Below are 69,661 nucleotides of genomic sequence, written 5' to 3' on the forward strand. Positions count from 1 at the left end.
TCTGACGCCTGTCGGCTAACAACCGACGGGAATAAGCCATAAACCGACGGGAATAGGTAATTCCCGTCGGTTTAAGGCTTATTCCCGTCGGTTCCTGGCCGACGGGAATTAATTGATTTCATGTAGTGTTGGTGTAGTGCGGATGGTTCGGCCTCAGGGGCCAGATGGTTCGCGTCCTGTGCAGATGATCCGACCTTTATAGCTGGACAGTCTACCATACCTGCAGAGAGCTGCACAGTTGTCGTTTTATTTTCTATTTTTGTGGCCGTTTGATTTTTCTCAACGGCCTTTGGTCTCCATCTCTTTTGTGGTGGCGGATACTGCGGATGCGTGTCATTGAATATTCTTTCCGCCTCCTTTTCCTGATTCTCCTTTGCTCTGAGGCGCTGTAATTTTCGCTTTTGCGATCGTGTCAATCCCGATGGGCACCATCGGGGCATGGAGTATTTTGGATTGGCTGTTTTGTTAACAGTCGTACCTTCTTTTTTGTTTGTGTTGGCCGATTCACCAAAAATCATCGGCCCTTCGTTACTTTGTTGTACGACGACATCTGTCGTTCCTATTTTAATGACGTCTCCTTTTTTCGCATTGTTGGAGGTTGTAGCTGTATGCCCCCCTGCCGGATTAGTCAGCCTTTGGGGCCGAGTTGGTCGGCAATCTTGTTGGGCCTGTGCTCGTGGATCAGATTGAAGGGCTCTCAATCGGTCTTGTACTGGAGGTGTCAACCTATTGCACACAGATGTTTGGGGTGCCCCCAAGCAGGGTACTGTGGCATCCCAAATGGGTATGGTGGCATGCCCCACATTTGATTTGGGACATATTGTGGAGGTATGTATGTGTATGGATATGGCATAGATGGATATGGTGGTGGAGGTGTCCATGCAGGTACGTTAGGTCTTAACTGAACATTATGACCTCCCGTCTTTTCCGATTGGTGTGGTGGTCCAATCGGCCTAACCTGCCGTCGCACCTGGGTGGGTAAGCGAGGTCGCTTTGGTGGCCGGCCGCTGGGGCCAGCCTTCTTTTTCGCATATTTAGACAATAATTGATCAAAGGTCGGGCTAGATTTTACCAACCGACCAGTTGCCTTGAACGTGTTAGTTTTTCACGTACCTATTTCTGGTCGTCGCGGTTTGAAGGTACGTGGTCGCCTTGGTTCTTCGGCGTCGCCGGACCGTCCGCTGGAACGCTCCGGACCGTCTGGCGATGTCCCGGACCGTCCGCGCCTGGGCACCGGACTGTCCGCGATGCGTAGTATGGGTTCTTGCGCATGTCCCCTTGTCTGCACTTGCCCTCCAGTACCGGAGTTTGTGATGGTCACCTTCAGTGTCTCCCCTCCATTAGGAGTCTTCTAGGCCACCACTTTCCTGCAAGCAATTTTGTTGTTTCCATCGGCCTCCCGTGCGTTGCCGATGATGACTTCTTTGTCTTTGCCCTTATCGGCTGTGCTGGGCCGAATTAGGACTTTTTTGCCATTGAAGTCAATCATATTCATTGGGAAGGGCTCTGTGTCCTCCTGAAATTTCAATCGTCCCTCATTAATGGCCGATTGGATTTGTCGTCGGAACACATTACAATCATTAGTGGCATGGGAAAATGAGTTGTGCCACTTGCAATATGCGCGACGCTTTAGTTCGTCGGCAGGTGGAACGATATAATCAATCTTAATGTTACCATTTTTTAGTAATTCATCGAATATCTTATCACATTTGCCAACATTAAATGTAAACTTAATCTCCTCCTGCCGTTTCTTTTGAACTGGCTGCAAGGAGGAGCAAGCCAAAGATTTGGCCTGCTCAGGCCAAACTATTTCGGCAGTGTGAATTTCCTTTGGTTCACCGTCCGAACTACTTTGACTATGTTCTACTATATGGACATTATGATGAACCGTTTTGACTAGTTCTTTGCTTCAGCTTTCACAAGCCGAAGCTCTCTACTGTAATTGTGCTAGCGTAAAGAACTGGATGCCTTCTAATTTCTCTTTTAAATAATAGCGCAATCCATCAAAGGCTATTCCTGCCAGTTGTTTATCTGTTAAATGAATTTGAAAGCATCGGTTTCTCGTATCCCGGAATCTCCGAATGTAGTCACTAACCGATTCATCTTTTTCTTGTCGTAGGGCTACTAAGTCTACTAAATCTAGCTCATAATCGCCAGAGAAGAAATGTTCGTGAAATTTTTGTTCTAAATCTCCCCACGACAAAATGGAGTTAGGAGGGAGCGTGGCATACCATGTGAATGCAATTCCTATTAAAGATAATGAAAATAAACGTATACAGAATGCTTCGGTGTCGGCCAATTCTCCTAACTGTGCTAAGAATTGTTCTATGTGTTCACGCGTGCTCTTTTCTTGGTCACCCGAAAACTTTGCGAATTCAGGTATTCTAGTCCCTTGTGGGTATGGGAGCCGGTCAAACTGGCTATCATAAGGCCTCCTATATGACTGCCCCCCGGGGACTATACTAACTCTGAGCTTATCTCGGAACGCCCCAGCTATTTCCTCCCTTAATATATCGATGGCAGCCGATGGGAGACCACCGGCTCTTTGATCCAATATGGGTGAGTTTGTTTGGATGTTGGTATGTTGTTTTCCTCCCCATTGGTTTGGGTTTTGTAGCGCATTAATGCATGCCCTATGAGGTTCATAGGACTGGCCATTCCTTTCTGGCCTTTTAGGGGCCGGAAAGTACTCACTCTCATGGGTTTGATAGATTATATTATGGTGCTGGTGCGTCATATGGTGAGATGGGGAGTCTAGCTGGGACGGATACGGAGTTGGATATCCATCCTCCTCAAAAAACTCTGTGCCGGACCGTCCGGTTGAATACGCGGACCGTCCGGCTCCGTGCGCGGACTGTCCGGCTTTCTTTTCTTGATGTTTGCTCATGTCCATCTTGGAAAGCTTGATATTCTTTTGAAGGGGTTTTGTGCATGCTACTATTGTCCCCTTCTCAAGCTTTTTCACCATATTATCACGGTTATCTTGAGAAGGTTGAGCATGACACTTTCCCTTCAATTGAATCAAGCTCCTTTTTAGCCTCTCATTTTTTTCCTTGAGCTCATTGTTTTCTTTTGCATAGGAAACATTACTTGTTCCTGAAAGTTTTAGCTCAATGGAAGATTGACTTTCTTGAGAGCAACATTTGTTAGCACATGATAATATAGTTTCTGTTTGAGTACATGTGCATAAGTGAGGTTGGTATGATTTCAAATTAGTTAACACAACCTCATGAGCCATTTCTAACATGATATGTGAATCCATAAATTTATTATGAGAGCACACAAGCATATCATGTTTTTCTTGCAAAGCTAGATTTTCAATATTTAGCCTTTCTATCGTGTTCCTGAACATAGCATTTTTTTTCTAATTGAGCAATATATGATGAATGATTAACAACTTTAATTTGCTCAATTGAAATGTCTTCATACCTTTGGACCAAATCATCATGAGAGCACTTTAGCTTCTCATGCTCTTTGGTCAACTTCTCTAAGTCTTCGATTTTTCTAATGAGGAAGTCTTCTTGCTTATGAAGCATTTCTTTTTGTTCTTCCGCTCTTTTCATGAGTTTGAGCAAGCTCATCCGATGTTTCTTGCTTAGCTGAGCGAAGAATTGTTGAAGATCATCCTCATCTTCACTATCACTTTCTTGCTCCTCCTCATCTTCACTATCACTTTCTTGCTCCTCCTCATCCTCACTTTCGCTTTCACTGTCACTCCCATTAGCAATAAAGCACATATGAGAAGTGGATTTGAAAGACAAACCTTGTGAAGAGGTGGATTCATCGTTTGGTCTCCATCGATCATTTTCTTCTTCAATTTTGTTCTTCGCCTCATCTTCCTTCATTTTGAGGAACATCCTTTCGGCGATTCTCATGGCAAGATCTATTGCCCTAGGATCAACATCTGCACCAAAAGATGAAGTCGAGACAATCTCAACTTTTTCAAGCTTAGAAGCACTTTTGTTTCTTAGTCCCCCCGACATGATCTTTCCTCACGTGGTTAAGCGTTAGAACAAGGATTAGGCTCCGATACCAATTGAAAGTTGCCTAGAGGGGGGTGAATAGGCAAGTTAAAACTTTTTCAACAAAAACTAGAAGCAAACTGGGTAAAACTGAATTGATCTCGAAATTCACCCAGTTAACTTTGGAAATGAGATGTTCTAAATGATCCACAGGGTTCAAAGTAGTAGATCTGAGAAGGGAACTTCTCAAAATCCACACACCAAAAGGATATAAACAAATTTTCCACGAAATGGTGAGAGAACGAAGAACACAAACACACAATGAGCAAGAACACAAGAGACACAAGATTTATCCCGAGGTTCGGTCACACCACTAAGGTGCCCTACTTCCTCGTTGAGGCGCCCACAAAGAGTCGGGTCTCTTTCAACCCTAATCCTCCTTTGCCGACCACAAAGGTCAAGCCCACACAATAATCTTTGCTCAAACGAGTGGGTAATACAAACTTTCTTGTGGTCTTCCACAAGATTTGGAGACTCACAAGAGACACCTAGTCGTCTAGGAGCTAGAAGCTCCAAGAGTAATGAATCCACAAAGAACTCGATGTAGTACCAAAGCTCGAATCAAGAAGAGCAAGAGAGATTTGGAGATGAAGCACAAAAACTGCAGCTCTCAAACTCACTCAAATATTTCTCTCCAAAGATTTGAAATGGGAGAGGCAAGAGGTGTGTGAGAGAGAGAGTGGGAGGTGTTTCTCAGGTTAGGAATGGAGTCCAAGTTGTGCTGTTCTGTGGAGGAGAGGGGTGGGAGTGAGTATATATAGGTGGGGCTCCAAAACTAGCTGTTTTTGACTTTTCTGCCCAAAAACCGGTTGAACTGGTCCCAAAACCGGTTGAACCGGTTTTTCAAAAAGCTGCGCACAGCTTTCTGGCTGACACAGCAGACTGGCAGAAAAAAGTGAACAGTGCAAAAACCGGTTGAACCTGTTTCCACCAGACAAAAACCGGTTGAGTGTCCGGCTGAACCAGTATTTTCCAAAAAGGTGAACAGTGCAAAAACCGGTTGAACCTGTTTTAAAACCGATTGAACCTATTTTTCCAAAAAGCGATTTTGGCCAAGATAGACTTAAAAAGGTTGTACTACATACTTTCACTAAGGATTTGTCGGGGACCATAATTAGGGGTACCCTCAAGACTCCTAATTCTCAGCTGGTAACCCCCATCAGCATAAAGCTGCAAAGGCCTGATGGGTGCGATTAAGTCAGGGATCAGTCCATTCGAGCGACTCGATCACGCCTCGCCCGAGCCTAGCCTCGGACAAGGGCAGCTGACCCCGGAGGATTTCCGTCTCGCCCGAGGCCCCCATCCAACGGCGGACACATCTTCGGCTCGCCCGAGGCCCTGCCTTCGCTAAGAAGCAACCCTGACTAAGTCGTCGCACCGACCGACCAAGTCGCAGGAGCATTTAACGCAAAGGTGGCCTGACACCTTTATCCTGACGCGCGCCCTCCGGCAGAGCCGAAGTGACCGCCGTCACTTCGCCGCTCCACTGACCGGTCTGACAGAAGGACAGCGCCGCCTGCGCCACTTCGACTGCAGTGCCACTTGACAGAGTGATACTGACAGGAAGCCAGGCCCTGCCAAAGGCGCCATAGGAAGCTCCGCCCGACCCAGGGCTCGGGCTCGGGCTAAGACCCGGAAGACGACGAACTCTGCTCCGCCCGACCCAGGGCTCGGACTCGGGCTCAGCCCCGGAAGACGACGAACTCCGCTCCGCCCGACCTAGGGCTCGAACTCGGGCTCAGCCCCGGAAGACGGCGAACTCCGCTCCGCCCGACCCAGGGCTCGGACTCGGGCTAAGACCCGGAAGACGGCGAACTCCGCTCCGCCCGACCCAGGGCTCGGACTCGGGCTAAGACCCGGAAGACGGCGAACACCGCTCCGCCCGACCCAGGGCTCAGACTCGGGCTCAGCCCCGGAAGACGGCAAACTCCGCTCCGCCCGACCCAGGGCTCGGACTCGGGCTAAGACCCGGAAGACGACGAACTCTGCTTCGCCCGACCCCAGGGCTCGGGCTCGGGCTCAGCCCCAGAAGACGACGAACTCCGCTTCGCCCGACCCCAGGGCTCGGACACTGCCCTGGCCTCTGCCGACGACCTCCGCCTCGCCCGACCCAGGGGCTCGGACTCGGCCTCGGCCATGGAAGACAGACTCGACCTCGGCTTCGGAGGAGCCTCCACGTCGCCCAACCTAGGGTGCAGGCCAGCCACGTCAACAGGAAGCGCCATCATCACCCTACCCCGAGCTGACTCGGGCCGCAGAGAACAAGACCGGTGTCCCATCTGGCTGTCTCCACCAGATAGGCAATGATGGCGCCCCGCATGCCCTGTGACTACGGCGGCTCTCAGCTCTCTTACGGAAGCAGGAGGACGTCAGCAAGGACACAACCGCTCCGACAGCTGTCCCTCCGCCAGGCTCCGCCGCTCCTCCGACGGCCACGACATCACACTAGCTGGGTTCCAAGATCTCTCCGGCTGCCACATTGGCATGTACTCAGGGCACTAGCTCTCCCTCGCTAGACACGTAGCACTTTGCTACACCCCTATTGTACACCTGGATCCTCTCCTTGCGTCTATAAAAGGAAGGACCAGGGCCCTCTTAGAGAGGGTTGGCCGCGCGGGACGAGGACGGGACAGGCGCTCTCTTGGGGCCGCTCGCTTCCCTCACCCGCGTGGACGCTTGTAACCCCCTACTGCAAGCGCACCCGACCTGGGCGCGGGACGAACACGAAGGCCGCGGGATTTCCACCTCTCTCACGCCGGTCTCCGGCCGCCTCGCTCCTTTCCCCCCTTCGCGCTCGCCCACGCGCTCGACCCATCTGGGCTGGGGCACACGGCACTCACTCGTCGGCCTGAGGGACCCCCCGGTCTCGAAACGCCGACAGTTGGCGCGCCAGGTAGGGGCCTGCTGCGTGTTGACGAACAGCTTCCCATCAAGCTCCAGATGGGCAGTCTCCAACAACCTCTCCAACCCGGGACGGTGCTCCGTTTCGGGAGTCTTGAGTTCATGTCCCTCGACGGCTGCTACAACATGATACTCCTTCCACCGCCACACGACAACGACGATGGCGGCCGACAGCCCGCCCGCCGGCGGCGGAATCGACGACGTCTTCCCCGCGTGGCGGAAGAACAACATTCGAGCTCGCCCCGTCCTCTCCCCCGCCAACGGAGGAGGAGGCGGGGCAACCAAGGCCAAGCAGGAGGCCGCGCCTCGTCGGCTGTCGAGCGAGTCGACGTCCCTAGCACCCCAACGGGGGGCGCGTTGGGCGTCGACCTCACGTTTGAGACGAAGGCGAGCGCCGTCTCCCCGCGACACGCCAATCCCGAGCAAGTGGACGGCGCCAGCGCGCTTGCGAAAAGCTTGCAGGACGTCGCCCTCGTACCTGAGGCGACGATGCGGTCAGTCCTCGACGTGACTTCATCGCCGCTCGACGACCAAAAGGTACCAACCGATTCCCATCCTACGTCATTTGTACTCAGCCTCAACCCGCCTAGCAATCTTGCTTTGGCGGGCGCCCTTGTAGAGGCGAGTACAAACCCTCTGGGGTTTCGCTTGCGGTCGCCTTGGGACCGGCTGACGGACGTCTCGACCTACGGGCCCTCTGGGTCCGAGGAAGATGACGACCCCAACATCTATTGGGATTTCTCTGGATTTGGCAACCCCAGTGCCATGCGGAACTTCATGACCGCATGTGACTACTGCCTCTCCGACTGTTCCGACGGTAGCCGCAGCCTCGACGACGAGGACTGCGGCCCAAGCCGCGAATGTTTCCACATCGATCTAGGGGGTCCCTCCGAAGGCAATCATCTCGGTATGCCGGAGGACGGTGCTCCCCCTGGGCCGGTGCCTCGCGCTGACATCCCACGGGAGCTAGCTGTGGTCCCCGTTCTGGCGGGGGGTTACGACCCACAGCTCGAGCAAGTCCGCGGGGCGCAGGCCAGGATCGACGAGGGAGCAGGAGCGCTTGAGCCGATCCGCCGGGACGTCGGGCAGGCATGGGCGGGCCAACCCCCGGCCAGAGAAATACGTCACCTGCCCCAGGGTCTCCAGCACCACGTCGCCGATGTCGTCAGGGTCAGGCCACCACCTGCATCCAGTGGGGTCGGTCAGAACCTGGCCGCAGCAGCGATGCTCCTCCGCGCAATGCCGGAGCCATCCACCACCGAGGGTCGGCGAATCCAGGGAGAGCTCAAAAATCTCCTAGAAGGCGTCGCGGTCCGACGGGCCGAGAGCACTGCCTCCCGAAGGCAAGGATACCCCTCGGAACCTCATGCCGCGACTTCCCGATTCATGCGGGAAGCCTCGGTCTACACCGGGCGCACGCGCAACACCGCGCCTGCGGCCCCGGGCCACCTCGGCAACGAGCGCCATCACCGCGACCGTCGAGCCCACCTCGACGAGAGGGTGCACCGAGGCTATCACCCCAGGCATGGGGGACGCTACGACAGCGGGGAGGATCGGAGTCCCTCGCCCGAACCACCCGGTCTGCAGGCCTTCAGTCGGGCCATCCGGCGGGCACCGTTCCCGACCCGGTTCCGACCCCCGACTACTATCACAAAGTACTCGGGGGAAACGAGGCCAGAATTGTGGCTCGCAGACTACCGCCTGGCCTGCCAACTGGGTGGAACAGACGACGACAACCTCATCATCCGCAACCTCCCCCTGTTCCTCTCCGACACCGCTCGTGCCTGGTTGGAGCACCTGCCTCCGGGGCAGATCTCCAACTGGGATGACCTGGTCCAAGCCTTCGCCGGAAATTTCCAGGGCACGTATGTGCGCCCTGGGAATTCTTGGGACCTCCGAAGCTGCCGACAGCAGCCGGGAGAGTCTCTTCGGGACTACATCCGGCGATTCTCGAAGCAGCGCACCGAGCTGCCCAACATCACCGACTCAGATGTCATCGGCGCGTTCCTTGCCGGCACCACCTGTCGCGACCTGGTGAGCAAGTTGGGTCGCAAGACCCCCACCAGGGCGAGCGAGCTGATGGACATCGCCACCAAGTTCGCCTATGGCCAGGAGGCGGTCGAGGCTATCTTCCGAAAGGACAAGCAGCCCCAGGGCCGCCCGTTGGAAGATGCTCCCGAGGCATCTACTCCGTGCGGCGCCAAGAAGAAAGGCAAGAAGAAGTCGCAAGCGAAACGCGACGCCGCCGACGCGGACCTTGTCGCCGCCGCCGAGTACAAGAACCCTCGGAAGCCCCCCGGAGGTGCCAACCTCTTTGACAAGATGCTCAAGGAGCCGTGCCCCTATCATCAGGGGCCCGTCAAAGCACACCCTTGAGGAGTGCGTCATGCTTCGGCGCCACTTCCACAGGGCCGGGCCACCCGCGGAGGGTGGCAGGGCCCACGACGACGACAAGAAGGAAGATCACCAAGTAGGAGAGTTCCCCGAGGTCCGCGACTGCTTCATGATCTACGGCGGGCACGCGGCGAATGCCTCGGCTCGGCATCGCAAGCAAGAGCGCCGGGAGGTCTGCTCGGTGAAGGTGGCGGCGCCAGTCTACCTAGACTGGTCCGACAAGCCCATCACCTTCGACCAAGCTGATCACCCCGACCACGTGCCGAGCCCGGGGAAATACCCGCTCGTCGTCGACCCTGTCATCGGTGACGTCAGGCTCACCAAGGTCCTTATGGACGGGGGCAGCAGCCTCAACATCATCTACGCCGAGACCCTCGGGCTCCTGCGCGTCGATCTGTCCTCCGTCCGAGCAGGCGCTGCGCCCTTCCACGGGATCATTCCCGGGAAGCGCGTCCAACCCCTCGGACGACTCGACCTCCCTGTCTGTTTCGGAACACCCTCCAACTTCCGAAGGGAGACTCTGACGTTCGAGGTGGTCGGGTTCCGAGGAACCTACCACGCGGTGCTGGGGAGGCCATGCTACGCGAAGTTCATGGCCGTCCCCAACTACACCTACCTGAAGCTCAAGATGCCGGGCCCCAACGGGGTCATCACCGTCGGCCCCACGTACAAACACGCGTTCGAATGCGACGTGGAGTGCGTGGAGTACGCCGAGGCCCTCGCCGAGTCCGAGGCCCTCATCGCCGACCTGGAGAGCCTCTCCAAAGAGGTGCCAGACATGAAGCGTCATGCCGGCAACTTCGAGCCAGTGGAGACGGCTAAGGCCGTCCCCCTCGACCCTAGTGGCGACGCCTCCAAGCAGATCCGGATCGGTTCCGGGCTCGAGCCCAAATAGGAAGCAGTGCTCATCGACTTTCTCCGCGCGAACGACGACGTCTTCGCGTGGAGTCCCTCGGACATGCCCGGCATACTGAGGGATGTCGCCGAGCACTCGCTGGATATTCGGGCCGAAGCCCGACCGGTCAAGCAGCCTCTGCGCCGATTCGACGAGGAGAAGCGCAGAGCGATAGGCGAGGAGATCCACAAGCTAATGGCAGCCGGGTTCATCAAAGAGGTATTCCATCCCGAATGGCTCGCCAACCCTGTGCTTGTGAGAAAGAAAGGGGGGAAATGGCGGATGTGTGTAGACTACACTGGTCTCAACAAAGCATGTCCGAAGGTTCCTTACCCTCTGCCTCGCATCGATCAAATCGTGGATTCCACTGCTGGGTGCGAAACCCTATCTTTCCTCGATGCCTACTCAGGGTATCATCAAATCAGGATGAAAGAGTCCGACCAGCTCGCGACTTCTTTCATCACGCCCTTCGGCATGTACTGCTATGTCACCATGCCGTTCGGTTTGAGGAATGCGGGTGCGACGTACCAGCGGTGCATGAACCATGTGTTCGGCGAACACATCGGTCGCATGGTCGAGGCCTACGTCGATGACATCGTAGTCAAGACAAGGAAAGCTTCCGACCTCCTCTCCGACCTTGAAGTGACATTCCGGTGTCTCAAGGCAAAAGGCGTCAAGCTCAATCCCGAGAAGTGTGTCTTCGGGGTGCCCCGGGGCATGCTCTTGGGGTTCGTCGTCTCCGAGCGGGGCATCGAAGCCAACCCGGAGAAGATCGCAGCCATCACTAGCATGGGGCCCATCAAGGACTTAAAAGGTGTACAGAGGGTCATGGGATGTCTCGTGGCCCTGAGCCGCTTCATCTCACTCCTCGGCGAAAGAGGCCTGCCTCTGTACCGCCTCTTAAGGAAGGCCGAGTGCTTCACTTGGACCCCTGAGGCCGAGGAAGCTCTCGAGGACCTGAAGGCGCTCCTCACCAAGGCGCCTATCTTGGTGCCCCCAGCTGATGGAGAAGCCCTCTTGGTCTACGTCGCCGCGACCACTCAGGTGGTTAGCGCTGCGATTGTGGTCGAGAGGCAAGAAGAGGGGCATGCATTGCCCGTTCAGAGGCCAGTTTACTTCGTCAGCGAGGTACTGTCCGAAACCAAGATCCGCTACCCACAAGTTCAGAAGCTGCTGTATGCAGTGATCCTGACGATGCGGAAGTTGCGACACTACTTCGAGTCTCACCCGGTAACTGTGGTGTCATCCTTCCCCCTGGGGGAGATCATCCAGTGCCGAGAGGCCTCGGGCAGGATTGCGAAGTGGGCGGTGGAAATCATGGGCGAGACCATCTCGTTCGCGCCTCGGAAGGCCATCAAGTCCCAGGTCTTGGCGGACTTCGTAGCCGAATGGGTCGACACCTAGCTACCGACGGCCCCGATCCAACCGGAGCTCTGGACCATGTTTTTCGATGGGTCGTTGATGAAGACGGGAGCCGGCGCGGGCCTACTCTTCGTCTCACCCCTCGGGAAACACCTACGCTATGTGCTACGCCTCCATTTCCCGGCGTCCAACAATGTGGCTGAGTACGAAGCTCTGATCAACGGATTGCGAATCGCCATCGAGCTAGGGGTCCGACGCCTCGACGCTCACGGCGACTCGCAGCTCGTCATCGACCAAGTCATGAAGAACTCCCACTGCCGCGACTCGAAGATGGAGGCCTACTGCGATGAGGTTCGGCGCCTGGAAGACAAGTTCTACGGGCTCGAGCTTAACCGCATCGCTCGGCGCTACAACGAGACTGCGGACGAGCTGGCAAAAATAGCCTCGGGGCGAACAACGGTTCCCCCGGACGTCTTCTCCCGGGATCTGCATCAGCCCTCCGTCAAGATCGACGACCCTCCCGAGCCCGAGGCGCCCTCGGTCCAGCCCGAGGTACCCTCGGCACGGCCCGAGGCACCCTCAGCTCAACCCGAGGTACCCTCGGTCTCCGAGGGCGAGGCATTGCGCATCGAGGAGGAGCGAAGCGGGGCCACGCCTGATCGAAATTGGCAGACCCCGTACCTGCAATATCTCCGCCAAGGAGAGCTACCCCTCGACCGAGCCGAGGCTCGGCAGATAGCGCGACACGCCAAGTCGTTCGTCTTGCTGGGCGATGAGAAGGAGCTCTACCACCGCAGTCCCTCGGGCATCCTCCAGCGATGCATCTCCATCGCTGAAGGTCAGGAACTCCTGCAAGAGATACACTCGGGGGCTTGCGGCCATCACGCAGCGCCTCGAGCCCTCGTCGGGAATGCTTTCCGGCAAGGCTTCTACTGGCCAACGGCGGTGGCTGACGCCACTAGAATTGTCCGCACCTGCGAAGGGTGTCAATTCTATGCGAAGCAGACCCACCTGCCCGCTCAGGCTCTGCAGACGATACCCATCACCTGGCCCTTCGCTGTGTGGGGTCTGGACCTCGTCGGCCCTTTGCAGAAGGCGCCCGGGGGCTACACGCACCTGCTGGTCGCCATCGACAAATTCTCCAAGTGGGTCGAGGTCCGACCTCTGAACAGCATCAGGTCCGAGCAGGCGGTGACGTTCTTCACCAACATCATCCATCGCTTCGGGGTCCCGAACTCCATCATCACCGACAACGGCACCCAGTTCACCGACAGAAAATTCTTGGACTTCTGCGACGATCACCACATCCGGGTGGACTGGGCCGCCGTAGCTCATCCCATGTCGAATGGGCAAGTAGAGCGTGCCAACGGCATGATTCTACAAGGGCTCAAGCCTCGGATTTACAACGACCTCAACAAGTTCGGCAAGCGATGGATGAAGGAACTCCCCTCGGTGGTCTGGAGCCTGAGGACGACGCCGAGCCGGGCCACGGGTTTCACGCCGTTCTTCCTGGTCTACGGGGCCGAGGCCGTCTTGCCCACTGACCTGGAATACGGCTCCCCGAGGACGAGGGCCTACGACGATCAAAGCAACCAAGCTAGCCGAGAAGACTCGCTGGACCAGCTGGAAGAGGCTCGGGACAAGGCCTTACTACACTCGGCGCGGTATCAGCAGTCCCTGCGGCGCTACCACGCCCGAGGGGTCCGACCCCGAGACCTCCAGGTGGGCGACCTGGTGCTTCGGCTGCGGCAAGACGCCCGGGGGAGGCACAAGCTCACGCCCCCCTGGGAGGGGCCATTCGTCATCGCCAAAGTTCTGAAGCCCGGAACGTACAAGCTGGCTAACAGTCAAGGCGAGGTCTACGGCAACGCTTGGAACATCCAACAGCTACGTCGCTTCTACCCTTAAGATGTTTTCAAGTCGTTCATATACCTCGCACCCACGCTAAGTTTAGTCATCAAGGAAGGGTCGGCCTAGCCTCAGCAAAGCCCGACCCTCCCTCGGGGGCTAAAAGGGGGGGAACCCCCTCTGCGTCGAAAGTTTCCTCGAAAAAAGGTCTCTTCTGCCAGAATATCTTTCGTGCTTTTTGACTATTTCGAAAAGTGGATCCTGAAAACGACGGAGTACACGTAAGCAGTCAAGGCGGACCGAGCCGAGGGACTCCTACGCCTCCGGGATACAGATACCTCACTCATCACCTTCTGCGATAAGTAACTCGCGTTCGGATAAAGTGATTCCGCGGACCGAACAAGTCTTCATGTTCGGAAGTTCTTCTGCCGAAGCAATCCTTCGAGCCTTCTCGACTGAGTCGGTGGCAGGGCCTCATGGACGGGTGAAAGTACGCGTAAGCGGCAAGGCTGACCGAGCCGAGGGACTCCCACGCCTCCGGGATACGGATACCTCACTCATCACCTTCCGCGAGAAGCAACTCCCACTCACACAAACATCCCTGTTACCGACAAAAAAGTCCAGATACTCGAAACAAGAGGAAAGGAGACGCAGCTTTACAACACAGCGAGGGCGTGTATTCTGGCCTCGGCGGCTGCAGAAGGCACACGCTACAAGACACTCTGACCCTGCAGGCTCGGGTCTTGACGCTGGAAGGGGGCAGCAACACCCTCGGCATCGACGACACCTTCGGCGAGGCCCGACCTAGCCTCGGACGGCGATGCGGTCCGAGGATCTCCGCTCCGAAGGACGACGTCATCACCACGCCCGGGCAATCGCTGCCAGGGACTTCTCCGGGAATCCGGCCCGAGCAGGCGGCTCGGCCGGTTACCCCTGGGGCCTCGGCCGACCATCTCCCAAGGGCGCCAGCCCGACCTGAGGCCTCGGCTGATCAGCTCCGACGTCGGTCCCGCCAACGGACAACCCGGCTAGGCTCCGGCCAACCAGGTTTCATTTTCGAGCCAACTCCGCCTCTGTTCACACTGATATCGCTACCCCTGGCCTCGGCTCGTCGAAGAGCGGGCGAGGGGTCCCTTTAACTAAGCTAGAGGAGCCTCGGACAGCAAGGTCGACCGAGCCGAGGGACTCCTACGCCTCCGGGATACGGATACCTCACTCGTCACCTTGACACGGGGCGACTCATGCTTGGTGAAGCGGTTCAGATAATCAACAGACGAGTCTTAGCGCTCAAAAATGAGGAAAAAACACGGCTCCGTGCCGAAATTACATACATGTTCAGGCCCCGAAAGCCGAAATGAACAAAAACACTGGCATTCGGAGTGCCATTACAAACGGAACTCCGGTTCCGTCTCCGTGGGTATGGACAACCACCACGCCAGGGAAGCCCGTGGAGCGACAAGCTCTGGGCGAATCACCAGCAAAACGCGGGTCGCCCCCAAGCGCACCGGCAGATCCTCGCTGCCGTCCTCGCCGCGAATGCGAGGGAGAGGGCGGAATGTTGCATCCTAGCTGGGCGGCAACAGTTCGCCTTCCCCGGCATGGCTGGAGGACGTCTCCGCCGTAGGGCTAGAGGGCGATTGCCACCACCAGAAGCTGGAAGAAGAGGTGGTCCGCCGACCCGCGCAGGAGGTGGAGCCCCGGCTCGCCTCGCTCCCCGCCCCAGCGAGGATGACAAACACCCTCAACATTGAGGGCGGGATCGGGATCACAGCCCGGTTTGCCTCTCCCCATCCAGGAGCTGGAGGTCACCGTCTTGGGTGACCACCAGCGGAGAGGAGCAACCGGGCTGAGTGATGAAAATCCTTGAAGCCGAACGATGGCTAAAAGGTACCAACTCCCACGGAGTTGCTTTCCTCCAACGATGAGGCGAAAAGACGGCGGGTATCCCCCATCCGGGGGCTTGGAAGCTGGAAAGACGCGGTGCATAAGGGAGCGAGAAGACATGGTCGCCTTTCGAAAGGGGTCACCCTCCTTTTAAAGGCAACTCTCCCTGCTCACACCCCCAACCGTCACGGGCTGAGCCTTCTCCAACACGCTCCAAGGCCCTCCCCTGCGGCGCGGGGGCTGGGTCCGCATGTCATGCAGACCGGCTCCGAGCAGAAGAAGCCAAACCGCCGCGCGTGGTGCACGCAACCGCCCAGCGGTTACAAGTGACCCTCCACTTTTGCCCAGACCAACGGGCGAAAGAGGCGGGCAGCCATGCAGGCGGCATGCAACCGCGCCAAGTGGACGCGCTTCTCCGACTCCCGACACGCCAGCATGGAGGCCCAGGCCCACGCGTCGCGCAACCGGCGCGCCGGATGCTGCATGCAAGCAACTGCACCGCCACTTGCGCCACCACCGCGCATCCTCGATTGCGGAACCAATACCGCGACTCGAGGCGACCCAGCGCGCGACCCAGCAGCGCCAGCCTGACGCGGCGGTCAACGCGGCCAAAAGTGGGCCAGCAGTAATGACGGTGGCAGGCGCGCGGGAGCAGCGGTCACGTCGTCAGCCAAGCTCACGTCCCATCCGGGGGCAGCAAGAGAACCCCCTCTCACGGCGTGAAGACAACGCGCCCGTGATCCGTTCCTCAAACGGCTCGCGCACGCGCAACGGCCGCCCCGCCAACTACTCGCCCCGTCGCATTAACTCCGCGGCTGGACAGGCGGCGCTTCTGGCAGGAGCAGCGGGCGACGCTTCGCCTTCGCCGAAATAACCGCGCCAAAAAAGGTACGCCGCGTCGTTCGGTTTCGTATCCTTTTCCCTTTTTCCTCTTTCTCTATCTCTTGCGACAGGGACCGGGAAAGGGGGATACCCCGAAAGGGATCCTTCCCCGTGAAGGAACCAGGCTCCGAGCCTCCTTACTGATCAGAGGTTCGAAGGCTGGCCCCCCGAAGGGTTCAACAGCCGCCTCAGATCGCGTGGGCCCTACACCCACTACTGGTCAGAGGTTCGAAGGCCGGCCCCCCGAAGGGTTCCACGGCCGCCTCAGGCTACTCGGGCTCCGCGCCCATTACTGATCAGGGGTTCGAAGGCTGGCCCCCGAAGGGTTCACAGCCGCCTCAGACGCCGAGCGAGGGATGACCAGGGGTACGTTCGATACATAACCAAGGCTCGGGTTGCGCTCCCGAGGTACCCTAGGACATTTCCGAGACCAGCGGGAGCGATCTTGTAACGGAATCCCATCGGAGGGAGGCATCGAGCCCTCAGACCCCGTCGCCAGGGGACCGGGTCCGGCAGATCACCCGCAGGTACTTTTGGGTGTGCCTCTGGGCCCCTAGCCGACCCCTAACGAACGGGGCATGGACGTCCACTCGGATTACCCGCTTGCAGCTCACCGGAGACACCATGTTCGGCGCCCATCGAGGGTAACATGGCGCTCTCCCCCCCTCCTCCTTGCGGAAAGGCGACGCAGGGGCGTATGTAAAAAAGCCGAGTCTGTCCCTGATCGCCCTCTTGCCCTGTGCAGAGGCTCGGGGGCTGCTCTCGCAAACCCGGCTCCGGCCAAACCGTTGACAGCGTCAACATACCAGCCAGAGAACTTGGGCCCCGACCGTACACCCGGGCTACGGCCAGCTCGCATGAGGGAACAACCAGACCAGCCGAAGCATTACGCAAGGCATTAAGACCTCGAAGGAGTGAAACCACTCCTCCGAGGCCTCGGGGGCTACACCCGGCGGGTGCGCTCGCGCGCACCCACCGGAACAAAATGCAACCGAGAAAGGCTGGTCCCCTTGCAAAAAAGTGCGACGAAAGCCTCCAAGCGAGTGCTAACACTCCCTTCGAGGCTCGGGGGCTATTGTCGGGGACCATAATTAGGGGTACCCTCAAGACTCCTAATTCTCAGCTGGTAACCCCCATCAGCATAAAGCTGCAAAGGCCTGATGAGTGCGATTAAGTCAGGGATCAGTCCATTCGAGCGACTCGATCACGCCTCGCCCGAGCCTAGCCTCGGACAAGGGCAGCCGACCCCGGAGGATTTCCGTCTCGCCCGAGGCCCCCCTTCAACGGCGGACACATCTTCGGCTCGCCCGAGGCCCTGCCTTCGCTAAGAAGCAACCCTGACTAAATCGCCGCACCGACCGACCAAGTCGCAGGAGCATTTAACGCAAAGGTGGCCTGACACCTTTATCCTGACGCGCGCCCTCCGGCAGAGCCGAAGTGACCGCCGTCACTTCGCCGCTCCACTGACCGGTCTGACAGAAGGACAGCGCCGCCTGCGCCACTTCGACTGCAGTGCCACTTGACAGAGTGATACTGACAGGAAGCCAGGCCCTGCCAAAGGCGCCATAGGAAGCTCCGCCCGACCCAAGGCTCGGGCTCGGGCTAAGACCCGGAAGACGACAAACTCCGCTCCGCCCGACCCAGGGCTCGGACTCGGGCTCAGCCCCGGAAGACGACGAACTCCGCTCTGCCCGACCTAGGGCTCGGACTCGGGCTCAGCCCCGGAAGACGGCGAACTCCGCTCCGCCCGACCCAGGGCTCGGACTCGGGCTAAGACCCGGAAGACGGCGAACTCCGCTCCGCCCGACCCAGGGCTCGGACTCGGGCTAAGACCCAGAAGACGGCGAACACCGCTCCGCCCGACCCAGGGCTCGGACTCGGGCTCAGCCCCGGAAGACGGCGAACTCCGCTCCGCCCGACCCAGGGCTCGTACTCGGGCTAAGACCCGGAAGACGACGAACTCCGCTTCGCCCGACCCCAGGGCTCGGGCTCAGCCCTAGAAGACGACGAACTCCGCTTCGCCCGACCCCAGGGCTCGGACACCGCCCTGGCCTCTGCCGACGACCTCCTCCTCGCCCGACCCAGGGGCTCGGACTCGGCCTCGGCCATGGAAGACAGACTCGACCTCGGCTTCGGAGGAGCCTCCACGTCGCCCAACCTAGGGCGCAGGCCAGCCACGTCAACAGGAAGCGCCATCATCACCCTACCCCGAGCTGACTCGGGCCGCAGAGAACAAGACCGGTGTCCCATCTGGCTGTCTCCACCAGATAAGCAATGATGGCGCCCTGCATGCCCTGTGACTACGGCGGCTCTCAGCTCTCTTACGGAAGCAGGAGGACGTCAGCAAGGACACAACCGCTCCGATAGCTGTCCCTCCGCCAGGCTCCGCCGCTCCTCCGACGGCCACGACATCACACTAGCTGGGTTCCAAGATCTCTCCGGCTGCCACATTGGCATGTACTCAGGGCACTAGCTCTCCCTCGCTAGACACGTAGCACTCTGCTACACCCCCATTGTACACCTGGATCCTCTCCTTGCGTCTATAAAAGGAAGGACCAGGGCCCTCTTAGAGAGGGTTGGCCGCGCGGGACGAGGACGGGACAGGCGCTCTCTTGGGGCCGCTCGCTTCCCTCACCCGCGTGGACGCTTGTAACCCCCTACTGCAAGCGCACCCGACCTGGGCGCGGGACGAACACAAAGGCCGCGGGATTCCCACCTCTCTCACGCCGCTCTCCGGCCGCCTCGCTCCTTTCCCCCCTTCGCGCTCGCCCACGCGCTCGACCCATCTGGGCTGGGGCACGCGGCACTCACTCGTCGGCCTGAGGGACCCCCCGGTCTCGAAACGCCGACAGGATTAACAAGGGTAAAATGGAAGTTTTAGATCAAGGATTTTGAGCTTTAGTACCAACACCAATCTTCTTTTTGGATCCCCCTTGATAGTACGACGATTCCTATACTCAAGTTAAATAAAATATAATTAAGTAAACTCCTTGAGTCATTGGTGTCTCAAGTGTGATTTCTCCATGATGTTGCTTCATAAGGATCACAAACATCTTTGTCTCACCTTTTGAAGCAAACACAAATCGAGCCTGTGACTTGTGCCATTTCACCATATATGAGTTCAAATCATGGCTTCAAGTCACCTTACTGATGCATCAACATGTTGTAACTCTTCATAGCTGATTAGTTCATCGACTTAGTGCAAGTACTCTCTTCTTCACCTTAGCCATGGTACCTCGGTCTACAAGCCGTCGCTTGGCCTTCACCTTCGCTTAGTTCCTCGAAGCCCTTTCCTTGCTATCTTCACTCTATCAAGCCATTCTTGAGTCACATCCTATTGAGCATCCATTGAGAGAATCATTTCTTCAATATTGTGAACCTTGCTTGAATGTCATCTAGATATAACTGCTAAGATCAATCAAGCTCTAATTTGATTCTCATATATTCATATATGGACTAATAGTAATATGGTCAAGCCAATTCACGATTCCTCATATCTTATTCACTTTGGCTTGACCAATCCTCTTAATCACTTCAACCTCTATTATGATCATATTTATGCATAGTTATTTCTCAGGACTTGTCCATATATTCAAACCAATATAGAGACCATATTATATCCATTTGCATTGTCTCACTGGTTATTTGACCTTGTGTTGAACCTTGTTCACTGATCATTATACACTATTCAAGTATGTTCATCATACTGAATTTCCTGTTCAACACTTAGCAAACTTGTTAGACCTTTAAATGTGTTGTTATCCAAATCACCAAAACTCACAAAAGGGATGAATGCACTTTCAGGTTGTCTAGGCTCGGGCCGGCCGACCTAGACTCCTCTAATCGGCGTAGAGTCGAAGAGAGGCGAAGAATTTGGGGATCGAGAGGCTAAACCTAAACTAGACTAGAACTACTCCTAGGATAAAATGCGAAATAGAAGTTGTATTGATTCGATTGATGATTACAAATCGGCCGTATACCTCTCTATTTATAGAGGAGGGGGGCTGGACCCTTTACAAACTAATTTCCGAGCTTATCCCGAGATTTTCGCCAACAAACATAGCAAGAAACTCGGAACCCTAATCTGTTCTGCGCCTGCGCGGGCCGTCCGGCCCATAGGCGCAGACTGTTCGGACCGCGGACCGTCCGGCACCAGGGCCGGACCGTCCGCACACTCAAAATGGTGCCCAACAATTATGCAAAGAGCGAAGATAATCAATAAAAAATATTGAGATCTTCTTGGTGGATAATTTATATAGGTATTGTTGTGAGCCGTCGTAACGCACGGGTAACCGACTAGTAAGAGTTTAAAGCACGGTTAATTTTTTATTTGTTTGTGCTGTGATTGGACTGGTAGAACACGATCATCAGTCCACCGTGCTTCGAGCCTGGATCTAGCTTTTAGTATCAGACACACGGTTTAACCTAAAATTATTTCGTGCGTGCTGGTTGAAAAAAAAATTAGCGTGAAATACAATGAGTTGAGGTCGTGCTACTTCAGACTCCATAGGCCTGCGTTATGTGCGCTCTCGTCTCCGCGAACTACCTACCCACCGTCGGTGCGCTGTCGTCTCCGCTTATATTATTATTTGACGCGCAAGAGCTGCAGCAGCACAAGGACGTCCAGTAGCACTGCACTGCACTGGAGAGTGGAGACGACCGACACTTCCGCCCAACGGCTACGGGCGGCAGGCGGTGCCGCGTCCCTCTCGTTGACGCGGCTGGAGCTGGGTGCGCGTCACAATTACTGGCACACACACAGTTTCTCCAAGCAGCTCGTATCGTTAATCCCGATTATTAAACTGTCGCACACCGCACCTTGCCATGCCACCGCGATTATATAAAATTAATGATGCACGCGGCAGCATGTGCAGCGTACATACAAAACCCTGGATCAGCCAGCGTTCCATTCCAACAACAGCACAGCAGAGCAAGAGCGCACCAGCACGACACAGCCAAGCTCCACTCCACCGACACGCTGCGCTCGAGCCCGCCGGCGAGATCCATGGCGCGGCTGCTCCCGACGGCCGCGGCAGCGGCCATCGTGGCCGCCGTCCTGGTGGCGGGCCTGCCGGGCGCCCGGGCGGCGTCTGCCTCGCCGGCGGCGGACGACGCGCCGCCGTACAGGAACCACACCGTTGGCGGCGGCGACGGGTGGTTCTTCGACGCCAACACCAACGCCTCGTCCGGGAACTACTCCGACTGGGCCGCCGGCGAGACCTTCTACCTCGGTGACTACCTCAGTACGTCTCCCTTCTTTCTTACTACCTACTTGCCTCTCCTCGCCCATCACTGCTCTGCCCGTAGCTAACCATAGTCTAATTAGCATTAATAGATTCGCCTCGCCACTTAATCACCATTCCTACAACTAGTTTTGAGATTAGTTTACGTTCTCGTCCGAGATTCAAACGTGGTGTCTTGATGATTCCGTACCATCCAGCAATGTCTGTCGGTGGTTAGACAGCATGGAAACTAAACCAGAGAGAGGATAGATAGGTTGGGGGGTAGCTAGCGATACGGAAACTAGAACTCAGATCCAGATCTCAGTTGTACCAGCCGGAAGCTCTGTTGCCACAGGAGCAGAGCAGTAGTACTAGCGCCACCAGCACGTCCTTGAAACTGAGAGATCATCAAAACCTCAAGTCATTTCATATTATTGCTGAGAAAACCCGTCGCTGACTAGATTCAAACTAGTGATCTGAATGTCGTCTCCTGACCATCGGTCCCGGTTCTACCAGTTTTCAAGACGAACGACAACTCGTCGGTGGTGCAGACCACCAACGCCACGACATACGGGCTCTGCGACGCCAGCGACGACCTGGCGGAGACGACGTCCATCTACGGCGGCGGCGGCGGCGGGGGCGGCGGCCTCGAGCAGAACAGCACCATCGCGGTGGCGCTCACCGCCGAGGGCGCCAACTACTTCTTCTCCGAGGCCGACGGGGGCGCGCAGTGCCAGCAGGGGATGCGGTTCGAGATCAAGGTCGAGCACGGCCGGGGCCTGCCGCCGTCGCTACTGCACCAGCCGCCGGCGCCCAAGGGCCGCGTCCTCGCGCCGCCGCCGGCGGGCACGGCGTTCTCGGGCACCGGCGGGGTCGAGCCCGGCGACGGCGCCGGGGACAACGGCGGCGCTGGCACGAGCGGCGCGTGCAGGGCGGCCAGCGGCCGGTTCTTGGGGGTGGTGGCTGCTGCTGCTGCGGCTCTGGCCGTTTTGGTTCTTTGAGTAGCGATGGTTTAAAGGCATTCGTCATTTGGAACCACTGTTCTGCTTATGTATGTGTCTGTATTTAAATTCATCATTTAATGGAGATTTGTGTTCGATGCTTAGAACCTGCCAGATACAATACACCTTCTGCCCAAGTCCCACTGAGGATTGGATTCGTCACCGAAAAGGCCTCCGACTCCTCTTTTCTTCACCACACAACGGCTGCTTCTCCACTGAAGCTGCTTACTCCATATTGGATTGGCGTGAATACTACTTTCTAAAATTTAATCACGACGAGTAGCTAATATAAATGTGAAATTGTTCAAGAGTTGCATAAGTTCAATCCTAAACTCAAATCCGATGTAGGTCACAAAGAGTAACAAGCACTATCTCTTCCTTGACTTCACCAAGTACAATGGAGGGTGGTGGATGCACATAATCTGCTCCCAATGCACTAATGAGGTTGCTAATGACACGATTATCAACTCTCCTAGCTAGGTAAAGGCTTTTTCTCACTCTCAAATAGTTCCTTCAACAGTTGAAATGGGCAAAGATAACTCATATGGATGAGTTAGGGGTACAAATAGTCCCAAGTGTTGAAACTGGTCGTTGCAGCCACACTCACCAGTTTGTCAAGTGCACACCAACTCCCTACACTATACATGTCGGTGTATTTCTAATGGCTAGTTTCTAAAACTACACTGTACTGTGTGTGCCATGCTAGACACGTCCTTGATGTACAACCTCAAATACATAGTTCTACACCTCTTGTCCAATGCCAGATTAGGCAAACTTCTTATATGTGTGTTGGGGCGAAGGCAAAGACGCCACCCTTCGCTCGAAGCCTTCGCTGCAGCCGCTGGTCTGACAGAGACAAAACAGGCAGGGACACCCTTCGCTTGACCAGCGCCAGACGAAGACCGGCGACGACGTCATCCCACGGTGCGGCCTCGTCCAGCTCAGAGGCCCACGTGCGATCTGGCCCATCGTAACGGGCCCTGCGTGGCCGCCGCGCATTACGGGCCTAATTTGTAAAGGCATCCCTGTAATTACAGTCTGTAATCCGCTTTATGGGAATATTCTGGGGATAACCTAGGTAGCTGGGGGCACATGCGTCCTTAGCACAAGGCGCTGGGCGCTCAGGTACCTATAAATACCCCCGCACAGTGCCCGTGGGAGGCCAGATTAACAGAGCTATTGCCTTCTAGCACGTAACCCTGTTGTCATCACTGTTCACCCTTGTTGGCCTCCTTGCGACTGAGAGCAAGTACCAACATTTGGCGCCCACCGTTCGTGCTACGAGAAAACCACCCGCGATGGCACCCAAGAGAGCTAACCCGAAGGCTGATGAGGCTGCGAAGGCAACACTGCTCGCCGCAAGAAAGGGCAAGGCCCTCGCCCTCACCCAATCCACCCACCAAGAGGCCACTGAAGACAATGTTCCCCGCACCTGCGAAGACGACACTTTCCGCACCTGCGGCCCGGAAGGACAATCGCAGCCACCCCCAGGCTTCGCCCCACTGGAAGGCGCGGACCTCACCGAGGATGGTGAAGTCCTCAGCGTCTCAGCGGAAGAACAGCTACAGCTGCGCGCCCTGCGCCTCAAGAACCGCAATCTCCAGAGGCAGAAAGAGATACTGGAGGCCAAGCGCCAGCGTGTGTCCGCACTAGCCAAAGTGCGGCAAATGATACACGACGAAGAGCAGAAGGCCCAAGACCTCGAGCGGGAGATCGCGCTGATGCAGCGCGAAGGCCACCTTGGCCTGGAGCAAGGGCCACCCCTCCAGCAGCGCGCACAACTGGAAGACACGCGCGAAGGCCACCTCGGCCTGCAGCATGGGCCACCCCTGCAACACCGAGCACAACCGGAAGACCCACGTTTCCTCCAGCGCGACCACACCTTCCAGCACGCCGCGCCATTCCAAGGGGTCAACTATCTCGACGAGCGAAGTCCCCTGGCGCCACACCTGCAAGTGATGCCTTGGCCAGCTAACTTCTGAGCAGGGACCTATCCCAAGTACAACGGCAGCACTGACCCGGCGCAATACATAATGAGTTATTAGGTCGCCGTTGCATCCGCCGGAGGAGACGACGCCACAATGGCGAAGTCTTTCATCATCGCCCTAGAGGGCCCAGCTCTCACCTGGTTCACCAGATTGCCTCCGCTGTCTATTGATTCCTGGAGAAGTCTCAGGGACAAGTTCCTGCTCAATTTCCAAGGGTACCGCCCAGACACAGACGCCTTGGCCGAGCTCTCGCTTTGCAAACAGCTGGAAAAGGAGACTCTGCGGGAGTATTACCGCAAATTTTTAACACTCAAGTCACAGCTGCCCTCCGTTGATGATTAGATCGCTATCCACTACGCCATCAGTGGCCTTCGTGCCGGCGTCCTCTACAGCCACTGTATCAGAGATCCACCCAAGAACCTCCAGGAGCTATATCAGCTCTTTGAAAAATATGCCAAATCCGAAGAGCTCCACCAGCGCAAGGTTGAGTCACAGCGGAAACCCAAAGATGCCCCACAGTCCAGCCGCACGTGCACGAGGACTCCGCAGCCAGACTCCGGTCGAGACGACCGCAATCAGCAGCAAGCGCATAACATCGCCAACCAGCATCCCGCTGCTGACCCCCCTCGCCGCCAGGAATATCCCCCCAGGGCCGCGGAAATGGAACTCGTGGTAGGGGCCGAGGGCGAGCGCAGCCGCCGCGCCGATTCTACTGCCTTTTCCATGGCGAAGACTGCGCCCACCAAACCAAAGACTGCCCCGAAACGAAGGCCACCAGAGACAGAATGGCACGGGCGCAGCCAGCCGACAACCCCAGAATTGTCGCGCACAATTACCAGCCACCCCCTCCACCATACGTCCACGCTCCCGCCCCGCATCCACCGCACCACGCTTACCAACACCATCAGGAGGTACAAATCGTACCTCCTCCACCCCCACCACCACACCAGCAACATCAAAACATCCCCCATGCCCCAAAGCAGGAAGACTTCGCCGATCAACCATATCGCGGAGTCATTCACATGATAACTGGGGGGTCCAGCACTGACTTCGACACCAAGCGGCAGAAGCGGGACCACTACCGCAGCATCAACCATGTCGCCGTCACTGGCCCAGTCGTGCAGACAAAGTGGTCCCACATACCGCTAACCTTCGACGCACGAGACGTCGACCTGCGCAGCGCCCCCCACATCGACGCTATGGTTATCAATTGCAGCGTGGCAGGCTGGGACCTACACAAAGTCCTAGTCGACAACGGCAGTCAGGCGGACATCATCTTCCTCCACGCCTTCGACCGCATGGGTATAAGCCACAGCCTGCTCAAGCCTTCAGACAACCCGTTGTATGGCTTCGGCGGCAAGGGCACCTTCCCCGTCGGCAAAATAGAGTTGCCCCTCTCCTTCGGTGTAGCACCCAATGCCCGAAGTGAGCAAGTGACTTTCGATATCGTGGATATGGTATATCCATACAATGCCATCATGGGCCGGGGCTCCATCAATAAGTTCGAAGCCGCCATTCACAGACTGTACCTATGTATGAAGATACCAGGTCCGCTAGGCGCCATTACGGTCTATGGCAACCAGCAGACGGCGCGCAACATAGAGCGGGACTTCATGCCCGGTCAGAGAAACGTGCACTGCCTCACGGCCCAGCGCGAGGTCCCTGCGCCCGCCAGCCCAACCGATAAACAGCACGACAAGGCACAGCTGCAGAGCCAAGACTGTCCCCCTCGATCAGGCCACGCCCAAGCAGACAGTCACTATCAGCGAAGACCTCACCTCGCATGAAGAAGAGAAACTCCTCTGCTGCCTGTCCAAGAATAAAGATGTCTTCGCCTGGTCCGTCCTCGACCTGGTCGGAGTCAGCCGATCCATAATTGAGCACAGCTTGGGAATTGACCCTTCGGTGCGACCAAAAAAGCAGAGGCTTCGCAAAATGTCCGACGAAAAGACAGAGGCCGCCAAGGCGGAGGTGCACCGCCTCCTAGAGGCTAAATTCATCGAGCCAGTGGCTTACCCCACGTGGCTCTCCAATGTTGTAATGGTGCAGAAAAAAAGCGGGAAATGGCGAATGTGCATAGACTTCACCAGTCTCAACAAGGCCTGCCCAAAGGACAATTTCCCGTTGCCACGGATCGACAAAATAGTCGATAGCGCGGCCGGATGCGAGGTCATGTCACTCCTTGACTGCTTCTCCGGTTACCACCAGATATATATGAAGGAGGAAGACAAGGCTAGCACCAGCTTTATAACACCCTTCGGCACATATTGCTTCATCAGAATGCCGGAGGGACTCAAGAACGCCGGGTCCACCTTCTCCAGACTCACCAAAACAGTACTCGAAGGGCAGGTTGGCAGAAATATATTTACATATGTGGACGACATCGTCGTCGCCAGCAAGAACAAGGAGGACCATCTCGCCGACCTCGCCGAGACATTCGCGAACATGCGAGACGCACGACTCCGCCTAAACCCGGAAAAGTGCGTCTTCGGCGTTCGCCAGGGCAAAATATTGGGCTACCTGGTATCACACCGCGGCATCGAGGCCAACCCAACCAAGATCCAGGCCATCGTAGACATGTCGCCTCCGCAGTCCGCCAGGGACGTCCAGCGTCTGACAGGCAGATTGGCCGCTCTCAACAGATTCATCTCCAGGTCCGCCAAGCGAAGTCTCCCCTTCCTCAAAACACTCCGCGGTGCAAAGGACTTCGCCTGGGGACCGGAGCAGGCAGCGGCCTTCGCCTCACTAAAACAGTACCTGTCGGAGCTGGCCATCCACACAAGCCCCGACTCCTCGCTCCCCCTATTGCTCTACGTCGCGGCTTCGCCGCATGCTGTCAGCGCGGCACTAGTGCAGGAGCAGACAGTTGAGGGCGTGGTCAGGCAGTGTCCTGTTTACTATGTCTCCGAGGTACTGACACCGTCCAAGTGCAACATGACAGAGCTGGAGAAGATTGCCTACGCAGTCGTTATGTCTTCGTGCAAACTGCGCCACTACTTTGAAGCATTCAAGATCCGAGTCACCTCAGACAGGGGACTCGGCGAATTATTCAGAAACCCGGAGGCATCGGTGAGGATTGCCAAGTGGGCAGCCGAACTATCCGGCTACCACATCAGCTTCGAGCCCAGGACAGCCATCAAGTCACAAGTCCTGGCAGACTTCGTCGTCGACTGGACTGGGCCAACAACACAACCAGACCCGTCCACAGAGAAGGTTTGGACGATCCATTGCGACGACGCATGGTGCCATGCGGGGGCATGCGCCGCTGCAGTCGTCACCTCACCAGCCGGGGTCAAGCACAGATATGCAGCACGCCTCAGCTTCGCTCTGGAATCCGACAGATGCACAAACAATATAGCAGAATATGAAGCAGTCATCCTCGGCCTCCGCAAGCTAAGGGCCCTCGGAGTCACCACCTGTATCATCAAAACAGACTCCAAGATAGTTGCCGGCCAGGTCGAGAAAGACTACGCAGCAAAGGACCCCGCACTTATGCAATACCTCGCAGCCATCCGAAGTCTCGAGAGACAATTCAAGGGATTCACCTTGCAGCATGTGGATAGGGCCAAGAACGAGGAGGCCGACGCACTGGCCAAGGCCGCCGCCAGGGGCGAGTCCTTACCCTCCGACGTGTTCTTTCATATCATCGGCACGCCAGCCGTCCGGAGCCCCGAAGGGCTCCAAATAACTAATGACAGCGAGGGCCACCGCATAGTCAACCTAATCATGACCGAGGACTGGCGGGCACCAATAACCCTGTTCCTACAGGGGTATTATCATCCAACCGACGTCAGCGAGGCCAAGCGCCTCAGACATCGAAGCCGGGACTTCGCACTGATTGAAGGCCAACTCTACAAGAAAGGGGTCAGTCAGCCAATGCTTAAGTGCGTCACCGAAACCGAAGGCATGCAGATCCTACGTGAAGTCCACAGTGGCACGTGCGGCTCACACGCAGGGCCAAGGGCCCTAGCTGCCAAGGTGATCCGCTAGGGCTTTTACTGGCCCGCAATGATCTGCGCCGCAAATCGGGTCACAAGGTCCTGCGAAGCCTGCCAGAAGTTTTCTCCCCGGTCAGGCAGCCCCTCGTAGTATACAAAGCTGATCGCCCATACGTGGCCTCTCTAGCGCTGGGGCCTGGACATTGTCGGGCCCCTGCCCACCGCTCAGGGGAACCTTAAGTTCGCCTTCGTCGCCGTCGAGTACTTCACCAAATGGATCGAGGCGAGGGCTGTTTCCACAATAACATCAAAGACTGCCCAAAATTCTTCTGGCAGAACATTGTTTGCCGCTTCGGAGTACCGTCCGAACTAACAGTTGACAACGGCAAGCAGTTTGACAGCCAAGACTTCAAGGACTTTTGTTTCTCCATTGGCACCAAGCTTGCCTTCGCCTCAGTTTATCATCCGCAGTCCAACGGGGTCGTAGAACGCGCCAATGGGAAAATCTTCACAGCTGTCAAGAAGATGCTCCTTGATGAAAAAAGGGCAGATGGACCGATTTGTTACCTGAGGCAGTCTGGGCACTAAACACGACTGAGTGCAGGGCGACTGGGTTTACTCCCTTCCGCCTTCTATACGGATCGGAGGCCATGACCCCGCAAGAAATAAAGCATGGGTCCCCGCGAACAGTTCCGTCAGCCGTCCCCGACGTGGACGAGCCAACTTCAAAGGATCTCATTGACGGAGACCGAGTCTTCGCCCTACAAGCCCTAAACAAATACCAAGCCCAGACCAAAGCATGGCGCGACCACACAGTCATCCCGAGGGAGTTTAGCGAAGGTGACCTCGTACTCGTCCGAACAGCTCGGACGGAGTCCAAGGGCAAGCTAGAGCCCAAGTGGGAGGGCCCCTTTATAGTCAAAACAAAAGCTTCCCCCAGCGCTTACAGGCTCACAACGCCAAACGGCGAGGACCTGGAGCACTCCTGGAACATTGACAACCTTCGCAAATTTTTTGTTTGACTCATCAGGGCTGATTTCGCCCTTGTAATTCGCAAAAACAATCTTGTACCGGCCCGCACTCTTTTCCTCCCGGGGGGTGAGGTTTTTAACGAGGCGGAGCCATGTAATATATGTGTGAAAAATCCCCCACAAAAACATGCGTCGAAAAAAGACCGCGACGACGGTCTTCGACATTCGACCAATACGAGGTCACCGCGAGGCTAAGCGCTAGCCACCCTCGCGTGCGACAAATCCGCGCAGAAGTCGCCTAAGGGTGCAGCCGGACTAGCACAACAAGTGCGAAAAAACCGAAGTCTACCGCGAAGACTATCCGCGCAGAAGTCGCCTAAGGGTGCAGGCGGACTAGCACAACAAGTGCGAAAAAACCGAAGTCTACCGCGAAGACTATCCGCGCAGAAGTCGCCTAAGGGTGCAGCCGGACTAGCACAACAAGTGCGAAAAAACCGAAGTCTACCGCGAAGACTATCCGCGCAGAAGTCGCCTAAGGGTGCAGCCGGACTAGCACAACAAGTGCGAAAAAACCGAAGTCTACTGCGAAGACTATCCGCGCAGAAGTCGCCTAAGGGTGCAGCTGGACTAGCACAACAAGTGCGAAAAAACCGAAGTCTACTGCGAAGACCATCCGCGCAGAAGTTGCCTAAGGGTGCAGCGAGACTAGCACAACAAGTGCGAAAAAACCGAAGTCTACTGCGAAGACCATCCGCGCAGAAGTCGCCTAAGGGTGCAGCCGGACTAGCACAACAAAAGCAGAAACGACAACATCAAACCGTCCGCGCCAAGACCTACTATAATCGCACCAGCACAGCCCAACAAAAAACACCAGACAAAGTACGCAACGCCTTCGCAGGCATAGGCAAGCGAGGGCACACAACTTCATCATACAAGCCTTTACACATATACAAGCGAGGGCACCACACTCTACATCGGCTCAACCTTAGGAATAATTCCCATCTCCCTATAATTAAATAACATTATCCTAAGCTCCTCACCCGCAAAAAGACTTTGCAGCTCCCCTTCACCTGTACTCACGGCGGCCGGCAAAGACAACAGTTCCTGCCGACCAGCCCTACTCACACGAAGCCGAGCCCCCTCCACCCCGCTAACCCTACGCTTCGCAACCGCCCTTCGTCGTCGGCGCCCGGTGCTAGGACCTGGCACATCTTGTGCGTCCGCGGCGTGTGGCGAAGCCTCCACCGCAGCCACATCCAAGGCCGCAAAATAGTCCAAGTCCTCCTCTGACGACTCCTCAGTCCACTCAACCGAGCTCCCAGAGTCAGCAAAATCAAAAGACTCAGATGCAGATACACCACATTCATTACCATCTTCCGCGGTCGAAGCAGCCAAAAATTTAGTAGTGGCGATTGCGTGCGCAGGCCCAAAATCTTGAACCTGCGCAGCAACCAAAATTCAGCAACATATCCAAAATTCCCCAACCCTCTACACCCACTACGCCACCTGCGAAGGCCCTGACGTTGCGGGAGCTTCCGCCGTTGGCTCCGCCGTTGCTTCCGCTGTTGTTTCCGCCACCACCATCGCGGGATCTTCAGCACTCGGCGCGGCAGCTGCGGGGGCATCAGGCGCGCCTTCGGCGACCTCTGGGGGCAGGTCTTCGCCGGCCGCAGCGGATGCGGGGGCATCCGGTGCGTCTTCCGCAGTCTCCGGGGCCGGCTCCAGGGCGACCCCAGACACGGCCTCCGCCGGGGTCGGCTCCGGGTCAGGCAGCGCGCTGTTCAACGCCCCGAAGTCGTCCACCGCTCGCCACGCGCCGCCTAAGACAAAACACACAAAATTAAGCAAACACACGCACAACCCACATCCAACAAACGCCAAACAAACGAAAACGTTACCTGAGCCCTCGCCGTCTCGGCGCGCTCCCTGACCACCTCGCGACCGTGCGGACCCCACATCCGGTCGTAGATGGCCCCGGCGGATTCCTTCACTACGGGGTCTTCAACCTTATAGATATCTCGCTCAAAATCTTCATCGGCCTGGTCGAAGACCTCGAATTGCCGGCACCCTTCGTGGGAGAGCGCGTTCATCGCCCCCTCACAGGTGACCAGGGAGGCGTACGACATAAACCCCTCCACGACAGTGGGGAGTGCCTGCAACTCCTCCTGCACCCATTCCAGACAGCGAAGTCCGGGCTCTCGGTCCGGCACTTCGAAATCACCGGTCCGCGCACCCAGCTCACGATATGTATCCATAAGCTGTGTGTGCGTCCGTTCGGCCTCCGCGCGCGTCGCGGCCTCGGCCCGCTCCACGCGGCTCTCCAGGGCGATGAGCCACTCCTGCAGCTGCTCGGCGCGCTCCCTGGCAAGATTGCCCTCCGCCCGGGCCAGATTGGCCTCCGCCTGCGCAGCCTGCGCCTTGACGAGGGCCTCGTTGGTCTCCCTCCTCTCCTCCTCCAATTGGCGCCGGAGGTCAGCCTTCTCTCCCTCCAGCGCGGCCACCTTGTCCGCCAGCTTGCGGCACTTGCTGTCGGCGACCGATTTCTCTCGGACGGCGTCAGCATGTTGTGTCCGGAGTCTCTCGACTTCGGCAGACACAACTGCCGTGAGGGCCCCCGACGCCGTGCGGTTGGCGAAGTCAGCCACCTGCACAACACACATAAGACCGTGGCCCCGGCAAATAATAAAAAAAAACAAAGTCTGGCTCAGCGAACCTGACATAGCGACTCCGCCACCTCCTTCAACCGACGGGACGCAGCGCCCGCCTCATCCCTGACAGCCGTGAGGGCCGCCACCTCACCTCCGGCGCTAAGAGCCCAGCCCTTCGCCTTCGGCGCTACGGCAGCCGTCGTCGTCGCCGCGGCAGGCGCAACTATAGCAAGTTGACCTTCGTCCGACCCTGCGACGTATCAACGAATAAATAATAATAATAATAATAATAATAATTAAAAAAAAGAGGAGCCAACGACTTACCACCAAGATAGTCCTCCACACTAATATCGGTGGCGAAGTCGGCGACACGCTTGCCTGCCGACGGCAACGCTCGGGCCGCCTTCGCGGCCTCCGGCACTCTGCTGGCCGGCGACACTGCCTTCGTCGGTTTGGAGCCCCCGGCGCCTGCCGTCGCCTCCGGCGCTTTGCTAGACGCAGGGGCGCCCGACTTCGCCGCCAGCAGCGGTTTGCCTCCACCGGCGGCCGCAGCCTTTGCAGATCCCCGCTGCCTCTTCGGCCTAGCTTCAACGAGCCTGACAACCGCCTGGCGCTTTTGTGCTGCTCCCTGGCGATCCTTGTCCATCACTGCCGACACAACAGCAGCAATATTCCGCCCGTAAGGAAAAACCCTCCACTCACGAACCATGCGAGATGTAAAAAAGTCCTCGCCAGCCGCGCGGGGGATAGGAACATTCCTAGGCCAGCAACCCCCGGTAACCCTCAGCATCCGAGCCGAAGACTCCCGGAGCTCGGGCGAAGACATCCTTCCCCCCGGGGCCGCGCACGTCCTCATCAACTCTCTAGCAAAACTATCAGAAACCCCAAGTCCTCCCATAACAGTACCTAATTTTCTCTTTTTAGAGGATGGGGCGGCCGCCGGCGCAGGGTCGTCTCCAGTCTCCACCACCGGCTTCTTCTCACGGCGGTCCACATCGTCTTGACCAGGATAGCCGTCATACAGCAATTGATTTAATTCAAAAACCCTGTTCAAACGGTCATTCGACCCGCGGATATCAAAGCTGCGCTGGCCCTCTGTCCTCGGCACGTAACGTCCAACGAGCCGCACCGCCCCATCCTCCGCCTCACGCACAAAGGCGGCTGGGTCGCGGCTTTGCAGATTCAGCGCGAAGGCAGGACTTCGCACCACCCTTCCACCTTGAAAAGGCATCTGGCGAGGGCACACTTCGCCCAACGCCCAGCCATGCGCCAAGGGCCATACCCCGTACGCCACAAACTCTTCAACCAAATCGCGCCCACTGCTCAGGCCGGCGGCGCACCGAAGGGCCCCTTCGTCCACGTCCTCCTCTGCCACTTCAAAGGGCGGGTACGCTGAGTAAAAATGAGAACACATCTCGGACACGGGGAGTTCCTCATGGCCTTCGACGGTACCCTCAGCAACGTAAAACCAAAATTCATTCCAGTTGCCCCACTTGTTGCGGGTGCAAGGAACCAACTCGACTACCTGCATCGTGGTCTTGCCGGTCTTCGGCGTGAATGTGCAGGACCCAAACTGAGCAACTTCGTCTCCAATCATCCTCTTCTGCCAGTGCAAACAATAATACTTCGCAAAAACTTCGACCGATGGCTGTCCGCCGTACGAAGTCGTCGCCCAGACATACTTCGACAGAGCCACCACGGCATTCGGTGTCAGCTGATGTATCTGAACGTTGAACCTGCGCAGGACTTCGCCAACAAATCGGTGCGCAGGCAAGCGGAGACCGGCGGCGAAGAACGCCTCAAAAACAACCAACTCGCCCTCCGGCTCGGGGACTTCCTCCATCCCCGGGACACGAGCAACTCCGCCGCCGAAGTAACCCAACCGCTGCATATCTTGCACGCGGACCGACGACATCCGCGACACGCCAAAATCAACAGAATCGCCGGCGCGCAACTCCTCCGCCATCGAACTACTCAGCGTCTCCTCAGACGAGGCGGCGGCCGGCGGCGACGGATCGGCCGGCGGAGTAGCGGCAGCGGAAGAAGAGGAGGTCGGCATCGCTACGTACCGTCGGCGGCGGCGGGCGGTCTGCTTCACTCGAGCCAGATCTCCGGCGAACAAGAGCACGACGGGCAGACGAGCAGCAAGACGGCGGGCGGCTAGGGTTTTCACGGAGCGCGGAAAGTGAAGTTCAAAAAGCGCCGACCCCCGCCCCCTTTTATAGGCGGGGCGCGGCTCTTCGGGAAACCCGCAATCCAACAGGGCGCGGCGCTTCGGGAAACCCGCAATCCAACAGTACGCCGTCAATCAACGGTCACATCAAAAACCCCCGCGGAACCACTTCGAGCGAGGGCAGCGTCTCCGCCATCTAGCGACGTCTTCGGCACCAGGTGACTTTGTCGAACTGGTCCCTCGGAGGGCAAATGTTGGGGCGAAGGCAAAGACACCACCCTTCGCTCGAAGCCTTCGCTACAGCCGCTGGTCTGACAGAGACAAAACAGGCAGGGACACCCTTCGCTTGACCAGCGCCAGACGAAGACCGGCGACGACGTCATCCCACGGTGCGGCCTCGTCCAGCTCAGAGGCCCACGTGCGATCCGGCCCATCGTAACGGGCCCTGCGTGGCCGCCGCGCATTACGGGCCTAATTTGTAAAGGCATCCCTGTAATTACAGTCTGTAACCCCGCTTTATGGGAATATTCTGTAGATAACCTAGGTAGCTGGGGGCACATGCGTCCTTAGCACAAGGCGCTGGGCGCTCAGGTACCTATAAATACCCCCGCACAGTGCCCGTGGGAGGCCAGATTAACAGAGCTATTGCCTTTAGCACGTAACTCTGTTGTCATCACTGTTCACCCTTGTTGGCCTCCTTGCGACTGAGAGCAAGTACCAACAATGTGTGCCGAACCCTATCTAGGTCGACTAGGGCCGGGGACGATGAGTTCATCATTGTACCACCATGCCAAGCAGCGCCAAGCCATCGTGGCAACCATTGAGCTCCTCTGAGGCTGTGGCCAACAAGCGTACTACACTGTTTATAGTCAAGTTTGAAACAGGGATGAGGAGTCAAGTTTAACCCCCTAGATCAACGCTCAAGGTTGTGGGGAGCACGCTGGCGCTCTCCCCATCGCCGGCCGACTCACCGCAGGCAAGCTAGGCGGTTTACCCGCCGACGCATCCTCGGTAAGGCACAGATGCAAAAGTATCATCATTTCTTTCCGACCGGATCCATTTTGTTATTGCAGATCAAAACCAGTTGCTCAACAAAGAATTTCTCGAGGCAGAACCCTGCGCACTTAAAACGTCAAGCACATTACCAATTAGGATGGTTACTCAGGTCATGAAGATGTAAAGCATATGCATCCACCGCTGCTATACTCAAATCAGACTGAGAGATCACCTCGCCCCTGCATCAGAGCCCACTGCTACCAAAGTAGATTAATACACTACGAATAACTGACATATAGAGGGTCATTATTTGCACAGCGGTATCCACGAAGCTGATTCCTCAGCAAAGAATTTCTTCTCGAACTTAAATGCTGTGCCGTGAACACAAACACTCGAATCACACTGTCCATGGATTCATAACTCGTCAGGTAACATGCACAACTCTAGCAGGATCAGGTATTCAGGTGGGTCCTAATCTAAATCCAGTTCCTTCCTGCTCTTCACAGTGGCGTTCTGCTTCGACTCAGGGTCCAGGACATTCAAGTCCCATGCCGTGGCAAGGTAACCGTAGAGGACCCATGTCCGCTCTCCCTTGCCATCCACCTTGACCAGCATGGGGTTGTTATCGCCCCCACCGCCTGTGGGGACGGCGCTCCGGACGCGAGCCCAGGCTGCTCGCCCGTGGCCTTGGCGCTCGAACAACTCGGCGAGCCGTGACGCGTTGTTCAGACCATCGAGGCTGGCGGAGAACTTAGCTTGCACCGACCTCTGCCCGTCCTTCCCAGGGAGCGGCTGCACATTGACACCGGCAAAGCCCATTTCTAAAAAGAAACATACAGGAGTTGATAAACATGTCAGTTTCCGATTGATGTCCGTGAGAACGTAAAATAACTGTAAGAATCACAGATGCGCAGGGTAGGCATGAATAATCGCACGCTCAAATTCCTAGCCCTTTAGATGCCTTGGCACCCTATGGACTATTAAAACATCACAGGCACATATGGCGTGTTTGGATGCAGCCCTAGCCTGGGAGCTCTCGCCAGGCATGAGCATATGACCCCAGGTGCTCGGAATCAAACGCCTAACACCCGGGAGCAATGCCTGGCACAGGCAGGTTTCCCATGCTGCCATCCAAATAGGCCCGTAGAGTGGGGAAGTATCACTTATTATTACAAGGGAAGCTGAACAGTTAATACATAGTTAACTATACTATGGAAGAAGAAAAGGTTTGCTAGTTTATCAAGTTCCTGCAGTATGCGTAATGACGCACCAAGGCCTTTAGTCCCAAAGCAAGTTGGGTACTCCTAAGGCTAGAAATGAAACCCAACAAGAACCACCCACAAAACTCAGATAAATAAAGTGAAAAGGGCATTGGTAATAATATTAGTAAAAAGGAGAACCATAGCATCCTCAGCTACACAAAATGAGGGAGATAGAGGACACTGACTACATTTATTTATATATATAAACGACGGGGGCAAAACTGGACAACCACGTCGCCTTTTAAATGTTGGTGCTGTCCAATCTTGCATCAACAGCTAGCATGTCGTGTGCCCTGCAATAACATGTGTCCAGCATTTCAGCGGTCGCAGCAGCTAGCATGCCGAGCACCCTGAATTTCAGCAGTGGTGCTCCCTACACTATGTAGGGAGGACAGGTGTCCTACGTGGGCCCGCTGTTCCCTGGAAAACGTGTGGTTACGCACGCTAGGCGCGCGCCCTCCGCCCTGTACTAGTTTATAATATATATATAATTCTTACAGCATGTCCAACGAACTATGTAAATAGATAAGCAACCGACCAAAATACTGGGGAATTCAACTGTCAGCCAAGACTGGCATCTTTAAAGAAACCGAATAACAAGTTTTGGTCAAACCAAATGATTTCCCCCTAACTTATCCGCCCAAAAGAATAAAAAGAAGGCAAAACATCAAAAATTCTGATGATTAATAGGGCCATCAATCAGAAGTTTAGAACTACCAAGATCACAGTGACATAGCAAGCATTGAAGAAGTACCTCTAAGCTTGCTCTCCACCTCTTTATCACTCATGACATCCTTTTCTCCATCATTCTTTGACTTGTATGTGTTCTCAATTATAACTGTTGGTGGCCATAAGATAAGGTCTCCTTGATTGGCTTCAGCGTCGACAGTTGATAATGCTTGGTAAGCGGTTTTGTGAACAGGGGCTACGGAATAATTCCAACCCATAAGAACACATAAGGCTTTGTGAAACCCTAAGTGATCAGCACGATGCTCCTGATTCTTTGCATAGTATGCATGATTGAGGAGTGCATGCAAATCTACAGAATCCCTGTAATCAAACCATGCATACAATCGCTTCAAATGAAACTTATGCATAAAACATTGTCATCAGACAATAATCCATGCCACTCTTAGAAAAACCATGGTTTTATAGCTGATTTTGTGTGAACTATATGGTTCAGAAAAGAAATCAGGAAAGTACAATTAGTATGAAAACATTTTCGAAACATAAGAGCAAAATAAAGGATCAATATACATCCATAATAATTGTTCAAAAAATGGGATTCAACCAAACTACCCAAGTAGGGAAAAAATAAGTTTGCTTTGCAGAGGAACAACATAGTTCCAGGAATCCAGGCAGTAATGACAAGGCAAGAAAACAAAAACCAACCATGAATGAATTCATGGAAAGAACACCACAAATGGGCGACGTGAGGGGGAGTGTTGGAATATAATATGAGTGAATCGCCCACCTCCTCCTATCAGCTTAAGCTTTTGGGTTGAATTGGTTGGTGCATGCAACTTAATACAATCATTTGTCCCAAGCAAGTTAGGGCAGGCTAGAGTTGACAAAACAACTAAACAAGAGCCAGAAAAAAGACGAGTGCAGGAGAAGAGTTGTTGTAGGCTTGACCAGCCAACATACAAACCCAGTTGCTTGTGAAATCAAGAAGAAATTAGGGTAGATGACATCTGGCAATACTAGGGTTGCTATTGTATATATATAAAATATTGAACAACGAAGGTCAGTTACTGAATAAACACATGAATAGCTCCATTGTGTAGAGCATCATCTGATACAAAACCAATTCCCATTTGAGAAGAAAAATAAGCAAAACAGGTAAAAGAAGGCCAGTTAACAAAACCATTCAGAGGGCAGATGCAGAAGGGTACTGCCATATTTCTCAAAAACTCAAAAAAAAAATCCTGGTATAAGCTTTAACTGTGTCAACAAAAAAAATCCTAGTATGAGCTTTAGCCTTGTCAAGAAGCATGGACTGCATAAACTATTTGGTGAAGGTTTCACCCTGTAGTAAACCTATCTATCACATCAAGTATAATACTGTAACAATTAGGAATCCTGCTACCAAAGGCTAGCCAAGATCTACTTATTTTAAATTCAATTTTAATTGACTTTTTACCCATGTTCCTTTCATCTATTGATTGGACACACCAATGTTTTCAAGTCGGACAACTTGCTGGTCGTTCTGGCTGACCGATTAGGGCGATTAATCACAATTAATCAGACGACTTGGGCGATTAATCGTGATTGATCCAAACCGACTTGGACGATTAACCACGACTAATCGCGATTAATCGGACGACTTGAAAACACACCTGTGCTGGCGACTCCCACATGAGTGGGGCCTAGGCAAGAAATAACCGAGGCAAGCATTACCCCTGCATTTTGCAGAGAGCTGCATTGATCCCAGGACCTTTGGCTCAGTGGGAAGGCTTCTCACCACTGCGCCAAGCCTGTCCTTCTTCCATCTATTGATTCCTTGTTTTCAATTCATTTTAAATTGACTCTCTACCTAAGTATCATTCATTTATTGTACAAATTGAACACGGAAAGCACCAACTGTAATTATTTCATTTATAGCAAACTTTACATGTACATGAGAAATGTTTAGATACAGTAGCAAACATAGGGGAATGATGATTCTGCACAAAATACCAAATGTAGCAGAAATAAAGAGAATCTGAGGACGTGTCATGACATGGTAAATCCAAAGGTAAAAAATGACGAGTCTTTTGAACTGTAAAGATCATCTAACACTAATTGGTAATACAATTTTTTTAAAATAAATAAGGTTTTACAACTAGGTGTTCCATAGCTAGTACTTCTGGACAAGGAATGGTCCATAGATTCCCTTCATAGTCACAGCCTCACAGGCCTACACAAGTACACACTATAGGATGTATAGACATGTCACATAATCTGAAAGGTTCTCTTTCAACTAAATAGCCTAAGAGCATTTTCCGGTGTGTGTGTGTGTGGGGGGGGGGGGGGGGGGGGGGCTATATGACCACAGCTAGGCACTGATGGCCAGGTATAATAAGATACTACCGACAAAGTTATGTTCATCAAACAGTGTTATATGTTGTATCACGCTAGGCATGAACATTTTAATTTTCTTGGTTGTAGACACTCAAATAAGCATCTTCGGACATAAGACAAGAACAGGGCTTTCAGATTTTTCAGCATACCTTTGACATACAGGGCACTTCAGCTGGGAAAGCTTCCCATTGGCCCAGTAATTCTTCTTATCCGCTTCATTCTCATTCATCAGTTTCACCATCTTAAGAAAGGCGCTCTTCAGCACCTTCGGGTCCACCCCCGTCTCCTCCACCTTCACCTGCTTCTCCACTTTCATCTGCTTCGCAGCATGCGCCTCAGACTTCTTCTGCAGCGTGCTTACGGAGGACTCCCAGGGCACAACACCATTGACCTGATCCTCCCACTTCCGTTTCGGAACAGGCAGCGGAAGCAGCCCGGCAGCGGGCAGGAGTGTAGGCATGGGTGGCGGAGGAGCCCACCGCTCGAGGGACGGGCGCGGCAGGGGCAGTGGGGGCGGTGGCGGCGCTAAGAGATGCGCGGGTATCGGCGGCGGCGGCTGGCGGAGCTGCGGCGGCGGCTCGCGCGGGAGAGCGAAGTAGGTGCGCACGGTGCCGTCAGAGAGCGCGACGGTGCGGCGGTCGAGGTCCTCCAGCCCGTACCGCGGTGGCGGCGGGATGGCTGCTATCACCGCCTCCACCGCGGCTACGGTGAGCAGCGGCCGCGACGGGGGCAGGGGCGGCAGAAGAGGCGACGCGCCGGGCGGAGGGTGGTGCTGCTCGTGAGGGTGAGGGAGCGGCGAGGGGACCAGAGGCGAGCGGCTGGCCTCCCCGTTGACGCTCGGGGTAGGCTCTGGGGGCGCGGAGGCGGCAGCGGCGTTGCCCGGGTTGGTCCGCTTGTTTGGGTTGGGGTCGGCGGCGGACGTCGAAGAGGACGACGCCTTGGAGGCAGCGACCTGCGGGTTCTGCGACGCCGCGGTGGGCGCCGCGGGCGGAGGCAGCGGCGTGGACTTGACCTGCGGATTGGCGGCGGACATCATGCCGGAGGATTTCTAGGGTTTCGTCGGGATTGGAAGTCGATTTTGGGGAAAAAGGGCTGGACTTGGTGGCTACATGGAGTACATGCGATGTGAGATAGATCGACTTTGACGAGTAGGACCAGATGTCATAGACACGTGAAGAGAACAGCCTCACTTGCTTCGGTCGATTACGCGATCTTTGAGGACACACATCAACGGCAAGGACTCTGGGCGTCCACATCACCGTCCACTGATCCTCTACCCGGCAGAACCACCGATCCAACGGCCACCATCCTGGGCCCACCTGTCAGCCTCCTAATGCACCACACCAAAACCCCGCGCCCGCCATGCTAAAACCCTAATAAACCCTGCACCTCCATCGCACCCTCTCCGCCGCCAAGACCATCCTCGCATCCGGGTTGCCAGCTCTCCTTGAGCCCAGAAGCACACCGCGCGCCATGCGACCACCGAGAGGGCGAGGCGGTGGTGGCCGGTTCGGCGGAGGAGGAGGCCGGGGCCGCGGCGGGGGCCGATTCAGCGGTGGTGGCCGAGGTGGCGGCGGGGGCCGCTTCGGCGGCGGGTTCCGCGACGAGGGCCCGCCCGCGGAGGTCGTCGGTCGGTGCCACCCATACTCCTACCCACTCCCCGTCAGGGTATTGGCTCCTTTTCTGGTATTCTCGTTTTTTTCTGACCTTCTGGTGGGGTTTCTGTCTGTCTTGGCGTGCGCAGAGGTTTCGACGTTCCTGCACGCGTGCGAGGGGGAGGCGGTGACGAAGCTCACCAACGAGAAGGTGCCCTACTTCAACGCGCCCATCTATCTGCAGAACAAGACCCAGATCGGCAAGGTTGAAGAGATCTTCGGCCCCATCAACGAATCCGTGAGCACCTCCTCGCCTCCCTAATCTAAAAAAAACTACTCTTTTTTACGTCCTCGTGGGTACTCGAGGTTGTGGTGCATTTCTAATGTGGTAAGAGCAATAATATTGGCGTAGCTTGTTGAAGGTGTTTTGCTTAGAGACGGTGAGGATTTGGTGCGCGATTTTGCATATTTGTAGTCTTGTAGTGAGGTCCTTGTTGTAATAGCAGTGCACCAAGATTTTGGGATATGTTGCCACATTTGTACTGTAAAACGACGACACGGAGCATGATATTCTGATGTGTCATTTAGTAAGGCAACTCTTGTTGAGGGAACTTTGGAATTTCTGCTTTAGCTATGCTACTAATGTTATCGTGAATATGATCTTTTTTTGTATGTGTAGTATTTCTCTGTGAAGATGATGGAGGGGATCATTGCAACATCGTACAATGAAGGCGACAAGTTCTATATCGACCCAATGAAATTGCTGCCGCTCTCACGCTTCCTGCCACAACCAAAGTATGAGCTCGTTGTTGTTTATGCTGCATTGTTTGCTTGCCATTTTGTGAAAATGGACCCAAGATGCCTCATTCATTTGTTTTTTTTTTTTTGCACTTGATAAGTTCACACCTACTAATTTAAACAATTTGTGTTTTAACTTATTTAAATTGTGTGAAATCGTGAAAAAATGTCAAACCTCTCTGTTAAGATACTAATTGTTGTCTTCTTACCTTGTGGTTAAATAATCATTAAAATTTATGACATCATGATTAAGTCAATAACGACACTATTTTAATATGCATGTCTAGCTTGCGTTGAAATGTTGCTTCTAACTTCTAAGTCACCAACTGGTGTTAGGGTCGTGATTATCCTCTCCCTTTGTGTTATGGATCATAAATTTGGGGGAAGTTCTAAAGAAATAGGTAGCGGACCTAGCCAGGACTTTTTGCAATTTAGTCATTCTTGTCAACGATCGGTTGTGGTGACAGGACACGTGGCGCTGAGCTAGCCGCCATGTAGGCTCAAGTGCAGCAACCCGTGCCATAAATCACGGAGCCAAGAAAAGGGTCTAAAACGGCATTAAGTCGTCTATGGGGCTAAACATGCTTTTTTTGGCGGACCTAGCATAGAGGGGTGGGCACAATGATTAATGAAATGCAGTACAGCTCTTCTGCATCATTTGAGAAAAAATATATACAAGTAAACAAGGTGCTCATAGGTTTCTAATGCCTCACAGTATAATTATATTATATCTCGTGTGGAGTTATTTACTAATTTATTTGTTTGCTTTAAACAGGGGACAATCTCAAGGAGCACCTAGAGGTGGTGGGCGTGGTGGAGGAAGGGGTTTTGGGCGAGGCCGTGGTGGTGGTTCTTTCCGCGGTGGAAGAGGACCACCAAGGGGGGGTGGTCGAGGTCCAAGGGGTGGAGGCCGTGGCGGTTTTAGAGGGCGAGGAAGGTTCTAGGTGCAGTTTGAGTTTGATGATGTTTTCCCCTTGAAGCATCATAGCTGCACAATTGGAAACTTCCATGTTATTGTAACCAGATATGTTTAAGGTAGCAGAGCACTTTATCTGTGGAACTTGGATTCTCAACTGAAACAAACGGTTTGTACCTGTTCCGTTCCCAATGGCCATTATGTGCTTCCTTGTTCTGAATTCAACTTGTACTGATCATGGGCATGCAGTTACAGTCCTTGGTTTATGAGGGCGCGGGGGAGTACATTTTGCCATCCTTGTGTTGGTTCTGTGTTGGCTGTCTCGATTTTAAATTCACTAATGATTTCTGAAATGAAGTCTCGGAGCAAGGGTTGAATCATGGTTGCCTTTTCGAAATACAAAGGTGAATCATTCATTAGAGCCTTTTCGGAATACTTAGGTTGAATCATGGGAGCCTTTTTAGAATACATAGGCCTTTTTTTGGAATAGATGAACTAGAGTCTCATTGCAATGACTAACGCAGCATCGTTCTCAGTACGTTGTATTATTCTAGTTTTGTGTTTGAAAAGCCCAGATAAAAACAATTTATAGTCGAAAAAATACTGCAGCCGTGTAAATTATCAAAATGCAAATAACGTGCTGAAAAGAACCTTGCAAATTGCTACACCTCCGGTTCGTGGTTCCAATAAGTGTTCAAACAACCGATTCAATTCATTTTTTTCCAAAAGAAAAAAAGACCAGGCTGCAGCCGTGCAAATTATCAAAATGCAAATAACGTGCTGAAAAGAACCTTGCAAATTGCTACACCTCCGGTTCGTGGTTCCAATAAGTGTTCAAACAACCGATTCAATTCATTTTTTTCCAAAAGAAAAAATGACCAGGCTAGTGTGCCACTTTAGCTTTTATCGTACAACTAACACATTACACGATGTTACTGATATCACAGTTCGACAGGTACATTAAACTACAGTACTGATAACAACGCCGGCAATGTAAACCACCATCATCACACGCAGATGAAACTATACTAATTCTACATTCGAAATTACACTAAACTGGCAGCGACAAAATGCTTCCCCTAACCAACCAAAATTTCCCTTGAAAGAAAAGATCTTTTTCCCTTTTCGCCAAGACACACTATCTGTAAGATCTGCAAGTTATCACAGAATTGTACAAGGGTTCCGTCCCGTCTGCTGTCTCTGAAGACACGTTCGCCAAAAAAAAAATGCTAGGTTAATGGAGGTCAAATCGGCAGTGCTTGTTCTTCAAGCATATCCTTGAAAGAACCTTCTTCCCATACATGTTACTTTGCATTACAGCAGTGTGCGGCTTAATAGTTTCAACAAAAGCAGCATGATGTTCACCCTGCAGCAATAAACAATAAACAGCCATTAATTGATTGCACATGGAATTCTTTTGGCAGAGGGTTAAGTATAGTATCTTTACCTGACACTGTTTAAGCGCTGTCTGAATCACAAAGTTCCCATACTGATCAAGGATGATATCCAACAGTTTAGGATCATGCATGAGTTCGTTGATGATCCTATCACAGATCAGCCGTGGCGCTAGCTTCAGGCAATGCTCCACAACATGGGAACCACACTTCTGCATGGATAGATTTCCAAAGTGACCTGCCAGCTCATCCACTACTCTGACTGTTATCCATTCGATATTGAGGTCCAGAATAAACTGAATAACATAGTTCCTGCAAGAGTATTATGCAAAGGCATAATAACAGCAGTATCATTGGTATTATATGAGGATCTCTGCTAAGATTGTATAGTGCAATATGCAAAGGCATGACAGTAGTATCATTCATATTAGATCAGGATATCTGCTCAGATGGATAAAGCAAAAGAGGATGAGCATACCCATACGGATCTTCTGAGAGTGTAAGGGCACTTGATGTTATCTTGCACAACAAGTTGTTTCTCTGTTCATCACTTGAATGACCAATACATTTCTGGAGGACACAGCAACCATGACGATCTCTTGCTAGTTGAAGATAGCATGATGCAGCAGCCTCAAGAATGAACTGCAATAGTTTACACAGTGCGTGTTAAAATGTGGTCCGATGAATTGTGCACCTTCAGGCAATCATCATATATATGAAGTGTTCAAGGTCATTAGTATTTTCTCTGCTGGAAACATACAGCTGTGGCCTACATATTCTATAGTGTAGAATACAACATTATAGAGCAAATAAATTGAATAGAGATTGTTTTCTAGTATAAAAACTATTTATCTGCACAAAAGTTTAATACAACCAACATGTACATGTACGAGTACTACTGAAAACACACAAAAATAATAGTTAAACCATATGAATGTAACAACTTACTGCCTTGTGCTCAGGTAACAATTTCTGCAGGCAGTGGTCCACAACATGATTCCCATAAGAATCAGTCATTAAACACATCATTCCAGTATTTAAGGCGGACACTAACATTGACACTTGGTCAGGGGTATTCATGGTGTCTATAACCTTCTGCACAACGCGGGTCCTGAAATTTTTCACGACAAGATCAAAGAAAAAAAATCCAACAAATAAAAAAAAAGCAGACCTAGTATCGGAGATTCCCACATGAGTGGGGTCTAGAGAAGAGATAAATGCTTTGAACCCACGACCTGGTCACTCAGTAAGACAGCTCTCAACACTGCATCACGCCTGCCTTTCTTAAAAAAAACCCAACAAATAGGGATGATAAAATAGTAAAGGTTATTGTGTTCATACCCATGCACATTGCAAGAAGCTTTATGAAGCTTTATGGGTGCTTTAGTGATTTCACGAATCATGTGTGTCCTTTGGTCATTGGTGCACTCTTCAAGGATCTTCTGCACCAAATAGTGAGCAGTTGGATCCACCATAAGATCACCAACATTGTCAATTATTTCACCAAAGATTTTATCAATGTCCTCTTGAGTGCCTTCTGATAATAATTTTTGTAGAAAGCGACATGCATCTTGATCCTTTGACAGCATGCATACTCTTCCCATCACTTCATCAATGGATTTATATGTATCAGATTGTGAGGACAAGAATGGGGAGTTCAGCAAGCGAGCATAGGAAGATAAATCAAAAAAATTTACTGAATTTCCAACGTCAGGTCTCATTCGGATCCTCTCCACGTAACTTGCTGTGTTGAGTTTATCAGATCTTTGATGATGTGAGAAACCTAAGCCATATGGATGAGCGATATCAGATCTTTGATGATGTGATAAACCTAAGCCATATGGATGACTGAGGTTATCACCTTGCTGGTGATGCGGTCCATATGAATTGAAAACCTTTTCTGCCCATTGAAAATGGTGAAAATCACCACTGCCACATGAACTGCCGGTGTAAGATGTACTTGGGAAGCTGTCTGCAAATGTATTATTCAGACCGCCACTATTTCTTCTTTTCTGAGAAGCAGCACCGTTTAGGTAAGAATACCCATTTTCCAGCCAATGAAAATTTGGTGTTCCAATATATGATGAGGATGGGCCCTTTGCAGGAGGGTAGACTGCAGCCTGCTCATTGCTCCTATGTCGAGAAATACCAAACCCAGAAACTTGCTGCATTTGTGGACATGCATAATTCGGTTGCATAATAGAGTATGGTTGTACACCAGTATTTTGCTGCCACATGAAGTTTGAGCCAACATTCTGATCATGGGGTGTGTACATTTGAGATTGCCACATTTTTAAGGATGAAGCTGATGCAATTGATGGATGGCAAGGAACACCAAAATTGCGATCAAAGCTGTGCAGCTCAGGGTTTCTTGAGAAAGTCCCCAACTGTGGTGGAAACCTGGGAGATTGTTCCTGGTGTTCAACATCATTGTTCTGCATGGCATGTTGCACACTAAACTGTAGACCCAAAGAATCACATTGGCGTGTTGCAGGTGCATGCTGCTGGCTCAGAGTACCATCCACACGTTCAGATGGATAGTGTCCATTTGTCAGTGGTACATTGTGATGACTGGTAGGTGAATTAGTTTTGCGTGAATCAAAGCCCATGCCCTCAAAAGCAAACGACAAGGACTGCTCATCATAGGGATTACCACTGGCACTGTGAGAGAAACCAAAATACTGGTTGCTTCCAACCCTCAACGTGTCAAACAACCCAACGTCAGAAACCAAGGATCTCCCACCATTCGGATAAGCCCTGACAGCCTGCGATGCAATGCTCCCATCGTGGAGCTCATTGTCACCAGCACTCCCCTGCCCAGCACCGGAGACACCGTTGCCCAAAGCTCTGAACCTGGAAGCGTCCTCGCTACTCTGTGATTCCCCCATGGCAGAAGCAGGATGATCAGCCGAACGCTAGGCAGCAGTCAATCACACAATGCAGGTTCCTTCAATCTCCCTACAACACAGGTAATCCAATATTGCAATCAGGTATCACGAAATTCCGATGAAACAGACGTAAACAAAAGCGTTATCTTTTCGGATACTTGGAACAGGGAATGCACCCGCAAGAAAGCGGAGGCAAAAGCTCCACACGGAAACAGAACAAATAGCTTTACACAAGACAGCAAGTCCTCAACAAACTAAAAAGAAGATGAATCGCTGTGTTCCGGGCACGGCCATGCGAGTTAAATCCAATCAGTCCAATAATCGCGGTATCCAGGATTTTGTTAATCCAGCAAAGGGGGGAAAACGCCCACAAGTACAATCCAGGCAGTTCATACATACAGATATAACAGAAGCTGTAACACTAGCAGCGCAGGGAGGAGGAAACAAAGGAATCCGCAATTCTGGTACCGGAGTACACCAAAACGCCGACGAATGCAGCGGAATCAAGCTCCGGGAACCCACCCGCCGTGGTATAACCTGACATGATAACGCGCTTCGACGTTCCCAAAACCCAAGAAAACCCCACCTCGGGCCACGATCACTCGCAATCCCCCCGGCCAAGAAGACAAAACGAGGCACCTACGGATTGGAAAACCTGACCTTCCGACGAACCAGCCAAACGACACCGACTGAGACGACGAACTAATCGATCCGATCGATGATCCGACAGTAAATAAAACAGAACGAAATTACTAGAAGTAGCAACAGCAGACTAGTACTCTAGTATATATACCTTAAGATCGCGACGGCGAGTTGCGGAATCTTGATGGAGTTTGGTGGAGGCGGTGAGGAAGCGGTCGCGGACAATCAGATGGAAGTTGGAGAAATCGCAGGACGAGATTGAGGAAGGCCAGAAGGCGGCGGCTTGGACGGGAAGGAGATGGTGGGCGTGCGTTTCCGCAAGGAGGTGGTGGTGTGGTGCATTACCTCCCTTGGACTCTTTCCCTTGCTCCCTGCTGCCCTCTCTCTCTCTTCTCTGTCTTCTCTCTCCTACGCAATCTGTGTTTTCCATCACGTACTACTAGCGGCGATTTCTTGGTAGTTAAGGTTTACGAATCTGGGTTAAGATTGCGTGTTTAAGGCCCTGTTTGGAAGAGCTTCACTTCAAGAATTTCAATTTCGTTCGAACTTCTTCAACTCAAACAGGTCCAGTTCCACGAGCTTTAGTTTTAAAAAAATCGAAACTAGAGGCCCGTTTCATGAAATTTATGAAGCTCCTTAGAGGGTGCTTCAAAAACACTGTTTTTATATCTCCTCATGAAGCTGTACGAAAATTATCCACCATGCCACTGATTACGCAACATACAATTTCCGTTCTCTCTGGCGACAACCCACTAATCATCAAGGGTAATCAAGGAAACCCACACAAATCAATTGTACTATAGAAGTTGAAGTCCATATACAAACCAAACACTCCTGGAACTCACCTTAACAATTTGCTGGAGTTGTTTTATAGTGAAACTGGAAAACCAAAGCTGAATTTTTTGAAGTGAAGCTCTCCCAAACAGGGCCTAAATCGATTGTGAATTGCTAAATTGGATATAGAATGTCTCCTTATGTACAAAGGTAGGTTCTTTTCACAAGTGGAAGCGATTTTTTTAATTTAACGCTTTCTTAACTAATTTAAAAGTAATATTGTTTTTTAAAAATAATATTTTTATTGTGCCACTAGTGCCATCGACAGATCTTTTATCACATCCTCTTTCTCATTATCTATTTCAAACTTCATTTTATAAATAGTATCACATCCGTTATTTTACACGACTCATGGAAGACAACCTAACATAGTTAGATATTTATAAAATTAACGTTTTTGTGTGACTGGCATGTTAACATAGCAGGTTAGCTGATACAGGACTGAGATGGTAGACTATAGCCCTTTTGGCAGGGCTTTGGCTTTTAATAATAAATAGCTTTAGCTTCTCCGCCTCAATAGCTTTTTATATGAGTCCAAGTCATTATAAAAAACATTTGACAAAATAGCTTTTCCGACTGTTTACTTTTTAGATATTCATGATTAATATAGTCAATCTCGAATATAAATATTCATACAAACAATATGGGTGACATACTACTAAAGGAAAAACACAGCATCTATTATAGACAAACGTACATGCATATAAAAGTCACGAGTATCTAGAAAGAAAGATTGTCTTAGCAATATCACCTCGGAATCTATCCCTGGTCCGATCATTGGATTGTGTAGTTGATGTGTCCGATGCATTTTAAGAAGTATGATATCTTGCATACCTTTCTAAAACAGTTGACACATAATCAGGATTCCGATCACACTTCACGAAAATCCTTATCTAAGTCATGGTTCTCATGAATGTAGTTATGCAAACACATAGTAGATGCAACGACCATCTTTTGCACTTCCATTTTGTAAGATGACATTTTAAGAAGAATTCTCCACTTCATTTTCATACTTTGAATGCACACTCCACAACATTACGAACACTTGGATGTAAATGGATAAAATGCTCTTGCCGACTCCTCTCCTCCAATCCGATACATAGTACATTTGACCCTTATATGGAGTCAAGTATCTAGGACAGTTTGGATATCTAGCATAAACACAATAATATTTGTCGGGTACTCTGAAACTGGGTACCCGAAATAGGCCCATGGCCTCTTTTAAAATGACCCACTTGCCGACCATGTTTCCTGCGGTGGTTGTCACGCGCTGAGCGTGAGTCTATTTAGTGATGGAGCCGAGCGCACTCTTCAGTGATGATCTTATGAGCTAGTCATCTTTTGAGTGCTTGATCCCAGATTAGCACGCCTCCCCCTTGGAAGGCCTTTCGAGGTCCTTTTTGAGAGGAGGACCACCTTCCACCGACCTAGTTAGCGTGGAGAAGGAGGCTGTTGAGCTACAAACATGTTATCCAAGTGAGATATGACCGCCCTCCGGTGGGGTTAGGTCTCGGCGAGTGGTCCCACTGGTGGGCTCGACCCGCTGGGGGCATATCATTGTGTCCTTCCTTATTCGATCATCTATCGGCCCTTTGGTCGGTCTAGCCGACCAAAGAGGGGCCCCGTGACCACCCCGTTAGTCGGATTTCTATAGGAGAATGTGAGGTACGACCTTGGACGTGAATACGAGTAAATGACGTATGGGCCAGTGACCTAGCTTGCGTCTCACTAGGAGCTTGCTCGGTCCACCCCTTGCTCTACGTGAGAAGTTCAGGTGAGTTTTGGTTTTTACCTAGTTGGCATGAGGTAGTTACTGCGGGGGCACGATAAAGATGGTGGCTGTCGGCGTTTCGAGACCGGGGGGTCCCTAAGCCGACGAGTGAATGTCGCCGCGTGCCCCAGCCCAGATGGGTCGACGCGAGGCCGAGCGCGAAGGGGGAAGCGAGGTGGCCGGAGACGGGCGTGAGAGAGGTGGGAATCCCGCGGCCTTCGTGTTCGTCCCGCGCCCAGGTCGGGTGCGCTTGCAGTAGGGGGTTACAAGCGTCCACGCGGGAGAGGGAGCGAGCGCCTGTCTCGTCCTCGTCCCCGCGCGGCCAACCCTCCCTAAGAGGGCCCTGGTCCTTCCTTTTATAGGCGTAAGGAGGGGATCCAGATGTACAATGGGGGGTGTAGCAGAGTGCTACGTGTCTAGCGGAGGAGAGCTAGCGCCCTAAGTACATGCCGTTGTGGCAGCCGGAGAGGTTTTGGCACCCAGTTGGTGTGATGTCGTGGCCGTCGGAGGAGTGCTGGAGCCTGGCGGAGGGACAGCTGTCGGAGCTGTTGAGTCCTTGCTGACGTCCTCTTGCTTCCGTAAGGGGGCTGAGAGCCATCGTCGTCACAGAGTATGCGGGGCGACATCATTGCCTATCTGGCGGAGCGAGCCAGATGGGACGTCGGTCTTGTTCCCGTGGCCTGAGTCAGTTCGGGGTAGGGTGATGATGGCGCCTCCTGTTGACGTGGCTGGTCTGCGCCCTAGGTTGGGTGATGTGTAAGCTCCTCCGAAGCCGAGGTCGAGTCTGTCTTCCGTGGCCGAGGTTGAGTCCGAGCCCTTGGGTCGGGCGAGGCGGAGACCGACGGCTGAGGCCGGGGCGGAGTCCGAGCCCCGGGGGTCGGGCGGAGCGGAGTTCGTCGTCTTCTGGGGCTGAGCCCAAGTCTGAGCCCTGGATCGGGCGGAGCGGAGTTCGCCGTCTTCTGGGGCTGAGCCCAAGTCCGAGCCCTGGATCGGGCGGAGCGGAGTTCGCCGTCTTCCGGGGCTTAGCCCGAGTCCGAGCCCTAGGTCGGGCGGAGCGGAGTTCGTCGTCTTCTGGGGCTGAGCCCAAGTCCGAGCCCTGGATCGGGCGGAGCGGAGTTCGCCGTCTTCCGGGGCTTAGCCCGAGTCCGAGCCCTGGGTCGGGCGGAGCGGAGTTCGCCGTCTTCTGGGGCTTAGCCCGAGTCCGAGCCCTGGGTCGGGCGGAGCGGAGTTTGCCGTCTTCCGGGGCTTAGCCCGAGTCCGAGCCCTGGGTCGGGCGGAGCGGAGTTTCCTATGGTGCCTGCGGCCGGGCCTGACTGCCTGTCAGCCTCACTCTGTCAAGTGGCACCGCAGCCGGAGCGGCGCAGGCGGCGCTGTCTTTCTGTCAGACCGGCCAGTGGAGCAGCGAAGTGACGGCGGTCACTTCGGCTCTGTCGGCTGAGGGGCGTGCGTCAGGATAAAGGTGTCAGGTTGCCTTTGCATTAAATGCTCCTGCGATTTGGTCGGTCGGTGCGGCGATTTGGTCAGGGTTGCTTCTTGGCGAAGACAGGGCCTCGGGCGAGCCGGAAATATGTTCACCACTGGAGGGGGGCCTCGGGCGAGACGGAGGTCCTCCGGGGTCGGCTGCCCTTGTCCGAGGCTAGGCTCGGGCGAGGCGTGATCGTGTCCTTCGAATGGACCGATCCCTGACTTAATCGCACCCATCAGTCCTTTGCAGCTTTATGCTGATGGGGGTTACCAGCTGAGAATTAGGAGCCTTGAGGGTACCCCTAATTATGGTCCCCGACAGTAGCCCCCGAGCCTCGAAGGGAGTGTTAGCACTCGCTTGGAGGCTTTCGTCGCACTTTTTTGCTAGGGGACCAGCCTTTCTCGGTTGCGTTTTGCTCTGGTGGGTGCGCGCGAGCGCACCCGCCGGGTGTAGCCCCCGAGGCCTCGGAGGAGTGGTTTCACTCCTCCGAGGTCTTAATGCCTCGCGTAATGCTTCGGCTGGTCTGGTCGTCCCTCATGCGAGCTGGCCGTAGCCCGGGTGTATGGTCGGGTCCCAAGTTCTCGGGCTGGTATGTTGACGCTGTCAACGGTTCGGCCGGAGCCGGGTTTGCGAGAGCAGCCCCCGAGCCTCTGCACAGGGCGAGAGGGCGATCAGGGACAGACTCGACTTTTTTACATACGCCCCTGCGTCGCCTTTCCGCAAGGAGGGGGGGGAAGCGCCATGTTGCCCTCGATGGGCGCCGAACATGGTGTCTCCGGTGAGCTGCAAGCGGGTAATCCGAGTGGACGTCTGTGCCCTGTTCGTTAGGGGTCGGCTAGGGGCCCAGAGGCACGCCCAAAAGTACCTGTGGGTGATCTGCCGGACCCGGTCCCCTGGCAACGGGGTCCGAGGGCTCGATGCCTCCCTCTGATGGGATTCCGTTACAAGATCGTTCCCGCTGGTCTTGGAAATGTCCTAGGGTACCTCGGGAGTGCAGCCCGAGCCTTGGTTATGTATCGAACGTACCCATGGTCATCCCTCGCTCTGTGTCTGAGGCGGCTGTGAACCCTTCGGGGGCCAGCCTTCGAACCCCTGATCAGTAGTGGGCGCAGAGCCCGAGTAGCCTGAGGCGGCCGTTGAACCCTTCCGAGGGGCCGGCCTTCGAACCTCTGACCAGTAGTGGGTGTGGAGCCCACGCGCTCTGAGGCGGCTGTTGAACCCTTTCGAGGGGCCAGCCTTCGAACCTCTGATCAGTAGGAAGGCTCGGAGCCAGGTTCCTTCACGGGGAAGGATCCTTTTTGGGGTATCCCCCTTTCCCGGTCCCTGTTGCAAGAGAGAGAAAGAGGAAAAAAGGAAAAGGATACGAAATCGGACGACACGGCGTACCTTTTCTGACGCGGTCATTATGGCGAAGGTGAAGTGTCGCCCGCTTCTTCTGCCAGGGGCGCCGCCTGTCCCGCCGCGGAGTTAATGCGACAGGGCGAGTGGTTCGCGAGGCGGCCGTTGTGCGTGCGCGAGCCGTTCGAGGAACGGAACACGGGCGCGTTGTCTTCACGTCGTGAGAGAGGGTTCTCTCGTCGCCCCTGGATGGGACGTAGGCTTGCTTGATGACGTGACCGCTGCTCCTGCCCGCCTGCCACCGCCATTACTGCCGGCCCATATTTGGCCGTATTGACCGTCGTGCCAGGCTGGCGTTGCTGGGTCGTGCGCTGGGTCACCTCGAGTCGCGGTATTGGTTCCGCAGTCGAGGAGGCGCGGTGGTGGCGCAAGCGGCGGTGCAGCCGCATGCACGAAGCATTCGGCGCGCCGGTTGCATGACGCGTGGGCCTGGGCCTCCGTGCCGGGCGTGTTGGGAGTCGGAGAAGTGCGCCCACTTGGCGCGGTTGCATGCCGCCTGCATGGCTGCCCGCCCTTTCGCCTGCTGGTCTGGGCAAAAGTAGAGGGCCGCTTGTAACCGCTGGGCGGTTGTACGCACCGCGCACGGCGGTTTGGCTTCTTCTGCTCTGAGCAGGCTTGCATGACGTGTGGGACCCAGCCCCCGCGCCGCAGGGGAGATCCTTGGGGTGTGTTGGAGAAGACTCAGCCCGCGACGACTGGGGACGCAAGTAGGGAGAGCCGCCTTTAAAAGGAGGGTGACCCCCTTGGAAGGCGACCATGTCTTCGCGCTCCCTTATGCATCGTGTCTTTCCACCTTCCAAGCCCCCGGATGGGGGATACCCGCCGTCTTTCCGTCTCGTCGTTGGAGGAACGCAACTCCGTGGGAGTTGGTACCTTTCAGCCATCGTTCGGCTTCAAGGATTTTCATCAGCCAGCCCGATTGTACCCCCCGCCGGTGGTCACCCAAGACGGTGACCACCAGCCCCTGGGTGGGGAGAAGCAAGCCGGGCTGCGATCTTGGTCCCACCCTCAGCTTCAAGGATGTTCATCATCCTCGCTGGGGTGGAGGCCGGGCTGAGCCGGAGCTCTACCTCCCGCGCGGGTTCGTGGGTCAGCCTCTCCTGCAGCGTTCGAGGGAGAGGGCGCTCACTGGCCCTGCGGGCGGGTCGGACTTCAACAACGCGGGGCTGGTCGACGACAGGCGTCGTCAGCCCCAGCGCGTCGGGCTCGTTGGCTTGGTTCCCGGTGCCCCTTCCTGCCGAATGGCGGCTGCCGCGTCGTGTGCACGGGAGGACCGCCCAAGATGTCGCGCGCTGCCAGGGCGGCGTTCGTGTTCTGGGGCGGTCCTGCCTTTGCACCGGTACGGTGCCTCCGCGCGGAGGTCGGTGCCCCACTTGTCCGGGAGGATCTGAGTGGGGATATGCCGGAGGGCTGACGGCCCCTGTCGTCGGTGCCGAGGTGGAGGCGGCTCGAGAAGTCCCCGTCGCCGACGGGATCACCGCCACCATCCGCGCTTCGGGCCTCCGGTTCTTTGTACTTGTCCTCGCCCCTCGAGTGTCGGCACGGGCGAGGGCAAGATTGCAGCAGCACCCGCCCTGAGGCCCTCGCTGCTGCAGTTCGGCCACCCGGAGCAGGGGTCGTTGTTGCCGCTGCTGGAGCGGGCGACGGCGAGCCGCCCATCAGCCTTCTGTTGCTCCGTAGGCCTCCCTCCCGTCGAGCGGGGTTGTTCATGCCTGCGGAGGTGGAACCGGAGTTCCGTTTTGTAATGGCACCTTGAATGCCAGTGTTTTTGTTCATTGTGGCTGTCGAGGCCTGAACACGTATGTAATTTCGGCACAGAGCCGTGTTTTTTCCTCATTTTTGAGCACTAAGACTCGCCTGTTGGTTGTCTGAACCGCTTCACCAAGCGTGAGTCGCCCCGTGTAAAGGTGACGTGTGAGGTATCCGTATCCCGGAGGCGTAGGAGTCCCTCGGCTCGGTCAGCCTTGTTGCCCGAGGTTTCTCTTGCTCAGTTAAAGGAACCCCTCGGCCGCCCTTCGATGAGCCGAGGCCAGGGGTAGCGGTGTCAGCGCAAACAGAGGCAGAGTTGGCTCGAAAAGGAGACCTGGTCGGCCGGAGCCTGGCCGGGTCGTCCGTTTGTGGGACCAACGCCGGAATTAACCTGCCGAGGCCTCGGGCCGGGCTGATGTCCTTGGAGGACAGCTGGTCGAGGCCCCGGGGTGACCGGCCGAGCCGCCTGCTCGGGCCGGGTTCTCGGAGAAGACCCTGGCGGCGATGGCCTGGGCTTGGTGATGACGTTGTCTTTTAGAGCAGAGACCCTTGGACCGCGTCGCCGTCCGAGGCTAGGTCGGGCCTCGCCGAAGGTGCTGCCGACGCCGAGGGTGCTGCTGCTCCCTCTAGCCGCCAAGATCCGAGCCTGCGGGATCAGATTATCTTGTAGCGTGTGTTTTCCGCGGCCGCCGAGGCCTAAACACGCCCTCGCCGTGTTGTAAAGCTGCGTCTCTTTTCCTCTTGTTCCGAGTATCTGGACTTTTTTGTCGGTAACAGAATTGTTTTGTGCGAGCGAGAGTTGCTTCTCACGGAAGGTGATGAGTGAGGTATCCGTATCCCGGAGGCGTAGGAGTCCCTCGGCTCGGTCGGCCTTGCCGCTTACGCGCACTCTTACCCGCCCATGGGGTTCTGTCACCGACGCAGTTGAGAAGGCTCGAAGAATCGCTCCGGCAGAAGAGCTTCCGAACGTGAAGACTTGTTCGGTCCGCGGAATCACTTATCCGAACGCGAGTTACTTATCGCAGAAGGTGATGAGTGAGGTATCCGTATCCCGGAGGCGTAGGAGTCCCTCGGCTCGGTCAGCCTTGGCTGCTTACGTGTACTCCATCGTTTTCAGGATTCGCTTTCGAAGTAGTCAAAAAGTACGAAAGACGTTCTGGCAGAAAGGATCTTTTTTTTGAGGAAAAAATTCGACGCAGAGGGGGTTCCCCCCTTTTAGCCCCCGAGGGAGGGTCGGGCTCTGCCGAGGCGAGGCCGACCCTTCCTTGATGACTAAACTTTGCGTGGGAGCGAGGTATATGAACAACTTGAAAACATCTTAAGGGTAGAAGCGATGTAGCTGTTGGATGTTCCAAGCGTTGCTGTAGACCTCGCCTTGACTGTTGGCCAGCTTGTACGTTCCGGGCTTCAGAACTTTGGCGATGACGAACGGCCCCTCCCAGGGGGGCTTGAGCTTGTGCCGCCCTCGGGCGTCTTGTTGCAGCCGAAGCACCAGGTCGCCCACCTAGAGGTCCCGGGACCGGACCCCTCGGGCGTGGTAGCGTCGCAGGGACTGCTGGTACGGCGCCGAGTGTAACAAGGCCTTGTCCCGAGCCTCCTCCAGCTGGTCCAACGAGTCCTCTCGACTAGCTTGGTTGCTTTGGTCGGTGTAGGCTCTGGCCCTCGGGGAACCGTATTCTAAGTCTGTGGGCAAGATGGCCTCGGCCCCATAGACCAGAAAGAACGGCGTGAAGCCCGTGGCTCGGCTCGGCGTTGTCCTCAGGCTCCAGACCACCGAGGGGAGTTCCTTCATCCATCGCTTGACGAACTTGTTGAGGTCGTTGTAGGTCCGAGGCTTGAGTCCTTGTAGAATCATGCCGTTGACACGCTCTACTTGCCCATTTGACATGGGGTGAGCCACGGCGGCCCAGTCCACTCGGATGTGGTGATCCTCGCAGAAGTCCAAGAACTTCCTGCCGGTGAACTGGGTGCCATTGTCGGTGATGATGGAGTTCGGGACCCCGAAGCGATGGATGATGTTGGTGAAGAACGCCACCGCCTGCTCGGACCTGATGCTGTTTAGGGGTCGGACCTCGATCCACTTGGAGAATTTGTCGATGGCGACCAACAGGTGCGTGTAGCCCCCGGGTGCCTTTTGCAAGGGGCCGACGAGGTCCAGACCCCACACAGCAAAAGGCCAGGTGACGGGTATCGTCTGTAGAGCCTAAGCGGGCAGGTGGGTCTGCCTTGCGTAGAATTGACACCCTTCACAGGTGCGGACGATTCTAGTGGCGTCGGCCACCGCCGTCGGCCAGTAGAAACCTTGTCGGAAAGCATTCCCGACAAGGGCTCGAGGCGCTGCGTGATGGCCGCAAGCCCCCGAGTGTATCTCTCGCAGGAGTTCCTGACCTTCGGCGATGGAGATGCATCGCTGGAGGATGCCTGAGGGGCTGCGGTGGTAGAGCTCCTTCTCATCTCCCAGCAAGACGAACGACTTGGCGCGCCGCGCCACCCGTCGAGCTTCGGCTCGGTCGGAGGGTAGCTCTCCTCGGTGGAGATATTGCAGGTACGGGGTCTGCCAGTTTTGATCAGGCGTGACCCCACTTCGCCCCCCCGACGTGCAGCGTCTCGCCCTCGGGGGCCGAGGGTACCTCGGGCTGGGCCGAGGGTGCCTCAGGCTCGGGCATGTCGTCGATCTTGACGGAGGGCTGATGCAGATCTCGGGAGAAGACGTCCGGGGGAACCATTGTTCGCCCCGAGGCTATTTTAGCCAGCTCGTCCGCAGTCTCGTTGTAGCGCCGAGCGATGTGGTTGAGCTCGAGCCCGTAGAACTTGTCTTCCAGGCGCCGAACCTCATCGCAGTAGGCCTCCATCTTCGGGTCGCGGCAGTGGGAGTTCTTCATGACTTGGTCGATGATGAGCTGCGAGTCACCGCGAGCGTCGAGGCGTCGGATCCCTAGCTCAATGGCGATCCGCAATCCGTTGACCAGAGCCTCGTACTCAACCACATTGTTGGATGCCGGGAAATGGAGACGTAGCACGTAGCGTAGGTGCTTCCCGAGGGGCGAGACGAAGAGTAGGCCTGCGCCGGCTCCTGTCTTCATCAGCGACCCGTCAAAGAACATGGTCCAGAGCTCCGGTTGGATCGGAGCTGTTGGGAGCTGGGTGTCGACCCATTCGGCCATGAAGTCCGCCAGGACCTAGGACTTGATGGCCTTCCGAGGGGCGAACGAGATTGTTTCGCCCATGATTTCCACCGCCCACTTTGCGATCCTTCCCGAGGCCTCCCGGCACTGGATGATCTCCCCCAGGGGGAAGGATGACACCACAGTTACCGGATGGGACTCGAAGTAGTGTCGCAACTTCTGTCGTGTCAAGATCACCGCGTACAGCAGCTTCTGAACTTGTGGGTAGCGGATCTTGGTTTCGGACAGTACCTCGCTGACGAAGTAGACAGGCCTCTGAACGGGCAATGCATGCTCCTCTTCTTGCCTCTCGACCACAATCGCGGCGCTAACCACCTGAGTGGTGGCGGCGACGTAGACCAAGAGGGCTTCTCCGTCAGCTGGGGGCACCAAGATAGGCGCCTTCGTGAGGAGCGCCTTCAGGTTCCCGAGGGCTTCCTCAGCCTCAGGGGTCCAAGCGAAGCACTCGGCCTTCCTTAAGAGGCGGTACCGAGGTAGACCTCTTTCGCCGAGGCGCGAGATGAAGCGGCTCAGAGCCGCGAGACATCCCATGACCCTCTGTACGCCTTTCAAGTCCTTGATGGGCCCCATGCTGGTGATGGCTGCGATTTTCTCCGGGTTGGCTTCAATGCCCCGCTCGGAGACGATGAACCCCAAGAGCATGCCTCAGGGCACCCCGAAGACACACTTCTCGGGATTGAGCTTGACGCCTTTCGCCTTGAGACATCGGAATGTCACTTCAAGGTCGGAAAGGAGGTCGGAGGCTTTCCTTGTCTTGACTACGATGTCATCGACGTAGGCCTCGACTGTGCGGCCAATGTGTTTGCCGAACACATGGTTCATGCACCGCTGGTACGTCACGCCCGCGTTCCTCAAGCCGAACGGCATGGTGACATAGCAGTACATGCCGAAGGGTGTGATGAAAGAAGTCGCGAGCTGGCCGGACTCTTTCATCCTGATTTGGCGATACCCCGAGTAGGCATCGAGGAAAGACAGGGTTTCGCACCCAGCAGTGGAATCCACGATTTGGTCGATGCGAGGCAGAGGGTAGGGAACCTTCGGACATGCTTTGTTGAGACCAGTGTAGTCTACACACATCCGCCATTTCCCCCCCTTTCTTTCTCACAAGCACAGGGTTGGCAAGCCATTCGGGATGGAATACCTCCTTGATGAACCCTGTCGCCATTAGCTTGTGGATCTCCTCGCCTATGGATCTGCGCTTCTCCTCGTCGAATCGGCGTAGAGGCTGCTTGACGGGTCAGGCTCCAGCTCGGATGTCCAGCGAGTGCTCGGCGACATCCCTCGGTATGCCGGGCATGTCCGAGGGACTCCACGCGAAGACGTCGGCGTTCGCGCGGAGAAAGTCGACGAGCACTGCTTCCTATTTGGGATCGAGCTCAGAGCCGATCCGGACTTGCTTGGAGGCGTCACTGCTGGGGTCGAGGGGGACGGACTTAACCGTCTCCGCTGGCTCGAAGTTGCGGGCATGACGCTTCACGTCTGGCACCTCCTTAGAGAGGCTCTCCAGGTCGGCAATGAGGGCCTCAGACTCGGCGAGGGCCTCGGCGTACTCCACGCACTCCACGTCGCATTCGAACGCGTGTTTGTACGTGGGGCTGACGGTGATGACCCCGTTGGGGCCCGACATCTTGAGCTGCAGGTAGGTGTAGTTGGGGACGGCCATGAACTTCGCGTAGCATGGCCTCCCCAGTACCGCGTGGTAGGTTCCTCGGAACCCGACCACCTCGAACGTCAGGGTCTCCCTTCGGAAGTTGGAGGGTGTTCCGAAGCAGACGGGAAGGTCGAGCTGTCCGAGGGGCTGGACGCGCTTCCCGGGAATGATCCCATGGAAGGGCGCAGCGCCTGCCCGGACGGAGGACAGATCGACACGCAGGAGCCCGAGGGTCTCGGCGTAGATGATGTTGAGGCTGCTGCCTCCGTCCATGAGGACCTTGGCGAGCCTGACGTCGCCGATGACGGGGTTGACGACGAGTGGGTATTTCCCCGGGCTCGGCACATGGTCGGGATGGTCGGCTTGGTCGAAGGTGATGGGCTTGTCGGACCAGTCTAGGTAGACTGGTGCCGCCACCTTCACCGAACAGACCTCCTGACGCTCTTGCTTGCGGTGCCGAGCCGAGGCATTCGCCGCTTGCCCACCATAGATCATGAAGCAGTCGCGGACCTCGGGGAACTCTCCTGCCTGGTGATCTTCCTTCTTGTCGTCGTCGTGGGCCCTGCCACCCTCCGCGGGTGGCCCGGCCCTGTGGAAGTGGCGCCGAAGCATGACACACTCCTCAAGGGTGTGCTTGACGGGCCCCTGGTGGTAGGGGCACGGCTCCTTGAGCATCTTGTCGAAGAGGTTGGCACCTCCGGGGGGTTTCCGAGGGTTCTTGTACTCGGCGGCGGCGACAAGGTCTGCGTCAGCGGCATCGTGTTTCGCTTGCGACTTCTTCTTGCCCTTCTTCTTGGCGCCGCGCTGAGTTGACGCCTCGGGGGCGTCTTCCAAAGGGCGGCCCTGGGGCTGCTTGTCCTTCCAGAAGATAGCCTCGACCGCCTCCTGACCGGAGGCGAACTTGGTGGCGATGTCCATTAGCTCGCTCGCTCTGGTGGGAGTCTTGCGACCCAGCTTGCTCACCAGGTCGCGGCAAGTGGTGCCGGCGAGGAACGCGCCGATGACATCCGAGTCGGTGATGTTGGGCAGCTCGGTGCGCTGCTTCGAGAATCGCCGGATGTAGTCTCGGAGAGACTCTCCCGGCTGCTGTCGGCAGCTTCGAAGGTCCCAGGAATTCCCAGGGCGCACGTATGTGCCCTGGAAATTTCCGACAAAAGCTTGGACCAGGTCGTCCCAGTTGGAGATTTGCCCCGGAGGCAGGTGCTCCAACCAGGCGTGAGCGGTGTCGGAGAGGAACAGAGGGAGGTTGCGGATGATGAGGTTGTCATCGTCCATTCCACCCAGTTGGCAGACCAGGCGGTAGTCCGCGAGCCACAGTTCCGGTCTCGTCTCCCCCGAGTACTTCGTGATAGTAGTCAGGGGTCGGAACTGGGTCGGGAACGGCGCCCGTCGTATGGCCCGGCTGAAGGCCTGCGGACCGGGTGGTTCGGGCGAGGGACTCCGATCCTCCCCGCTGTCGTAGCGTCCCCCACGCCTGGGGTGGTAGCCTTGGCGCACCCTCTCGTCGAGGTGGGCCCGATGGTCGCGGTGATGGTGCTCGTTGCTGAGGCGACCCGGGGCCGCAGGCGCTGTGTTGCGCGTGCGACCGGTGTAGACCGAGGCTTCCCGCATAAATCGGGATGTCGCGGCATGAGGTTCCGAGGGGTACCCCTGCCTTCGGGAGGCGGAGCTCTCGACCCGTCGGACCGCGACGCCTTCCAGGAGATTCTTGAGCTCTCCCTGGATTCGCCGCCCCTCGGTGGTCGATGGCTCCGGCATCGCGCGGAGGAGCATTGCTGCCGCAGCCAGGTTCTGGCCGACCCCACTGGATGCGGGTGGCGGCCTGACCCTGACATCGTTGGTGATGCGGTGCTGGAAGCCCTGGGGTAGATGACGTATTTCTCCGGCCGGAGGTTGGCCCGCCCATGCCTGCCCGACATCCCGGCGGATTGGCTCAAGCGCTCCTGCTCCCTCGTCGAGCCTGGCCTGCACCCCGCGGATTTGCTCGAGCTGTGGGTCATGGCCCCCCGCCTGAATGGGGACCACAGCTAGCTCCCATGGGATATCAACGCGAGGCACCGGCCTAGGGAGATCACCGTCCTCCGGCATGCCAAGATGGTTGCCTTCGGAGGGGCCCCCTAGATCGACGTGGAAACATTCGCGGCTTGGGCCGCAGTCCTCGTCGCCGAGGCTACGACTTCCGTCGGAACAGTCGGAAAGGCAGTAGTCACATGCGGTCATGAAGTCCCGCATGGCACTAGGGTTGCCAAGTCCAGAGAAATCCCAACAGATGCTGGGCTCGTCGTCTTCCTCGGACCCAGAGGGCCTGTAGGTCGAGACGTCCGTCAGTCGGTCCCAAGGTGGTCATACGAAACCCCAGAGGGTGTGGACTCGCCTCTACGAGAGCTCCCGCCAAAGCAAAGCTGCTAGGCGGGTCGAGACGGAATCCAAAAGACGTGGGATGGGAATCGGTCGGTACCTCTTGGTCGACGGGCGGTGATGAAGTCACGTCGGGGACTGGCTGCACCGTCGTCTCAGGTACAAGGGTGACGTCTAGCAAGCCTTTCGCGAGCGCGCTGGCGTCGTCCGTTTGCCCGGAATCGGCGCGTTGCGGGGAGACGGTGCCCGTCTTCGTCTCAAGCGCGAGGTCGATGTCCGGTGCGCCCCCCGTTGGGGTGCTGGCACCGTCGACTCGCTCGACAGCCGACGAGGCGCTGCCTCCTGCTTGGCCTTGGTTGCCCCGCCTCCTCCTCCGTCGGCGGGGGAGAGGACGGGGTGAGCTCGAATGTTGTTCTTCCACCACGCGGGGAAGACGTCGTCGATTCCGCCACCGGCGGGCGGGCTGTCGGCCGCCATTGTCGTTGTCGCGCGGCGGTGGAAGGAGTATCATGTCGTAGCTGCCGTCGAGGGACACGAATTCAAGACTCCGAAACAGAGCACCGTCCCGGGTTGGAGAGGTTGCTGGAGACTGCCCATCTGGAGCTTGACGGGAAGCTGTTCGTCAACACGCAGCATGCCCCTACCTGGCGCGCCAACTGTCGGCGTTTCGAGACCGGGGGGTCCCTAAGCCGACGAGTGAATGTCGCCGCGTGCCCCAGCCCAGATGGGTCGACGTGAGGCCGAGCGCGAAGGGGGAAGCGAGGTGGCCGGAGAGGGGCGTGAGAGAGGTGGGAATCCCGCGGCCTTCGTGTTCGTCCCGCGCCCAGGTCGGGTGCGCTTGCAGTAGGGGGTTACAAGCGTCCACGCGGGAGAGGGAGCGAGCGGCTTCAAGCGAGCGCCTGTCTCGTACTCGTCCCCGCGCGACCAACCCTCCCTAAGAGGGCCCTGGTCCTTCCTTTTATAGGCGTAAGGAGGGGATCCAGGTGTACAATGGGGGGTGTAGCAGAGTGCTATGTGTCTAGCGAAGGAGAGCTAGCGCCCTAAGTACATGCCGTTGTGGCAGCCGGAGAGGTTTTGGCACCCAGTTGGTGTGATGTCGTGGCCGTCGGAGGAGTGCTGGAGCCTGGCGGAGGGACAACTGTCGGAGCTGTTGAGTCCTTGCTGACGTCCTCTTGCTTCCGTAAGGGGGCTGAGAGCCGCCGTCGTCACAGAGTATGCGGGGAGACATCATTGCCTATCTGGCGGAGCGAGCCAGATGGGACGCCGGTCTTGTTCCCGTGGCCCGAGTCAGTTCGGGGTAGGGTGATGATGGCGCCTCCTATTGACGTGGCTGGTCTGTGCCCTAGGTTGGGTGATGTGTAAGCTCCTCCGAAGCCGAGGTCGAGTCTGTCTTCCGTGGCCGAGGTTGAGTCCGAGCCCCTGGGTCGGGCGAGGCGGAGACCGACGGCTGAGGCCGGGGCGGAGTCCGAGCCCCGGGGGTCGGGCGGAGCGGAGTTCGTCGTCTTCTGGGGCTGAGCCCAAGTCCGAGCCCTGGATCGGGCGGAGCGGAGTTCGCCGTCTTCCGGGGCTTAGCCCAAGTCCGAGCCCTGGGTCGGGCGGAGCGGAGTTCGTCGTCTTCTAGGGCTGAGCCCAAGTCCGAGCCCTGGATCAGGCGGAGCGGAGTTCGTCATCTTCTGGGGCTGAGCCCAAGTCCGAGCCCTGGATCGGGCGGAGCGGAGTTCGCCGTCTTCCGGGGCTTAGCCCGAGTCCGAGCCCTGGGTCGAGCGGAGCGGAGTTCGCCGTCTTCCGGGGCTTAGCCTGAGTCTGAGCCCTGGGTCGGGCGGAGTGGAGTTCGCCGTCTTCCAGGGCTTAGCCCGAGTCCGAGCCCTGGGTCGGGCGGAGCGGAGTTTGCCGTCTTCCGGGGCTTAGCCCGAGTCCGAGCCCTGGGTCGAGCGGAGCGGAGTTTCCTATGGTGCCTGCGGCCGGGCCTGACTGCCTGTCAGCCTCACTCTGTCAAGTGGCACCACAGCCGGAGCGGCGCAGGCGACGCTGTCTTTCTGTCAGACCAGCCAGTGGAGCGGCAAAGTGACGGCGGTCACTTCGGCTCTATCGGCTGAGGGGCGCGCGTCAGGATAAAGGTGTCAGGTCGCCTTTGCATTAAATGCTCCTGCGATTTGGTCGGTCGGTGCGGCGATTTGGTCAGGGTTGCTTCTTGGCGAAGACAGGGCCTTGGGCGAGCCGGAAATATGTTCACCGCTGGAGGGGGGCCTCGGGCGAGACGGAGGTCCTCCGGGGTCGGCTGCCCTTGTCCGAGGCTAGGCTCGGGCGAGGCGTGATTGCGTCCTTCGAATGGACCGATCCCTGACTTAATCGCACCCATCAGGCCTTTGCAGCTTTATGCTGATGGGGGTTACCAGCTGAGAATTAGGAGCCTTGAGGGTACCCCTAATTATGGTCCCCGACAGTGGCCATCATGACGCCGCTTGGCGTAGGTGGCTTGATGGGATATGAAATAGCCCCACTCACTGTATCGTGAGTAGGTGGCGTGATGGGGTGGTTAACCGCCTCGCTCGTTACTTGTATATCCTCTACGTCGAACCCCCTGGTGCTCTGCCCTAGGTGGTGTAAAACCTGTAAGGCACACAATCTTCCAAGTTCGATGCCCGAGGCGATCTATGGTTGAAGCGGTGGATCCCCCTATGCCGCTTGCGGTGGGCCCACCATTTGGGCACCATTCTGGCTCCCTATGCATGTGCATAAAGAGAGAAGGAAAGCGCTCGGGGTCGGCTATGCTTACCGCATTTTCGCATTCAAGCACTTGCCTCCTTCCCTTAGAAGCCTCTCTAATGTCGCGCCTCTGTGTCTGCCTAGCTTGTTCCCTGCTCCCATGGCATCATTCCCAGCTTGCTCGATCTGGGAGAGTCGCCTCCTTAGTCTAGAAAACAAAGGGTTCATCCCTGTGAAAGAGGTTTTGGGGTGCAGGCTAGAAGGTGAGGGCGAGGTGCCCCATCCTGGAGACGATGAGGTGGTCGAGCTTGCGTCCTTCTATGAGCGTGGTTTGGTCTGCCCTTGCATCCCTTTGTATGGGGGATCCTTTGCTACTACTAGTTGGAGATCTAGAACCCCTACCCAACACTGTCATTCACATTGCGTGCTTCATCACGCTATGCAAGGCGTTCATGGGGATCGACCCCTACTGTAAGTTCTGGCAATACTTCTTCAGCGCGCGAGTGACTCCGGCCATGGTGACTAGTTGTACATTGGCTCTACCAACATTCAACTTCGCTTCGATCGAAAGGTGGAGTACTTCAAGATCCTGCTCCCCTCCTCCATGTGGTATGAGGGCGAGTGGTTCTATGCCATGAATGTGGCTAGCAGCGCCCTACCTTTCACCATACAAGAGCCGGTGTCAACGGAGAAGTGGCATTATGGCACGGAGGTGCAGTTCAAGAGCAAGGTAGAGCACCTTGTCAAGGCGGTTGATACATTGAAGCAAAAGGGTCTCACTAGTGCATGACTGGTGCACACTTTTATGCACCGCCAGGTTCAACCCTGATGGTCCATAAGAGGTCGATGTACAAGTACTCCAGCGTCCAAGACCCTGACCGCCATTCCGCTGAGCCACTTGCGCTGACCGAGATCGAGGCTTAGGTCAAGGTCGTCATGGTGTTGTCATCGGGATCCTTCATGGACAAGGATTCGCCCCTCCCTCTGTCCAAAAATATTTCGAGCAGTTTGGTGAGTTCTTTTCTTTTTTTTCCTTCTTCAGCCCCTTCTTCCGTTTCCATTGGTAATAATCGAGCGGGGTTCTATAAGGGATTGGACCCATGGCACCTTGTCTTCCGCTCCTTCCTAAGGATGCCACCATCAAGGCGGAGCGGAAGCAGAAGAGGGAGGTGGAGGTAGAGAGCTTGGCGGTGTGCCATAAGCGCCGCTAGGCGACGAAGAAAGAGAAGAAGTTTGCAGGTTGTCACACCCGGTTTCAGAAGGCAAACCGAATGCGAACCATGTACGTGCCAGGATCAGCAATTCACGTACACAGCAGTTACATAACATGGACATCATCACACAGTGCTCAAATAGTATTAAAAAGGGAAATAATAGTCGATTACATCATGATGTCTGAGACATCCACATAGTCTTTACAATAAATCAAAGTGCGGAAAGAAACGTAGATAAACGCGGCCTTCACAGGCAGCCGACTGGGGGTTGCTGCTAACCCACGCCTAGAACTCGTCGTAGTCTTGGAACTCCTGGAAGTCTCCTTCCACAGCTTCATCTTCTCCTGAGCAGTGGTTGCAATGCTGACAACTTGGGGATGGGGGGTTTGGTGTGTAGAGCAAGGGTGAGTACACATCAACATACTCAGCAAGTATCCTGTTTGGATGTAGTGGACTAGCTTTATGTGGGGATAAGTCAAGCAGTTGCTTTTAGTTGGTCAGATTATTATTTACTAATAGAAAGCCAGGTTTTAACATTAACCCAAGTTATTAGCCCGATGTACCCTTTCCAAACGGAAAGAATACCACTTACCAGCACCATAGTCATAACCAAAACCATCAGTCTCATTGCCACCTGTAAACCAAAGTGTCTCTGATCAAGTACCACTAATCACTGGAGCTCCCTTGGCCGCTCATAACCGCGAGCATGGCTGATATATCAGTTTTCAAACACTCTGCAGAGGTTGTGCACTTTACCCACAAGCCATGATTCCCTTTCTGCCCGGAGAGAGCTACTCCCCATTGACCACTGCCTAGGTGGTCCAGCAGGGCATCACTACGTAGCCTTTACAAAGATTCCCCAGGGCTGTAGCCGCCCGTTAGGTTTCCTAAATGCACCACACTCCTCCCCAAGGGGCGAACCCAAACTTGGCAGAGCGAGCCGCATACACCGAGCCCCATTGACGGCACAACGGCTAAGCGAACTACACCCCGGATCCTCTAATTATTTAGCTAAGGGCACCCCATTCCACCCTCATGGTTGCACTATTTTCCCGGGCGGTCATCCAAAGAACAGGTCCTTACGGAGAGGCACTCGAGAAACCGCTCGAGCCCCCTTAAAGGCCACAAGTATAACATCATAATAAGAAGAGGGAAAATAGTGTATCATAGATAATCTCATCATGTTCATTGATTATAGTTGAGCAATAGCATAAAGCTAAACAATAATAATCCAACCCAAATAGGTAAACAAGGACATGGATAACAAAGCTAGTCAATCCTTAGGCATAAATGTGTAATGCGGGAGGTGAATTAAAGAATGAATAGGACAGAGATAGGTCAAGGTACACTTGCCTCCACCAACCGACTGCTGCTCAGGGGCTTCTCCTGCGAGTTCCTCGGGCTCTTCAACCGGATCGTTCTCTATGCGAGTGCAAACATACATACATCCATCCATTGAAATTAGGAAACCAACAATATACCATACAAGAGAACAAGTAGATTAAACATGCATAGAATATCATATACGATAATGAATTTACCATGGTTAGAAAGAGGCGGGGAAAGGTCTCGCGAGGGTTAAAGCTTATGCTCGAGGCGCGTTACGGGCTCTAGTTCCAATTGGTTCTAACAAAAGGATTAGCTACATGCACTAATGTAAACGTGACCACTTTTAGTAGATTAACATTGAATGAGATAGATGATTAGCTATACAAATTAACTAACGTAACTAATTTCCAAATTAAGACTCCTATCTTATTAATATAAACAACGTGATTAGCGCGCATAGGATACGGGGGGGGGGGGGGGGGGTAGACGGGGACATCTGGGGGGTAGACGAAGGCACGACGGCCGTGCCAAGGCACTGCGCATTACGCGGGCACGCGCGCGAGGCCGCACGCACGCGCCGCGAACTAGCTGTGCGCACGTCGGGGCCGCGCGCTAGCCGAGCTCAAGGCCGCGCGCCATAGGCACGCTGGGCCGAGCTCGAGGCCACGCCGGGGCCGTCACGACGCGAGCAAGGCACGGCGGGGCGAGCGGGCAAGCACGCCGAGGCAAGCGAGCACGGGCGAGCGAGGACGCCGCGGACCACGACGGGCGAGGCACGGGCGGGGCGAGGACACGGCCGGCCACCACGCCCGAGCGGGGACGGTGCGGCCGAGCCGAGGCGGGGCGGGGGCGGCCGAGCCGGGGCAGGGCTCACCGGGGACGGGCGCGGCGGGGGAGGCCGAGCCGGGCACGGGGGCGGGCGGGTCGCTGGGGGGCGGCCGAGCCGGGCACGGGACGGGGCGGGGCGGCTCGCCGGAGGGGCGGCCGAGCCGGGGCGCGGCAGGGCCGGCACGAGCGAGGGCGGGCGCGGGGCGGCCGAGCTGGGGCGCCGAGCGGACGGGGCGGGGCGGCTCGCCGGAGGGGCGGCCGAGGCTGGGGCGAGCGCGCCCACGGCGCGGGGGAGGGCGCCGACGAGAGGGGGAAGGAGGAGGAAGGGGAGGGAGAAGAGGGGAGGGGGAGGGAGGACCACTACACCATGACACAATATTGCCCACGGACTGTCTGATGGTAAAACACCTAAATAGCGTCGAACAGTCTGTCGGTAAAGAGTTTTGGCGACAGACAGTGTGTGTCGGTGAAAGTCCTGTCGGCAAAAAGATTTACCGACAGACATTGATCTACCGACATACTATCTGTCGGTAATGTTTATGTTTTTGCCGACGGACATATCTTTGCCGTCGGACAGACTATAGCCGACATATTTTTGTGTCGACGCCTTGTGTGTCGCTAAAAGTCAATATGCCGACAGATTGTCTGATGTTATTTCCTATGTGCAGTTAAAAAAAAGAATACATGCATACAAATATATGCTAATGAAACAAATAATAAACTGATTATGGTGCACATTGCAGGACAACTTGAATAATATGTAGCTCAGAATATATGAAATTTGATTACTAAAAGAATTGCAGGACAACTGAATAATATGTAGCTTAGAATATATGTTTGGATCCCAACATATATTTGTTTAGAACATGTTTCCTAAATTTTGAAGTGATCTTTCAGTTCTATTACATGCAAAAGTATAAAGATTCATCTAGCAAACTAAATTCTCTACATCGCCTAGGTGTTACGCCAACAGCTACCATGCATGCGAGTAATCATTTTTCACACTTCAAGCAATCTGATCCTTGCTTCCAGCTCCTCTTCCTACAAAATATTTTGATAATATGTCAATTACTGTATCAGCAGGTCCATATATAAACTCCCAACAGAAAATACAAACTGAAAGTGCAATAAAGGTTTATTAATACATATTAGAGAATTCATAGAATACAGAGAATGATCCATTGCAAACAAAATTACATATTAGAGACAATAATTGTCTAGAAAATCAGAGAATGATTCAGATGCACATTTATGCAATAGTGTGTTGTGTCCTTGTCTACACTCAAAGAAATGAAAACATTACTAGTAATGAGGAGTACATGCCCGAGTAATAATGAGAGAATCAATAGATCTAGCATGCGAAATTGTATGTGTGGGACTGTAGCAGTTCTGTTCATGTGGATCACTAGAAAATGCTAGAAAATGGAACTGTCGAGTACATGCCATCGTAGGAAGTTGCAAGATGCAGCAAGTATCATGGATGAGATGGG

At 55.1% G+C, this 69,661-nt stretch overlaps 4 protein-coding genes across 4 annotated transcripts; 2 read left to right on the plus strand and 2 right to left on the minus strand.

The window, feature by feature from the left end:
• The first annotated feature begins 20,820 nt into the window (after window positions 1–20,820).
• Window positions 20,821–22,573, plus strand: LOC100283995 (uclacyanin-2). Its single transcript, NM_001156893.2, has 2 exons — window positions 20,821–21,431; window positions 21,927–22,573. Exons 1-2 carry the CDS (start codon window positions 21,194–21,196, stop codon window positions 22,409–22,411), a joined length of 723 nt encoding a protein of 240 aa, NP_001150365.1. The 5' UTR covers window positions 20,821–21,193; the 3' UTR covers window positions 22,412–22,573.
• Window positions 22,574–35,294: 12,721 nt separating this feature from the next.
• Window positions 35,295–40,638, minus strand: LOC100276768 (XS domain containing protein expressed). Its single transcript, NM_001150482.2, has 3 exons — window positions 39,600–40,638; window positions 37,142–37,437; window positions 35,295–35,946 (listed from the first exon to the last, which is right to left on the minus strand). Exons 1-3 carry the CDS (start codon window positions 40,484–40,486, stop codon window positions 35,597–35,599), a joined length of 1,533 nt encoding a protein of 510 aa, NP_001143954.1. The 5' UTR covers window positions 40,487–40,638; the 3' UTR covers window positions 35,295–35,596.
• A 205-nt stretch (window positions 40,639–40,843) lies between these two features.
• Window positions 40,844–42,979, plus strand: LOC100273853 (putative H/ACA ribonucleoprotein complex subunit family protein). The gene is made up of 4 exons (NM_001365801.1): window positions 40,844–41,080; window positions 41,195–41,343; window positions 41,725–41,840; window positions 42,619–42,979. Exons 1-4 carry the CDS (start codon window positions 40,924–40,926, stop codon window positions 42,785–42,787), a joined length of 591 nt encoding a protein of 196 aa, NP_001352730.1. The 5' UTR covers window positions 40,844–40,923; the 3' UTR covers window positions 42,788–42,979.
• Window positions 42,980–43,587: 608 nt separating this feature from the next.
• LOC100383039 (Pumilio homolog 12) lies at window positions 43,588–47,933 on the minus strand. Its single transcript, NM_001175716.1, has 6 exons — window positions 47,835–47,933; window positions 45,495–47,111; window positions 45,102–45,264; window positions 44,632–44,795; window positions 44,207–44,465; window positions 43,588–44,125 (listed from the first exon to the last, which is right to left on the minus strand). Exons 2-6 carry the CDS (start codon window positions 47,039–47,041, stop codon window positions 43,994–43,996), a joined length of 2,265 nt encoding a protein of 754 aa, NP_001169187.1. The 5' UTR covers window positions 47,042–47,111; window positions 47,835–47,933; the 3' UTR covers window positions 43,588–43,993.
• Between the last annotated feature and the right edge of the window lie 21,728 nt (window positions 47,934–69,661).

Source organism: Zea mays, chromosome 4 (genome assembly GCF_902167145.1).
Source record: "Zea mays cultivar B73 chromosome 4, Zm-B73-REFERENCE-NAM-5.0, whole genome shotgun sequence".
NCBI classification, from domain to species: domain Eukaryota; kingdom Viridiplantae; phylum Streptophyta; class Magnoliopsida; order Poales; family Poaceae; genus Zea; species Zea mays.

Excerpts from the sequence above, each read along its gene's own strand:
- LOC100383039 (NM_001175716.1), bottom strand. The coding sequence starts at position 47,041 with ATGGGGGAATCACAGAGTAGCGAGGACGCTTCCAGGTTCAGAGCTTTG. Across the intron at positions 44,466-44,631 it reads CTCTCAGAAGATCCGTATGG|GAACTATGTTATTCAGTTTA; the intron begins GTATGCTCATCC and ends ATACTCTTGCAG. Across the intron at positions 44,126-44,206 it reads CAGCGCTTAAACAGTGTCAG|GGTGAACATCATGCTGCTTT; the intron begins GTAAAGATACTA and ends TTATTGCTGCAG.
- LOC100283995 (NM_001156893.2), top strand. The coding sequence starts at position 21,194 with ATGGCGCGGCTGCTCCCGACGGCCGCGGCAGCGGCCATCGTGGCCGCC. Across the intron at positions 21,432-21,926 it reads CTACCTCGGTGACTACCTCA|TTTTCAAGACGAACGACAAC; the intron begins GTACGTCTCCCT and ends CGGTTCTACCAG.
- LOC100273853 (NM_001365801.1), top strand. The coding sequence starts at position 40,924 with ATGCGACCACCGAGAGGGCGAGGCGGTGGTGGCCGGTTCGGCGGAGGA. Across the intron at positions 41,081-41,194 it reads CCCGCCCGCGGAGGTCGTCG|AGGTTTCGACGTTCCTGCAC; the intron begins GTCGGTGCCACC and ends TGGCGTGCGCAG. Across the intron at positions 41,841-42,618 it reads CGCTTCCTGCCACAACCAAA|GGGACAATCTCAAGGAGCAC; the intron begins GTATGAGCTCGT and ends TGCTTTAAACAG.
- LOC100276768 (NM_001150482.2), bottom strand. The coding sequence starts at position 40,486 with ATGATGTCCGCCGCCAATCCGCAGGTCAAGTCCACGCCGCTGCCTCCG. Across the intron at positions 37,438-39,599 it reads AAGTGCCCTGTATGTCAAAG|GGATTCTGTAGATTTGCATG; the intron begins GTATGCTGAAAA and ends GTTTGATTACAG. Across the intron at positions 35,947-37,141 it reads GGTGGAGAGCAAGCTTAGAG|AAATGGGCTTTGCCGGTGTC; the intron begins GTACTTCTTCAA and ends GTTTCTTTTTAG.